At 44.2% G+C, this 60,948-nt stretch overlaps 3 protein-coding genes across 5 annotated transcripts; 2 read left to right on the top strand and 1 right to left on the bottom strand.

Annotated features, from left to right (window-relative positions):
- The first annotated feature begins 3,881 nt into the window (after nt 1-3,881).
- Nucleotides 3,882-12,211, top strand: b3gnt9 (UDP-GlcNAc:betaGal beta-1,3-N-acetylglucosaminyltransferase 9). The gene is made up of 2 exons (XM_060923804.1): nt 3,882-4,037; nt 8,527-12,211. Exon 2 carries the CDS (start codon nt 8,851-8,853, stop codon nt 10,198-10,200), a length of 1,350 nt encoding a protein of 449 aa, XP_060779787.1. The 5' UTR covers nt 3,882-4,037; nt 8,527-8,850; the 3' UTR covers nt 10,201-12,211.
- Nucleotides 12,212-15,383: 3,172 nt separating this feature from the next.
- Nucleotides 15,384-46,463, bottom strand: phaf1 (phagosome assembly factor 1). 3 transcript variants are annotated; one of them, XM_060923806.1, is made up of 17 exons: nt 46,210-46,463; nt 45,586-45,712; nt 38,089-38,171; nt 37,911-37,994; nt 37,671-37,714; nt 37,293-37,372; nt 37,012-37,106; nt 33,585-33,649; nt 31,493-31,605; nt 30,779-30,912; nt 28,790-28,873; nt 26,223-26,305; nt 25,818-25,861; nt 25,642-25,691; nt 25,484-25,542; nt 17,835-17,907; nt 15,384-17,167 (listed from the first exon to the last, which is right to left on the bottom strand). In XM_060923806.1, the coding sequence occupies exons 2-17, from the start codon at nt 45,647-45,649 to the stop codon at nt 17,078-17,080; spliced, it is 1,245 nt and encodes a 414-aa protein (XP_060779789.1). In that variant the 5' UTR covers nt 45,650-45,712; nt 46,210-46,463; the 3' UTR covers nt 15,384-17,077. The 3 variants fall into 3 exon arrangements, with proteins under 3 accessions (XP_060779789.1, XP_060779788.1, XP_060779790.1); XM_060923805.1 differs by having other exon boundaries at nt 45,586-46,463; XM_060923807.1 differs by lacking the exon at nt 37,671-37,714 and having other exon boundaries at nt 37,293-37,350; nt 45,586-46,463.
- Nucleotides 46,464-52,187: 5,724 nt separating this feature from the next.
- foxl1 (forkhead box L1) lies at nt 52,188-54,370 on the top strand. Its single transcript, XM_060922951.1, has one exon. The coding sequence runs from the start codon at nt 52,449-52,451 to the stop codon at nt 53,511-53,513; it is 1,065 nt and encodes a 354-aa protein (XP_060778934.1). The 5' UTR covers nt 52,188-52,448; the 3' UTR covers nt 53,514-54,370.
- The last annotated feature ends 6,578 nt before the right edge of the window (nt 54,371-60,948 follow it).

Here is a 60,948-nt window from a genome sequence, read left to right as displayed (position 1 = left end):
GCGCCTGTAGCCACGCTGCTAAGACAAAATCCCGTTCTCCCTCGGTCTCCTTTCGTAAACTCAACGTGACACAGAGAACAGAGAGTGAGAGTGTTTGGAGTGGTAGTTTACGAACGTATAATACCCTAGGCTTGAACACGCACTCCATAACCAAAGAGGATAGAAGCAGCAACTACAGCAACATATCACTTATCCAACAGAAGACATGCATTGCGGAGCAATAGTCAAACATAAGCTCATAAGTTACAGTCAATTTCCAGACTAAACTCAGTTTAACAGAGCATGCTGCATGCTCTTTAGTTTTGTAGCGCAGATTACCTGGCTAACTGCAGGAAGCGGTTAGCTGCACAGCTAATGTAGCCATTGCTAGGCTAACGCACCGATTTTAAAACACGGCAAAACGACCAGTTATACACTTACTTGTTCGGTGTTTGTTGCTGATGCGGCAGGGATGCTTGGTACGGACCCAGGCTTCAGTGACAGTTGATGTACAAAACCTGCCCTGTACTGTCCCAAGTTGTGGAAACATTCCTCAGGAAAATGCTTCCGACAAACATACACCGTCTTAGGTAGACTCGACGGCGTATTATTGAAGTAAATAAAATTAAGCCACTGCGTCTTCAGGGGCTCTCCCGTCGGCAGTAAAAACAGACTCTTTTCTGTGTTGTCACATCCATGTACAGCGCAATTTCCATGTTTCGCTCGCTTAGGTGATGCCATGTTGTTGTGTCCTCTATGGTCTCCTCACTACAACTGGGCGGGCAATCCATACAGTGGGTGGGAATCCAGAGGGGGGGCGTGGGGATCATCTCCCTTGCTGACGTAGTAAAGGGAAGAGCTTATCAACGCGCCGTTTTGACGCGCCATTCTCAAATTTTGGGCATAGTTTGGTTTACACATTATGAAATTTCTAGCCACTGGGGTGACTTAAGAAGGTCAGAGGAACTAATTTTAATGTTAAAAAACCTCAGAAAGTGAAAATTTCATGCCATGGGACCTTTAAGGCCGAGGCCTTTGACAGCTATAGACCAAAGTCATATAAATAAACATTTATGGTGAAAGTAAGAAATCCCGTTACTGACTTGCTCAACTAAGACTGATTTGACTTCATTGATTCTGGGTTGAATCTCATTAAAACAGGATAGGTGTTATAACTTATGCAGCATACATGTACATGCATGCATTTTCACTGATAAAACGTAAAAGGCTAATTAAATAATCAGATGAACTGAGACAAGCACATTCCGAAGCAAATTAAATAATCTTATACTGGTAACTTAAACACACAATACAAGTTACATGTCTCATCTCATCTCATCTCATCTCATCTCATTATCTCTAGCCGCTTTAACCTGTTCTACAGGGTCGCAGGCAAGCTGGAGCCTATCCCAGCTGACTATGGGCGAAAGGCGGGGTACACCCTGGACAAGTCGCCAGGTCATCACAGGGCTGACACATAGACACAGACAACCATTCACACTCACATTCACACCTACGGTCAATTTAGAGTCACCAGTTAACCTAACCTGCATGTCTTTGGACTATGGGGGAAACCGGAGCACCCAGAGGAAACCCATGCGGACACGGGGAGCACATGCAAACTCCACACAGAAAGGCCCTCGCCGGCCACGGGGCTCAAACCCGGACCTTCTTGCTGTTAGGCGACAGCGCGAACCACTACACCACCGTGCCACCCCAAGTTACATGCACTAATCTAAATGCAGGTAAGCAATGTGTTGTTTTTGTTGTCTCATCTCATCTCATTATCTCTAGCCACTTTATCCTGTCCTACAGGGTCGCAGGCAAGCTGGAGCCTATCCCAGCTGACTACGGGCGAAAGGCAAGGTACACCCTGGACAAGTCGCCAGGTCATCACAGGGCTGACACATAGACACAACCATTCACACTCACACCTACGGTCAATTTAGAGTCGCCAGTTAACCTAACCTGCATGTCTTTGGACTGTGGGGGAAACCGGAGCACCCGGAGAAAACCCACGCGGACACGAAGAGAACATGCAAACTCCGCACAGAAAGGCCTTCGCCGGCCACGGGGCTCGAACCCGGACCCTCTTGCTGTGAGGCGACAGCGCTAACCACTACACCACCGTGCCGCCCTTGTTTTTGTTGTTTTGTATCCAAATGAGAGTCGGAGCTTACCCATCTGTGTTCTCGCTTCTTGAAGGCCGATCTTGTGGCCGATTGTTTTGAAACAATCTGACTTTCAGTTATTTGTTAAATTCTCCATTCATTTGCTTCTTCCGCGTAAGGGCGAGATGGCAGCAATATCTAGCAGAGAAATCAGATGGCTGCTCCACTCATTCTCCATTTTTTCCATATTGAGTACTCCGCCATTACTTCTCGGCTCAGGTAATTACTAAAACCCAGGACGGGACGTCACCGGTTTTAGCAACAACCGCAGAAAGGTCACTGCCTGAGCGATAATATGTCACGTCCCATTCCGTCCTGGGTTTTACCAACAACCCTTGGCTCACACTCCAGGAGAACTGGTGCAACTGAGCTTACTTTCCTTTAAAAAATTTTTAAAAATAAAATAAATGCTTTCCTTTTCTTGTAGTTTTCTTTAATTGTTGGTACTGCACCCTCTTTCAATGCGGGCTTATAGCCAACGCTCCTCAACAGATCAGAGGTCTCGTACGAGTCTTCAGTAAAATGTGCAGAGCAGAAGAGAGACCACTTCGTAGGCGCCCAATGTGCCTGTGAACTTCTCGCAAAACGCTTCCAAATCTTTGCAGTTTGAACATTCTTGGGCCATGAATGCAACGTAAATCCACCTTCTGTCGTGTTGCTGCACCCGCCAGCAACACATCTACGTGTCATGGCAATAAATTGGCTCAAAATGGAGGCTCGGAGTTGCAGTCAGCTCTGTGTTTTAGTATAGCGGAAATGGCGACGAGACCGATAGACTTCCTGCGGTGACGTTACAGACGTCAAGGTCATTCACTCAGACCGCTACCCATATGAATCACTTTAATCGTAAAAATTACTATATTAGATTTATTGTTAACGCTTAAAACTATTCCTGTGCCATTCTCATCTCATCTCATCTCATTATCTCTAGCCGCTTTATCCTTCTACAGGGTTGCAGGCAAGCTGGAGCCTATCCCAGCTGACTACGGGCGAAAGGCGGGGTACACCCTGGACAAGTCGCCAGGTCATCACAGGGCTGACACATAGACACAGACAACCATTCACACTCACATTCACACCTACGGTCAATTTAGAGTCACCAGTTAACCTAACCTGCATGTCTTTGGACTGTGGGGGAAACCGGAGCACCCGGAGGAAACCCACGCGGACACGGGGAGAACATGCAAACTCCACACAGAAAGGCCCTTGCCGGCCCCGGGGCTCGAACCCAGGACCTTCTTGCTGTGAGGCGACAGCGCTAACCACTACACCACCGTGCCGCCCCCTGTGCCATTCTTGAGGTCTCAAAGCATTTATAACAAAAAGTGAGGCCATGGTTCTGCGTATCTGCTTTAAGGGGCCCAGCAATGGCAGTGCTGAGGCTTGAACCCCTGACTAGTAAACCAGAGCATTAACCCCCTTGAGGCACCACTGCCCCTGAGGCAAAAACAGAATGGTGCACGGGTCACAGCCATGTTTTACATTTAAATGTCTTGTCATTTCTTATTTTGATGTGTAAAATGTAGATGCGAGCTCCTTTGGAGAGAGAGAGAGAGAGAGAGAGAGAGAGAGAGGAAAAAAGGAAACTTTGACCAGCAGCTGTATTCTAGTAATTCTGTCTGGCCAGCGCGCGCGCTGCTGCTGTGCTGGCATATGGCGGTCACGTGAACACCTCTGCTTCTTAAAGGGGCCGCCTGCTCAAAAAAGCTCGTTTTTCCAGCCATAGCACCATGTAAGAAGCATCAAGACTCGACTGATTTTTATTTTATTTTATTTTATCGAACAAGTATACACAGATCAACACGTCGGGCATTGTAATATACAGCCACATGTTAGGAATTGCTCTTCTTGAGTTTTAATCTCTCTTTGGTGAGATACCAATTGTTGGTAAGTTTTCTTTTGTTACTATTAGATTTATACAGAAGACTTTTTCACAACAGTTTGAAATACACTGTCATTTTACTAATAACGTTAGAAAAACTGAAGAAAAGTCTTCACTGTGTAAAAGCATTTGGGTACGGAGCTTTCCATGTGAAGACTGGAACCCGACTCTGCCTCTGGCAAAAGAGATTTATGTGCAAGAAGGATATTTTACATCTGGACATCAGGCAGTCCAGAGGAAATTGCTGTTCTGTTTTATTCATGCACAACTTCAAAGTAACCTAAAAAGAATCCAGTGCACAGTTCAAGCAAGGGAACATGGACCTTCAAAAACATCGTAAACGTCATTCCTTAATGTCTCTCCAGCCCCCATACAGCATTTCTATTGTGCAGATGAATATACACTGATCAGCCATAATATTATAATCATGTAGCTCCCCTTGTGCTGCCAAAAACAGTTCTGGTTCATTGAAGCATGGACTCTACAAGAAGAAGAAGAATGCCTTTTATTGTCACTGCACAAATGTACAGCGAAGTTTAGTTCATCATAGGAGAGCAAAGCCGCTGCATACGTGCACGCCGCCACTCTTGGGCACTTCACGTCAAGGCTGTCCCATGTTAACCTAACTGCATGTCTTTGGACTGTGGAGGAAACTGGAACAGACACAGGTAGAACATGCAAACTCCACACAGAAAGGCCCCCGTCAGCCGCTGGGCTCGAACCCAGAACCTTCTTGCTGTGCCGCCTTTTTTTTTTTCCCCAAGACCTCTGAAGGTGTGCTGTGGTATCTGGCACCAAGGCATTAGCAGCATTAGTCCTGTAAATTGCAAGGCGGGACCTCCATGGATTAGGCTTGATTGTCCAGCACATCCCACCCCACAGATACTCGATCGGATTGAGATCTGGTGAATTTGGACTCTTTTGCAGCGTAGCAGGGTGCATTATCCTACTGAAAGAGGCCATTGTCATTATGGAAGATAGATTGTTCCCATCAAGAGGTGGACTTGGTCTGCAACAATGTTTAGGTAGGTGGTACATGTCAAAGTCATATCCACGTGAATGCCAGGACCCAATGTTTCCCAGCAGAACATTACCTAGAGCATCATGCTGCATCCGCCTTACTTTCTTCCCATCTCTTCCCCAGGTAAACAATACACATGTACCCAGCCACCCGGTGATGTAAAAGAAAGACCAGGCCACCTTCTTCCATTATTGCTCCATAGTCCAATTCTGGGGTGGCACAGTGGTGTAGTGGTTAGCACCGTCACCTCACAGCAAGAAGGTCCTGGGTTCGAGCCCAGTGGCCGACAAGGGCCTTTCTGTGTGGAGTTTGCATGTTCTCCCCGTGTCTGCATGGGTTTCCCCCACAGTCCAAAGACATGCAGGTTAGGCTAATTAGTGGCTCTAAATTGACCGTGAGTGTGAATGGTTGTTTGTCTCTATGTGTCAGCCCTGCGATGACCTGGCGACTTGTCCAGGGTGTACCCTGCTTCTCGCCCATAGTCAGCTGGGATAGGCTCCAGCTTGCCTGCGACCCTGTACAGGATAAGTGGCTACAGATAATGGATGGATGGAGTCCAGTTCTGATACTCATGTGCCCATTGTATGCACTTTCAGTAATGGACAGGGGTCAGCTTGGGCACTCTGTTTCAGTCCTGCTCCTGTGCAGCCCCCTATGCAGCAAGCTGTGATGCAATGTGTTCTGACACCTTCGTATCATAGACAGCATTAACTTTTTCAGCAATTTGTGCTACAGTAGCTCTTCTGTGGGATCGAATCAGACAGGCTAACCTTCAATGAGTGTCCATGACCCTGTCACTAGTTCACCAGTTGTCCTGCTTAGACCACTTTTGGTAGGTACTAACCACTGCCTACTGGAACACTAGGAAGACCTGCCGTTTTGGAGATGCTCAGACCCAGTCATCTAGCCATCACAGTCTGGCCCTTGTCAAAGTCGCTCAGATCCTTACACTTGCCCATTTTTCCTCTTTCCAACACGTCAGCTTCAAAAATTGACAGTTCACTTGCTGCCTAATATACCCCACCCCTTGACAGGTGCCATTGTAATGAGGTAATCAATGTTATTCACTTCATCTGTCAGTGATCATAATGTTATGACTGATCACTGTATAGCTCCTGGGCATGATAACAGAACAAGGAATGTTAAAGTAAACTTGTATATAAGCCGCTTATTAAGTAAACAACTTTTAAAATTTTCCGACAATGACTGTAATGAATCCAGTGAAGTCTGCAGTGATGCCATCTTTGTTGTTTCAAGACTAGTTGTGTTTGTATGTTGATATAAATGTCTGTGTGCTGCAAAAGGTTCTTTTGCAAGCTAATAGCAAGTGATTTCAAATATGTAACCGTCATGTAAACGTGAACTGTGAAAATTTTTACATGGATTTAGAAATCAGCTGAAAATGTGACTATGAGACTGAATATATATGATAACTCTTTTAGATATGCAAATGATAAGCATATGTAGGGACAGGTGTAGTTTTATTTGAATACATTTTTCCAAACAAAAATAGGATTTTTTTTCCCCTGTCAGTTAGCAGCACTGTCACAGAGTCTGTTCTCCAGTAATAATATGATCATTTTAAGTTTTAATGTGGGAATACTATTTTCTGTAAGGTCTAAAAATATGAGCATTATATACAGTACTGTGCAAAAGTCTTAGACACATGTAAAGAAATGCTGTCGGCCAAAAATGGCTTAAAAATAATGAAATGAAATGTTTCAACATTAAAAAATTACTATAAACAGCAGTAAGCCATAATAAATGAAACAAAGTCAATATTTGGTGTGAGACGACACTTTGCTTTAAAAAAAATAGTAGTCTCAGGTACAGTTAGTGCAGTTTTATAAAGAAATGAGCTGTAGGTTTTACTGAGCATCTTACAGAACCAGGGGCGGCACGGTGGTGTAGTGGTTAGCGCTGTCGCCTCACAGCAAGAAGGTCCTGGGTTCGAGCCCCGTGGCCGGCGAGGGCCTTTCTGTGCGGAGTTTGCATGTTGTCCGCGTGGGTTTCCTCTGGGTGCTCCGGTTTCCCCCACAGTCCAAAGACATGCAGGTTAGGTTAACTGGTGACTCTAAATTGACCGTAGGTATGAGTGTGAATGGTTGTCTGTGTCTATGGTGGGGTTTACATTAGACCGTATCAGCGGATCATCAGATTAATGTTTTTAAAACGATTAGCGTGCACACAGCAACACCAATACACGATTCGCGTGCACACAGCAACACCAATACACGGATACGCTCGGCTCCGCAGGCATCCTGCGCTCCAAATCACTCCGCCCTGAACAGCGAGTGCCCTCTGGAGGGTGCGCACTCACTCTGGCCCTGCGCAGCTCACAGAGCGCGCGAGTGGAGTGCACGAGCAGTGATTCGGGACTGAGCCGCTGTGTGTGTGATCCCAGCGCATATCACTTACCACTTGCAAGTGGAAGGATGGCAAGCCTAAAGACAATCATAACTACACAATGGGCAGTATTTGCAGTATTTTCATACTTTTATACTCTTTAATGAAAGGTGATACAAGGCGGAAGTCCGCGCCGTTTTTCAGCAGTCGTGTCACATGACCAACGCCAGCGAATCAGGAAGGTGGATGTCACAGTGACGTTGTCCAATGACGACGCCAGCTAGAGCTCAGCACAGCGTATCCGCGTATCCTCAATGTTTACACAGACCGGACCAGACACGATCTGGATTGAATACGTGGACCCTGGCGGATTCCCGTTTCCCGACGTTTCCAGGTGTTTTAATGTAAACGGACAGTGCATCCGCGAAGAAAACGAGACAGATACGGTCTAATGTAAACTTGGCCTATGTGTCGGCCCTGTGATGACCTGGCGACTTGTCCAGGGTGTACCCCGCCTTTCGCCCGTAGTCAGCTAGGATAGGCTCCAGCTTGCCTGTGACCCTGTAGAACAGGATAAAGTGGCTACAGATAATGAGATGAGATGAGATCTTACAGAACCAGCCACAGTTCTTCTGGACACTTTGACTGTCACACTCGCGTCTTCATTTTGCACCAAAACCCAGCAGCCTTCATTATGTTTTCTTTTTTAATCTGAAAAGTGCTCTCTTATGTAATATGCTGCTCAGACACAAACTTTTTTTTCTGTAACATTTAATTTTGTGCTGGAAAACGAACGTTTGGACTCTAAAATGTTTTTGTACTGACTCGATAATGTAGAAGTCATAAAATAGAAATCTATAACAAATTTACAGGGGGCCTAAGACTTTTGCAGAATACTGTGTAGTAATTAGAATAAAAATGTATTAGTACAATTGTAGGATATTTCTTTGAAAGAATATAAGTTGTATTGGTGGAAAAATGGGAATAATTGTATATATACAGTGAATAATAGGTATTTATTTTTAATAGCAATCATTTTTGCTCACTTTCATGACTGATGGCAATCATTTTGGACTGTCGAATAACTGTTTGTGTATCTAATGGAATACTATATTTCTCTTTTTTAGGAACCGCCTTTGACATCGTACATGACAGTGTATGTTAAAACAAATAATTTAAACTTTTAAGACTGACTGTCTTTGGCGACCATAGACAGAACTGTAGCTTCTCAGATTACTTATCTTCTAGTACTGAGAGAAAAGCCTTCCCAGTTGGAAAAATCAAGCTCACACTCAAGGCGGAGATAAACATTGCTCCAAATGGAGTCTGGTTGAGTTGGAATCATTGGCAATAAGGAAATTGTGACAGTATGATGAATCTGCAGATTCCGTGCTTCGTGAGCAATCTAAAAAAAGAGGCTTGCTAAACTCTGGGTTTCAGTGTTTGACAGAATGAGGAAAATCCACATGAAGGGAGATGTGTTTTGCACCCTCGTCTTGCTGGTACTAATCTGTATACTGTGGTACGCCCACCAGAGTTTAACACCTATCTGGGAGACGGTGCGTATCGAACATGTCTCTAGCAGCTCTCGAGCACTTCTTGGTGCACCAACAAAAGGAACCTCACTATCTTCTCAAACTTGTAATTTACCTCATTGTGACCATAAGCCAACACTCCAGTTACAAACCAAATATAAACCACAGACTAAATTAAAATCTCCAAAAAGCCAAGTTAAGTCAAAGAAAAAAGATGGGAGGAAAAAGCCTACGGCAAAAACTACTACTGTACCCACTCTTCCTCAGTTTGACTTTGAGGATTACCTTCGCAAGAAGGACCAGCGGGAGTTCAAGATGCTCATTGACCAGCCAGAGAAATGCAAAGGACCTAAAGGTGCACCATATTTGCTGATTGCCATAAAATCAGTAGCAGTAGACTTTGACAAGCGACAGGTTGTACGACACACCTGGGGCAGAGAAGGTGTAGCCCAGAATGGATTGAACATCAAGACTGTTTTTCTTCTTGGAGTACCCCAGAATGTTACAGCGCTTCCCTTGTGGGACAGGTTGTTGGCATACGAGAGCCAAACGTTCAAGGACATTCTGCTCTGGGATTTTGAGGATACCTTCTTTAATCTGACACTTAAAGAAACCCACTTCCTTCAGTGGGTCAACTCAAGCTGTTCAAATGTGAAGTTCATTTTCAAGGGTGATGCAGACGTCTTTGTGAACATTGAGAACATTCTGGAAATGCTTCATGGTAGACAGGCTGACGAAGATCTGTTTGTCGGAGACATCATCTTCCACGCGAAACCAATTCGCAGACGTAGCAGTAAGTATTTTGTGCCTGAATTTATATATGGTCAGGGGCTCTATCCTTCATATGCAGGAGGCGGAGGTTTTGTCATGTCAGGCCACACTGCACTTAGACTGCATGGGGCTTGCAAGGAAGTGGAACTCTTCCCCATAGACGACGTCTTTCTGGGAATGTGTCTGCTCAGGATCGGTCTTAAGCCGAGCCGTCACGAAGGCTTTCGTACCTTTGGAATCGTGCGTCCATCGGCAGCGCCACACCTGCAGGTGTTCGACCCGTGTTTCTACCGAGAGTTGATGGTAGTACACAGCCTGAACGTGCCACAGATCTGGCTTATGTGGAACCTCCTACATGACCCCAGTGTACGCTGTCATACTAATCAAGCTCATATGGCTGAACCCTTTAAGTGGATAAAAATAACACCTAAACAAGCTAAGACTGAAGATTCCACTAAAGCCGACTATGACATGCAAGTGTTTGTGAAGCACTGAGAAGTTTATGCTGTGAAATGTAGATCAAAACTGAAGACTTGAATGTAAAGGGTTTATTATTGACAGTTTCAGCCTGAGATAATATTTCTAAACAACCACTGTGAGCAAGAATCACAATTTCCCCACTGTTTGAAAAGGAATTTTCCCTTCGGCTACTAATGGCACTGCTCTAATCTATAAAAACAAACTGTGGAGGCCAAGGAGATCAAGATCATCATTTTTTAGGAACAGTAAAGCCCAGGGGAACAAAACCAATTCTGCTTTATCAAAGCCCCCCTGGCTAAATCATAACGACAGGAATGTGGAATACTATAGATACTCAAATTATACCACTTATCATAGTTACTCTAAATAAGCATGGTTGTAGACTTTACATCCTTTTAGCTTTTACAGTTAACTTTGCTGGAAACATCTGCTGTTTTTTTGTTTTGTATAAGCCAGCTGGCTGCAAATATATGTTACTAAAGTCTGAGAATGAAAATTCTGTTAGGGTGATTCTCATGAAGACCTTCACATTAACAAAGTTTTTCACCTCATTTCAGTATTTTTTCAAGTTGAGAGCCTAAAATAGAGTGTGAACTTTACTATGTTGATCTTTTTTTAATGGAAAAATATTTTAATAGAATTTTATTCTTATTTGAGGCTTACATGATCCAGAATAATTCTCATCACCGTTACAGTAAATGAAGCTAGATCATGAGTTAAAATTTTTTTTTTGACAATTTATTTCATATTTCCACAAAATATCCCATTAAATGAACAACACAGTCCATGACAATTACTTTATATATTTTTTGACATTGATTTAAAGTTACGCAACTCTCATTACCGATACACAATATGTAATATATAATTTAATTTTTTAATTGATGGAAATGTTATAAGAATATGTTTGATAAAAAACTCATGTGGACAACAGGTGGAGAATATACTACAGAAAAATGAGCCAAAGTTATAATAGGATGAAAAACATTTTTAAAAATTAATCATTTTCCACGCATAACGGTAATGAGGAGATAATAAAACGGTAATGAGAATTAATGTGACGGTGATGAAACTTACTAGGTTAAACCAATTGAGTAACAAAACAGGGAACCAGAAACACAAGCAATTTACAATGAAACATTTGACAAGGAAACAAAAAACAGCATTGAAGACTACAATGTGACAATTTGAACTACTTTGGGCTGAAGCAGTTAATCCAGTCTTTGACCCTCATCCGGCCGGCCTTGTTCACAATGACCTTTGAAGACAAGACAGAAAACAAAGATTGTATTTAGTTATCTATCTATCTAGAACACTTTCACAGTAAGCCTTATATTGTGATAATCATAAAATATATTTTTTTATTTTTAAAAGTAATGAGTATTAAACCATAACGATAATAGACAGTGTAACTGAGGACAGATTTAGCAACATTAACATAAATATCACAAAGTAAGAGAAGAGTGAGCAACTGACCTTGTCTCCATTTTGAATCTTGTATCTGAAGTGATGCATCATGGGATAGCTGATCAATTTAAAGGCACGGTGTACTTTTTATAGGGGGGTGAAATCATGAAACGGTAATGAGAAACATTTGGTGCGGACAGTTATTTTGTTTAAAATCAAGTACCTTTTTTTGTTCAACACAAAAAATATTAATATTATGCATAAATATAGATGTTTTAAAATAACTTTACACTGTATTTTTTTTATATAATTAGGAATTTTTATATGATTTAAAGTAAACATTAAAAAAAGGGATGCGGACACATAACGGTAATGAGAATTTCCATAGATTTTTTTTGTTTAATTGATATAAAAATTAGTTTATATGATGAAAACCATTTGTCCATACAGTGCTCCCTATTTTCTTTACACAAAATATCAGAGTTTATATGAATTAAGTATTGATTTTGGAAAATGCGTCCTGGACATGTTCACTGCAGCTTCATGAGAATCACCCATTAATGCCCCAGCACTGAAGTTGAGCAAACACAAATGTATGTAACATTTTTTTTTAATAAAAAGAGAAAAAACCCAAACACTGCAATTTTGCCCATATTTATTACATCCAGTCTTCAAATATTATTCTTGCTGAACACACACAATGTTGAACGAACAAAATTAATGCAGTTTATAAAATTGCAAATGTCATGCTTTCAGTAGACCAGACGAGAGAAAAACTAGTCACAGCATTTTTGCATGGGTTTCCAAGGCCTTATCAAGCTTTTAGCCGGCCCTTTCAATTAATTATTCACCACAGCTAGAGTTATTGCCTTAAAAACAAATGAACAAAGAACCTCAACAGAATATATGCCTGATAAATACCAATGTTTTAAATGTTACTTGCGAAATACAAAAACATCACATCGCAATGAATCATGATTCACAATGTTTAATTAAAGAATCCTATTTCCAGAAATGAGCCAAACATACTCAATCCACAAAAAAAAAAAAAAAAAAAAAAAAAAAAAATCACTTTGGAGGATGGGGAGGGTGAAAAAACAAAATGGTCAGGAATACGATACATAGCATTTATGTGCATTACACTGAACAGAGGTTCCAATTCTGAATCGTTCCAATGCAACATTAAAACAGGAAATAAGAACGTTGATGAAAACGAAGCATTCACTTACTCCTGGCATTAGAAAAGATCCACCTGAGATTGGGCAGGCAATCAGCCCATCAAACTACTCTCTCCTAACGTTTTCTAAATGGTACGACAAAGTGGTTGTGCTGCTTCTTTTCAGAATTTCCTGGATGAACTTCGAAACTTGAGACTCCAGTTGTGCATATAAAAAAAAAAACCCTCGTATGAATGTAAAAGCCTTTCGTAAGAACTTGAAATCGATTCTATGAAAAAAGTGTGCATTTTGTTCTGTCGAAACGTCACAACCATCAGAGTCAACGTCGAGTCACGAAGAGCTGAACCACCTGCTGGGAATAATCTGGTGCAACAAATGTAAAAATGCGTCATTACAGGTAAACAAAACTTCCATAGTTGTACCAAAGTACTTTTTAACTTTAAATTGTGACTTAATTTCCTTTCATACATACTCATGTAGGTTGTTTTTTTTTGGGTGCAAGACGGCTGTAACAGACAGTCCACTGGTTTTACAGTTTAGCTGTACATGCTCAATCATACACAAAGCAGTTTAAATAATTTCATTACACTCAAGGTCAAGCTTGGTGGGAGAGGAAGAGGACAGCATTAACAGCAGTTCCAGTTTTGTTTTGTTTTTTTCCTTGAAGGTGGAACTTGCTGTAAGCAAGCGATAAATCTGAGAACATGAACCACAGCCTTCTTTCACACCTCATGTAAAGCACAGGATACCAGTCAATACCTGCATCACATACTGCAGTAGCCTGAACTGCAAAGATCTGTTCAGTGGAGGCTGCTACAGAAGAAACCACCACCACCACATTTCTAGCTCAAAGCATCTGAAACTTGCTCAGCTTTAATGTTTTTCCTCGAGAGAGACTGCAGCACAGTTTCTGACTTCCCTCATTAAACACAACTCTAAACCCGGTAATGAAACCATGAGGTGAATCCGGTATGCGTTATTGAGCAAGGGAACCACCAAGTAGTGCTGGACTATCAGACTCCACCCATTTAGATAAGCCATAAATACTAAAAATTCCTGCTGCAAGCACTGTAGTCATCTCACATCATCTTCCAACACTGATCAAACATGGGCTGCTGCTACAGCATCCATCTGAACCACCGAGGTTTGAAAGGACAATATGAAGCATTTTATGACGAGAAATTTCACGAGTTCAACATGATCTGAACCCACACGGTACCATGAGCTTAAAAGGACAAGACTTTAAGAATCCACTATTTACAGATCTGTACATAAACAGGCACAGCAGCAGAGTGCCGTGGGAAAACCTCACGTCTGTCTGATACAGAAACACCATCAGACCTCGCTGTAGACCAGAAAACAAGAGAAGAGAAAAAGCACAGAGCAACATAAAGAGAGGATATCTAGTAATAAAATACCTTTAAATAAGAGTAAGAGAGTACACCATTAATATACAATAAGGATTTCTGAGGAGTAACCAAAACAAAATATTTTGAAATTTGTTGAAAATTAAGATCTATTATCCTTCTTTCTTTGGCTAATGTTTTGGCGATTAAAAAAAAAACAATAATCAAGGATCAAGAGTTGAGATAGTTGAAAATTTCAGAGATCAAATCCACAAACAGGATGAAAGGGAGTGTAGAAAGTAGGAGGGGAAAAGAGAAAGAAAAAAGTACGCGAGATCCAGAAAGACCAGAGGATTTCATTAAATCAATGTTTCTCTGCTTTCCTCAGCTCTCACGTAATCTCCCTCCTACATTCAATAATCCCAACAGTCCGCAGAGGAAAGAAGTCAAGATGTCAATGGTCAAGTAAATATGCTGCATGTTTAGTGCAAATGTTTAAAAAAACAACAAAAAAAAACCCAAACAACGCTTTTCCTTACAACAGCACACAAAGATGATGCGCAACCAACCTACACTACCGTTCAAAAGTGTGGGGTCACTTTGAAATGTCCTTATTTTTGAAAGAAAAGCACTGTTCTTTTCAATGAAGATCACTTTAAACTAATCAGAAATCCACTCTATACATTGCTAATGTGGTAAATGACTATTCTAGCTGCAAATGTGTGGTTTTTGGTGCAATATCTCCATAGGCGTATAGAGGCCCATTTCCAGCAACTCTCACTCCAGTGTTCTAATGGTACAATGTGTTTGCTCATTGCCTCAGAAGTAGGGTTGCCAACTTTCTCATATCCAAACGAGGGACACTTTGTTCCAGGTGCAGACAAGTACCGGTACAGGCCCTGTACACGCACCCCAAAATAGTTACCGAATCGCCTTTAGGTGAGGGTTTCAAATGTAGGCCACTACAAATTCATTTCTAAAATAGAGCTTTTAAAAATTAATAGACCAATTAATGAATATTTTTAAAGTAACTTAATGCAAAATCTCATCTCATTATCTGTAGCCGCTTTATCCTTCTACAGGGTCGCAGGCAAGCTGGAGCCTATCCCAGCTGACTACGGGCGAAAGGCGGGGTACACCCTGGACAAGTCACCAGGTCATCACAGGGCTGACACAGACACAGACAACCATTCACACTCACATTCACACCTACGGTCAATTTAGAGTCACCAGTTAACCTAACCTGCATGTCTTTGGACTGTGGGGGAAACCGGAGCACCCGGAGGAAACCCACGCGGACACGGGGAGAACATGCAAACTCCGCACAGAAAGGCCCTCGCCGGCCACGGGGCTCGAACCCAGGACCTTCTTGCTGTGAGGCGACAGCGCTAACCACTACACCACCGTGCCGCCTTAATGCAAAATAAACAATTCTAATATTATTGTCTCATTTTTCTCTCTTAAAACTTTGGCCAAATAATTCATCAGGCCATATTTATGAAGGTAATGTCATAACCTGAAAAATGATTTGCTGTAGCTGTAAAACCCTGATATTTGCTTAACTGTCCATTTGAAAACCCTAAGAACCTTCTGCAATGCTTCATAGCAGAAGAAGAGAGAGACAGACATCACAAAGGCAGGAGTGAGGCAGAAAAGCTCCCCTTCTATAGGCTGAGGTCTATCCTGTTTCGGAAGGTTTTTTTTAAGCTATCTGCTATTCTTATCGAACAGTTAGGCTGTATCCACTGGCTGCACCATCTGCTCTAGTTTAATTTGATGCCTATTTTGTCAGTATAGCTTAAAAATTCAGGCTATGGCAGCCTTTGACAGTGAATGATTTTAAATCGCAGATGACCGCGACTCACGGTAATAACGCGATTTACACCATAGCATTCCATATTTCACCAAAAACTGCGACTGCGATTGGAATACGGGACGGGAGCTGTTCCTCGCGGGACAAATTAAATTCACCTAAAATTCGGGACGTCCCGGGCAAATCGGGACAGTTGGCAACCCTACTCAGAAGGCTAATGGATGATTAGAAAACCCTTGTACAATCATGTTAGCACAGCTGAAAACAGTTGAGCTCTTTAGAGAAGCTATAAAACTGACCTTCCTTTGAGCAGATTGAGTTTCTGGAGCATCACATTTGTGGGGTCGATTAAATGCTCAAAATGGCCAGAACAAATGTCTTGACTATATTTTCTATTCATTTTACAACTTATGGTGGGAAATAAAAGTGTGACTTTTCATGGAAAACACAAAATTGTCTGGGTGACCCCAAACTTTTGAACGGTAGTGTAATGCTAAGCTGAAGATTGCACTGCACAGGCAGAAGACCCATGCCGCGTACGCTGACGTCTGTACGTGAGAAACTCATGTGCCAAGAAAACATTCACAGCACTGAGACACCATCACTGTGCAACTAATTTGCGCTTGGAATAATGCACACCACACAGTCCTAACTTAAAAAAAAAATATCCATAAAGCAACACTTTATTCATGCAGTGGATGCTGTCGCGCCATGTGCGAGTTGTGTGTGCCATCACTGCCGTACTGAAATGAACAGAGTGTGTGTCTAAAGAGGGTGTAATGCACAGTACAGCATCCAGTGATAAAATGCAGGTCACATTCGCTCTGTGGTGTCTGTCGGACAAATATAGACCCATCATAGCTTCTCTAAACCTGTTAATGTATGCGCACAATACTTAGAGTTACAAATGCGTGTGTGTAAAAGCTTCACTGTGCTATGCTGACGCTGACACAGATGGAGGACGCAGGAGCAATGCAGTCGGTTGTGGGTGTTTCCGTAAAGGGGGTAAGGGAGGGAAATCCATCCTGGTGTGCAGCAGAAGGATGATGGCTGGGGAGCTCCCAACACGTGGCTCTCTAGCTTGTGTGATGGCAGCAGTGAGGGAAGGCACACTGCGCTGGTGGGCCCTACTGGGCAGGACGTGAATCTCAGTGAGCGCTTGGCTCGGCACGTGGGAGGCTGGCAGGGCGAGGGGCACCGTACAGGGTCACTGATGCTATGTGGTTATTCTGCATCACCTGAAAAATATCAGGACAGAGGCAACATGTTTCGTTGTATATCAAATACTTCATCGTGTGGGCAGAATTTCCTGAAAAGTCTACACTCACCGACCTCGAAGAACATCTGTACACCTGCTGATCCAATCACGTGTCAGCAGTGCAATGCATAAAATCATGCAGATACAGGCCAAGCGCTTCGGTTAATGCTCACGTCAAACATTAGACTTGGGGGAAAATGGCAGATCTCACAGAATTTATGTACAACAGTCTCTAGAGTTTACACAGAATGATACAAATAAAATTACCCAGTGAGTGGCAGTTCTGCTTTTCTGCTCGTCATGGTGATAAACAGGGGTCGTCGGAGTCACCGCAGACTTCCTGTCAGCTTGATCCAGTCTAACCCTTCTCATTTCCAACCACAGAACTGCCGCTCAGTGGATGTTTTGGTGCACCATGAGGTGTTAGCATTAAAGCCTGCTGTGCATTAAAATCCTGGGAGATCAGCAGTTTCTGAAATGGTCTGGCACCTGTCCTGTATCTGAATGAATGTATGCATTGTGCTGCCGCCGCCACCACATAATTAGCTGGTTGTATAAATGCTTGAATGAGCAGGTGCTCCTATTAAAAAGTGGCCAGGGAGGAGTGTACATGTTAACTGAAACGTGTACGAGCGTGCCTCACGTACCTCAAAGATCATCCTCTGCAGCCCGTAGCAGAATGTTGATCCAAAGGGATTGGTGTTATTAGCAGATGATGACCTGAAGAAAAAAAGCGGATCAGTAAATAAAACATTTCAAACTGCAAGAGTCCTCATCAACAACTTGAATGAAAGAATGTAGAACGTGTTGTTACAGTCTAATCTCTCCATCCACCGAATATAGCATCTGTAATGAGGGGGAAGGGGGGACAAACTAAAAAAAATAACCCGAAAGCCAAACGCAAAACTCCCTAAAAGTTGGGTATAGAATCAAACAGTTAAATATGCAACGAGACAACATGAATGTGAAACTACAGTACTGAAGCTGAATAAACTTTTCACATTTAGTCACTGCTTTATCCTGGTCAGGATCACGGTGGACCTGGATCGCATTCCAGAGACACTGGGCGTGAGGTAGGAATACATCCTGAACGGGATTGCCAGTCCATTGCTGTCACCATGCACACACTCGTTCACAGTAGGAGCAATTTAGTCACAGTTCATCTACATTCACGGTTTTGTGAGGTGGAAGGAAACCAGAGAACCCAGAGGAAACCCGTCCACACACAGTAAAAACTGCAACCCTAAACCACTGTACTGCCCTTAAGAGGCAGAAGAGAATTTTACCAAAGCTGTTCTTAAGTTGTTTGATCAAACTCCAGCTGCATATGGCCTTTTAATATGGTTATTTGGCACTCATGTGTAATCAAGCAGAAATTGAGGCATTTCTGTGATTAGGCGTCTACATTAATAACGCATCACCATAAATTCTCCCCTTTAAAAAAAAAAAAGTATTCCCATTTCTTAATGGAGTGATTACACAAATTTAAAGAAAATATCCACAAATACTTTTGACTGATAAAATCATGAATGCATTCTACAAAAATGCTGTACATTTTGCATCGCTGGTTATTGACGGCCATAAAGCCCACCCTTGGCCCGTTTTTAGTCATTTCATGTACAAAGGTTTGCTGTTCTTTTCTCAGCAGAGGAACAACCATGTGATAGGTTTTGGTCTGTCTGCACTCAAGGAGGTTGAAGGACAAACGTGTGTAAATAAATAAATAAATAAATATTTTTTTTGCGGTCCAAATCCTGTGCTCTGATTGGCTGGCGAGCGGGTCCGTATCTTACGGTACGGACCCCAGTTACGGACCTCTGGCGACTCGCTCGTTCACAACAACAAACATAGTAGCAATTTTCGTCAACATTTATTTTCGCATTTCTCAGGAGAATAGCATTAATTTTACATCATGGATAGTGATGACAGTCTTCACAGCGAAAGCGAGTTTTACTACCCTGAGGAAGAAGAAATAAAATAAACAAAACATTTCAGGAGAAAGCTAAAAATCTGTAACTTGCTAACACCGAGCAAAAACATGGCTGAATCCTGAATGACTCCTATTTGTATAAATAGGGGACTACATAGGCAGCAAAATGTAGTTTTTTTCCTGCCATGGAAGTGCACTTGTATACCGAGGAGGAAGCAATTTGCATTACAGCCGTGAATGAGGATTCAGAATGGCGGCTCGGTTTTCCCTTTCGGGCGCTCTCGTTTTCTGTTAGAATTTGGTAAATAAAAAAATAAATATATTATTTACCAGCTTAAGGTCGGTCCATATGGTGAAATACCGTGACCTCGGCCCAGAGCTTTCAAGACCTCGGTCACAGTATTTCACGATGCAGACCTCCCAGCTGGTAAATAACACACACACACAAAATAATAATTAAAAAAAATTTATATATATATATATATATATATATATATATATATATATATATAGGCACGGTGGTGTAGTGGTTATCGCTGTCGCCTCACAGCAAGAAGGTCCGGGTTCGAGCCCCGTAGCCGGCGAGGGCCTTTCTGTGTGGAGTTTGCATGTTCTCCCCGTGTCCGCATGGGTTTCCTCCGGGTGCTCCGGTTTCCCCCACAGTCCAAAGACATGCAGGTTAGGTTAACTGGTGACTCTAAATTGACCGTAGGTGTGAATGTGAATGGTTGTCTGTGTGTCAGCCCTGTGATGACCTGGCAACTTGTCCAGGGTGTACCCCGCCTTTCGCCCGTAGTCAGCTGGGACAGGCTCCAGCTTGCCTGCGACCCTGTAGAACAGGATATATATATATATATATATATATATATATACACACACATATATATATACACATATATACACATATATACACATATACATATACACATATATATATACATATACACATACATATATACATATACACATATACACTATATATATATATATATATATATACACATACATACACACACACAGTGGGGCAAAAAAGTATTTAGTCAGTCACCAATTGTGCAAGTTCTCCCACTTAAAAAGATGAGAGAGGCCTGTAATTTTCATCATAGGTACACTTCAACTATGAGAGACAAAATGAGGAAAAAAAATCCAGAAAATAATATTGTCTGATTTTTAAAGAATTTATTTGCAAATTATGGTGGAAAATAAGTATTTGGTCAATAACAAAAGTTCATCTCAATACTTTGTTATATACCCTTTGTTGGCAATGACAGAGGTCAAACGATTTCTGTAAGTCTTCACAAGGTTTTCACACACTGTTGCTGGTATTTTGGCCCATTCCTCCATGCAGATCTCCTCTAGAGCAGTGATGTTTTGGGGCTGTCGCTGGGCAACACAGACTTTCAACTCCCTCCAAAGATTTTCTATGGGGTTGAGATCTGGAGACTGGCTAGGCCACTCCACGACCTTGAAATGCTTCTTACGAAGCCACTCCTTCGTTGCCCGGGCGGTGTGTTTGGGATCATTGTCATGCTGAAAGACCCAGCCACGTTTCATCTTCAATGCCCTTGCTGATGGAAGGAGGTTTTCACTCAAAATCTCACGATACATGGCCCCATTCATCCTTTCCTTTACACGGATCAGTTGTCCTGATCCCTTTGCAGAAAAACAGCCCCAAAGCATGATGTTTCCACCCCCTTGCTTCACAGTAGGTATGGTGTTCTTTGGATGCAACTCAGCATTCTTTCTCCTCCAAACACGACAAGTTGAGTTTTTACCAAAAAGTTCTATTTTGGTTTCATCTGACCATATGACATTCTCCCAATCCTCTTCTGGAGCATCCAAATGCTCTCTAGCAAACTTCAGATGTGCCTGGACATGTACTGGCTTAAGCAGGGGGACACCTCTGGTACTGCAGGATTTGAGTCCCTGGCGGCGTAGTGTGTTACTGATGGTAGCCTTCAGTACTTTGGTCCCAGCTCTCTGCAGGTCATTCACTAGGTCCCCCCGTGTGGTTCTGGGATTTTTGCTCACTGTTCTTGTGATCATTTTGACCCCACGGGGTGAGATCTTGCGTGGAGCCCCAGATCGAGGGAGATTATCAGTGGTCTTGTATGTCTTCCATTTTCTAATAATTGCTCCCACAGTTGATTTCTTCACACCAAGCTGCTTACCTATTGCAGATTCAGTCTTCCCAGCCTGGTGCAGGTCTACAGTTTTGTTTCTGGTGTCCTTTGACAGCTCTTTGGTCTTGGCCATAGTGGAGTTTGGAGTGTGACTGTTTGAGGTTGTGGACAGGTGTCTTTTATACTGATAACGAGTTCAAACAGGTGCCATTAATACAGGTAACGAGTGGAGGACAGAGGAGCCTCTTAAAGAAGTTGTTACAGGTCTGTGAGAGCCAGAAATCTTGCTTGTTTGTAGGTGACCAAATACTTATTTTACCGAGGAATTTACCAATTAATTCATTAAAAATCCTACAATGTGGTTTCCTGGATTCTTTCCCCCCATTCTGTCTCTCATAGTTGAAGTGTACATATGATGAAAATTACAGGCCTCTCTCATCTTTTTAAGTGGGAGAACTTGCACAATTGGTGGCTGACTAAATACTTTTTTGCCCCACTGTGTGTGTGTGTGTGTGTGTGTGTGTGTGTGTATATATATATATATATATATATATATATGTGTGTGTGTGTGTGTGTGTGTGTGTATGTATATATAATATATATATATATATATATATATATATATATATATTATATATACATACACACACACACACACACACACACACACATATATATATATATATATATATATATATATATATATATATATATATATATATATACACACATATATACACACACACACATACACACCTATCTACATCTCTCTCGCTGTCTAAAATATATATTAAAACGTTAATGGGTAATGACGCATTAGATCACTGGTCAGAATAACCTTATGGAAGCAGAGATGCAAGTGAAGATAAATCTCAAGCCTTTAACTAGCCCAAACAAGTAGCAATCAGAACAGCATGTACCAGTTTCAGGGACGTCAAACAGATCAATCACCATGTCAAAAGTCTTGTCCATGGTCAGTACATACAACCCTGATTCCAAAAAAGTTGGGACAAAGTACAAATTGTAAATAAAAACAGAATGCAATGATGTGGAAGTTTCAAAATTCCATATTTTATTCAGAATAGAACATAGATGACATATCAAATGTTTAAACTGAGAAAATGTATCATTTAAAAAGAAAAATTAGATGATTTTAAATTTCATGACAACACCACATCTCAAAAAAGTTGGGACAAGGCCATGTTTACCACTGTGAGACATCCCCTTTTCTCTTTACAACAGTCTGTAAACGTCTGGGGACTGAGGAGACAAGTTGCTCAAGTTTAGGGATAGGAATGTTAACCCATTCTTGTCTAATGTAGGATTCTAGTTGCTCAACTGTCTTAGGTCTTTTGTCATATCTTCCGTTTTATGACGCGCCAAATGTTTTCTATGGCTGAAAGATCTGGACTGCAGGCTGGCCAGTTCAGTACCCGGACCCTTCTTCTACGCAGCCATGATGCTGTAATTGATGCAGTATGTGGTTTGGCATTGTCATGTTGGAAAATGCAAGGTCTTCCCTGAAAGAGACGTCATCTGGATGGAAGCATATGTTGCTCTAGAACCTGGATATACCTTTCAGCATTGATGGTGTCTTTCCAGATGTGTAAGCTGCCCATGCCACACGCACTAATGCAACCCCATACCATCAGAGATGCAGGCTTCTGAACTGAGCACTGATAACAACTTGGGTCGTCCTTCTCCTCTTTAGTCCGAATGACACGGCATCCCTGATTTCCATAAAGAACTTCAAATTTTGATTCGTCTGACCACAGAACAGTTTTCCACTTTGCCACAGTCCATTTTAAATGAGCCTTGGCCCAGAGAAGACGTCTGTGCTTCTGGATCATGTTTAGATGCGGCTTCTTCTTTGAACTATAGAGTTTTGTGATTTCCAATACAGAAGCATGCCTGTATGTGATGCAGTGCCGTCTAAGGGCCCGAAGATCACGGGCACCCAGTATGGTTTTCTGGCCTTGACCCTTACACACAGAGATTCTTCCAGATTCTCTGAATCTTTTGATGATATTATGCACTGTAGATGATGATATGTTCAAACTCTTTGCAATTTTATACTGTCGAACTCCTTTCTGATATTGCTCCACTATTTGTCAGTGCAGAATTAGGGGGATTGGTGATCCTCTTCCCATCTTTACTTCTGAGAGCCGCTGCCACTCCAAGATGCTCTTTTTATACCCAGTCATGTTAATGATCTATTGCCAATTGACCTAATGAGTTGCAATTTGGTCCTCCAGCTGTTCCTTTTTTGTACCTTTAACTTTTCCAGCCTCTTATTGCCCCTGTCCCAACTTTGAGATGTGTTGCTGTCATGAAATTTCAAATGAGCCAATATTTGGCATGAAATTTCAAAATGTCTCATTTTCGACATTTGATATGTTGTCTATGTTCTATTGTGAATACAATATCAGTTTTTGAGATTTGTAAATTATTGCATTGTTTTTATTTACAATTTGTACTTTGCCCCAACTTTTTTGGAATCGGGGTTGTAAATTACTCAACAAACAAACCCACCACACCCACAAGCATGTGAATATGCCTTAAAGGTAGCATATTGTACGCCTTTTCTACACATTGACACAATTCCCTGAGGTCTTAATGAAATGTCAGTGCCATGCTTTGGTCAAAATACCATAAGGATAAAGCACCACAGCTCCCTTCTCACCCTGTCTCAACAGCCCTCTTCGAAACAGCTGATTTGAGTGCCTGTTCCTTTAAATGATGAGCCCCACCCCCTCTTCCGCCAGCCAATCAGGTAGCATTTTCTCTTGAATATTCATTTGCAAAGACAAATATTCTCAAGGCGTGAGTGGAGACACTCAGATGAGGGGGTGGTATAATTCTAATGAGCTCCTCTTGTGACACAGAAAGAGGAGCCAAATCTGAACAGCTTGTTGAAGCACATCATCTGCACTAGGCAGCTCAAAAGAAACTAACTGGACGCCTTACTTTAGAGTTCGTGGGTTGGTCAGAACTCCAGATACCCAAAAGTATGTGCACAAGTACTGAGAAAGTGAGCTTTTCATAATATGTCCCCTTTAAAGGTTATGTGTTGATCAGGAAACAAAAATTACTGCACTAAAACTAAGGAATTATACCAGATGCTTAGAAAAATTAACCATTCATTAAATAAATATTGAAACAAGAGTGCTCTGAGAGCACAATACCTCCTGCTGGTAACTATGCCATAACCGGTAAAATGCGACTGAATTGAACGAAATTGCAGTATGCATATTACCGTCATATAACAAAGAATCCTGTCAAGTTTTGTGAAATTCCTCCAAAAATTGCGAGAGGATTTGATTTCAGAATGTGAGCACCCTTCCCGAGACGGACGGACGGACGGACATCGCCACGACTTAATACCCCCTTTCGGCCAACGGGGAATAAAAATTGAGGGAAGTTGATTTCAGAAAGCAAGCACACCTTGATGAAATTGCCAAAGTACAAGTTTGTTAATAATCAAGGGCATAACTCTGGTAAAACTTGCCTAAATTGAACGAAATTTCAATATGCGTATAACTGTCATATAACAAAGCCTTTTGCCAAGTTTGGTGAAATTCCTCCACAAATTGTGAGAGGAGTTGATTTCAGAAGAACGTACAAGTTATTTAATCAAGGGTCAAAACTCTAGTAAAATTTTCACAAACGAAATTAAAATCACAATATGGTATTACCGTCATATAACAAGGCCTTTTGCCAAGCTTCGAGAAATTCGTCCAAAAATTGCAAGAGGAGTTGATGTCAAAACGCAAGCACACCTTGATGAAATTGTGAAAGTACAAGGTTGTTAATCAAGGGCCTCAACTCTGGTAAAATGTGACCGAATTGAACAACAAAACACGTGTACTACCGACATACAACAATGCCTCTTACCAAGTTTCATGAAACTCCTCCAAAACTTGAGAGGATTTGATTTCAGAAGGAAAAAACTCATGAAATTGTCAAAGTCTAATTTTGTTAATCAGGGGCTGCAACTCTGGTAAAATGTGACCGAATTTAACGAGATTACAATCTGCGTAGTAACGACATAAGAATGCCTTTTACCAGGTTTCATGAAATTCCTCTGATAACAGAGAGGAGTTGATTTCAGAAGGGGGGGGGGACGCTCATGATCATAATCCACCACGACAATCTCCCTTCGGGCCTGTCAGTCAGCAGAGGATTTTAAAAAAAAAAAATTGAATCACAGTGACATTTTTTCAATTTCAAAGCTGTCTCTCACCTATGAAGCACCACTGGTTTCTCCACAGGGTGTCCCAATAACTCCTGAATCTGATCCCACTGAGTAGAAAGAAAGACATTTAGCACATTTACCACGAAACATTTGGACATTGTCTCATTTTGCATTTTATTACAGTGGCGCTAGTAATATGCAGTCACCTTGCTGTAGGCGGTGAGGATGCAGTCTTCCTCCTGAGCATCAGGTCCATCTGAAAAACACGAAGGCTTCTAAGACAAGGCAGAGCCTCTATCTGTATGTCTCAATGTATTAAGGGAGACATAAATACTTTTTGGGAAAAAAAAGGTGAACAAGCCTCAGAGACTTCTTCACCCACCTTTTTTAACGATAAGTGGAATCTTAAAATCACATCGATGGTATCTGAAATTGGGAAGGGAGTGAAATTTAGGATGTCAAATTCAGTGAAGTACTAAACTGGAACGAATATTAGAGTAACATTACCAAAAAATCATGCCAAGATCCTTAAAACTCTTCAGAAAATGAAACTTGTGGAGCTTAATACATGCAAAGCACAAGTTATCTAAAAAAAAAGGTGATATTTCATGAGGAAAATCATTCAGAAACCTATTTACGGTCAACTCCCTGCACGTCTCCGCTCCACGCTACTAAACTAGCCATTTTATGTCCCTCAGCTGATGAAATGAGCTTCAATCCAATCAATCATTCATTCATTCTATGTGCACTGCCAAACAGAATTAAATAAAGGCAGCACGATACTCACATGTTGAAATTGTAATGGCCGGGGTAATTGGTGTGAAGAACAAACTTCTTCACCAGGTGGGTTGTCGAGTCAAACAGTATGTCCTGCGAGGAAAACAGGAAGTGTGTAATTTTATAGAAATAAGCTCGTCACTGCTTGCGATTTCTTTATATGGTCCAAAATGACTTAAAGGGTTCCACTAGATTGCAAAGGATTCACAAGGCATCATTTTGCAGTGTGATGTTTAGTAATAGAGCAAGGAAACTGGATTTGTCTCATGATTGGTAGGAAATTCCCAGGCACTTTAGTCATGTAGGTTTTGGGTTTTTTGGGACAGAAGGGGAATTTCCCATCATTTATTTGCCCAGTTACTACCAGACATTCTGAAACTGTGGTTTCCAATGTAGGATCAGTGACCTATAAAGACCGCGAGTTCAACTGCGATCAACCTGATCATATAGTTATTCTAGTTAAGCTTAGCTGACAGATCACTGGAACAGATTTAAAATTAAAGCAGTCTGTCAGGCCAATGCATTTCTTGCATGAAGATGTTAATTTCCTCAATAATTGAGAATAAAAGAGTCAACTTCAATATACAGTACCAGTCGAAAGTTTGGAGGCGTGGCACAGTGGCGTAGTGGTTAGTACTGTCGCCTCACAGCAAGGACGTTCTGGGTTCGAGTCCAGCAGCTGACGGGGGCTTTTCTGTGTGGAGTTTGCATGTTCTCCCTGTGTCTGTGTAGGGTTTCCTCTGGGTGCTCTGTTTTCCCCCCACAGTCCAAAGACATGCGGTTCGGCTAACTGGCAACTCGAAATTGTCCATGGGTGCGAATGTGTGTGAGAATGGCTGAGAGGAGAAAACCTCTCCAGTAGAAGGCAACGGGAAATCACTACCGTAATTCTTCCCTAAAAACCTGGATGGCTGAAGTGGTCAGAGTAGACCTGCCATCAGGCAGAACACTAAACAAGAACAACAGTTTGGACACACCTAATTCAACGGATTTTCTTTACTTTTATTAATTAAAAGAAATTTCATGTCTTAAAGTAATGATGGATATCGTTTCTCTTTACTTAGTTGAGCGGTTCTTGACATAATATGGATTACTACATTTGTGGAATAGGGCTATTTACTGTATTTTTACTATTTACAGTTTGATCTTGGACGTATTAAGGCAAAAAAAAAAAAAAAAAAAATCGCACTAATTAACTTTTGACGAGGCAGAGCGGTTAATTGAAAAGCATTCCAGGTGACTACCTCATGAAGCTGGTTAAAGTGCATATCACGGGTAAATTCAAGAACAAGATCAATGTAATTCTCCTATTTTATATTAAACTTTGGTCAAATATCTGTCACATTTTGCATTTTGTGCAATTTTTTTTTACCTTGTGCAATACCAGAAAAATTCAGTTGAAATCAAGCCATTTGAGGGGAACTGGTCCGCCTCTGAAAAAACTTGACATTTGGATTTCCAGGGAAACACTGATTTTCGTGACGTCACGTGTGGGACGCCTCCTTCTGAATCCTACGTCAGCGCTGGTTTGTTTATGAGAATACAACCTGGTGGTTTTCTGCAAATTTCTTCAACGTTATCGCGTAATTATTAAAATGGTTAACAGATGTATCGTAGGAGGGTGTAGCAACACCAATCTTGATGGGATTAGTACTCATCGTTTTCCAAAAGACCGGACAATGAGAGAGAAATGGGAGCGCTTGGTCTACACAGGCTGTGCACTGAAACCGTGCAAAGCTCGCGCAGCCTGCTGGCGCTTCCGCAGGTGACGTCACAAATCTGGCTCCAGACTCCCTTGGGATTTTTCCAGACGCGTTTTGTTATTTTATTTTTTTCTGCTGTAGACAGACGGCCTTGTGCAAAATTACCCTTCTGGATGAGTGTGTAAAGGGACATACTTTCATATAAAAAGTAAACGCTGGCTACGCTGAAGAATCTAAAATATGAAACTAACACTTTTGTTGATCACATAATTCCATATGTTATTTCATAGTATATTCAGTATTGTTCTACAAATGCAGAAAATGGTCCAAAAAAAAATATATATATAATTTATATATAATTTATATATAATTTATATATATATATATATATATATATATATATATATATATATATAAACCTTATAAATAAGTAAGGAGTGTCCAAACTTTTGACTGGTACTGTACTGATAGGTCGACTTTAATTATACCTGTTAATATGACTGGGGGAAAAAAAAAAAGTTTTGTACAAAATCTAATACTTTCACAGTGTAATAGTTTTGGGGTTTTGTAGGTTAAAAATTCAGGAACACTAATGCCTTCTGGCTTTAATTAAAAAATAATAAAAATACAAGAGTACAAATTGGCCTAAAATGTCCAATATTTAAAGATTTGGATTACATTCATAATAATCAATAAGGGAACCTATGGATTTTTTTTAAACAACTGAAAAGAGAACCTAGATGTCCCTGTTGACCTGAATGACTGAAAACCTAGACCTACATAAAGCAGTAGAACGCTGTACTTGCTGTGAACAGAGCTGGGTGACTCAAGCTGCAGAAAAACAGCTGCTTTCCTACTATAGGAAACCACTTACCACTCCCAGGGTGAAGTAGTTAAAGAAGTAGTCATTACACTTGGATGGGACTTGCTTGTGTGGAGAAGGAGAGTGGATCTTCATCTAAAAGATGACATAAGAGTTATATATAAAATCACAAAGGCATGTACATTTACAGAATTTAGCAGACACCTTTATCCAGAGAAACTTGGAGAACTGCTTTGTAGACACTACCAGAAATGCACTCATGCTAATTCACTCGTTCAGGGATGAAAAATTGAATGAATTAATTAAATTGTGGAGGTGTGTACGTCACAAATGTTTTACTGGGAAAACACACCACTTGTATTTTTCATACGAGCTACATCTGGGACATGGAGAACCAAAACCATGATATAAATCTCTACATGTCACTCGTGAGGAAATTGATGAATTGTTTTGATAAATTTGGGTACTTTGTGAATGTCTATACAATAAAAAAAAAAAAAAATATCACACATTGGCTTGAAGATATTAAGTTTATTTTCTCATGTTGAAAAACTCGCATTTTTCATCTGAAATGCATCACGGAGCTGAGTGACACATTTACCGATATTTCACTCCGATGACGTCACTCCCAGTATTTTCCCTCTGATTTGATGCGTGTTGTCAAAACGTGCGCGTTTATATATATTTAAAAACACACGGCACTGTGCAAAAGTCTTAGGCACGTGTAAAGAAATGCTGTAGAGGAAAAAATGGCTTAGAAAACAATGAAATGTTTCAGCATTAAAATAAACAATACTGTAAACAGCAGTAAACCATAATAAATGAAAAAGTCAATATTTGGTGCGAGATGACCCTTTGCATTTAAAGAAAAGAAAAACGTATTCTCAGGTACAATGAGTGCAATTTTATAAGGAAATGAGCTGTAGGTTTTACTGAGCATCTTACAGAACCAGCTACAGTTCTTCTGGACACTTTGTCACACTTGTTTCTTCATTTTGCACCAAAACCCAGTAACCTTCATTATGTTTTCTTTTTTAATCCGAAAAGTGCTCTCTTATGTAATATGCTGTTTAGATGCAAACATTTGTGTAACATTTAAATTTTGTGCCGGAAAACGAACGTTTGGACTCCAAAATGTTTTTGTCCTGACTCGATAATATACACTACCGTTCAAAAGTTTGGGGTCACCCAGACAATTTTGTGTTTTCCATGAAAAGTCACACTTTTATTTACCACCATAAGTTGTAAAATGAATAGAAAATATAGTCAAGACATTTTTCTGGCCATTTTGAGCATTTAATTGACCCCACAAATGTGATGCTCCAGAAACTCAATCTGCTCAAAGGAAGGTCAGTTTTATAGCTTCTCTAAAGAGCTCAACTGTTTTCAGCTGTGCTAACATGATTGTACAAGGGTTTTCTAATCATCCATTAGCCTTCTGAGGCAATGAGCAAACACATTGTACCATTAGAACACTGGAGTGAGAGTTGCTGGAAATGGGCCTCTATACACCTATGGAGATATTGCACCAAAAACCAGACATTTAGTAGAATTTAGCTAGAATAGTCATTTACCACATTAGCAATGTATAGAGTGTATTTCTGATTAGTTTAAAGTGATCTTCACTGAAAAGAACAGTGCTTTTCTTTCAAAAATAAGGACATTTCAAAGTGACCCCAAACTTTTGAACGGTAGTGTAGGTCATAAAATAGAAATCCATAACAAAGTTTGTATGAAAAAACAGGGTGCCTTAGACTTTTGTACAATACTGTGCATACGTATACATATATTTTTCCAAGTTTGTTACACATATGAGGAATGTGTCTTTGTGTGCTCGAGACATGTTAACATGCTTGGTGAAAATTCCTGTAATAAGGAAACACCTTGAAAATTAAAAAGAGACTTTGGAAGGCCATAAGCCTTTATAGAGGTAGCAAGTGCAGACCTCTACCTCCGAGTGAGCATTGGTAAAGTGTTGAAACCAGTTGCATACTTTTCAGTAAGCATTTTGAAACTATGAGATTATTGTATTGTCACTACCTTGTCCTCGGACTTGTAGAAAATTTTATGTGGGGAGCCTAGAGCGCTGAGAACATCGTGACACGAATCACCAAAGTAGATGTTCCTTTCCAGCGCACGCATTTTTGCATCAGCCAACACTCCTGGACCACACCCTGAGGAGAAGAAAAACAAACAAACAAACAAAAAAAAACCCACACCACACACACACACAATGATCAGTGCCAGTGCTTGCTTTGGAACATTGCTTGCCTCGGCTGACTGGAAGATAAATGCTGCATACTTTTCTTGTAAATTATGTACAAAATAAAAACAAACACACTGGGAGTTCTCTTCTACGAAAATAATCAACAACAAGGTGGTGTGATGCAGTCCAAAATAAACACATACTGAAGCTGATTATATTCCTATAAGTGCAGGTTCTGGTGCGTTTTTATGCCTCTGTCGCCACACAAATTTTCCAATCGTTATAGTTTTTAACGTGTTAAACGAGTGACATGTATTACTTTTTAACCAGTTATAGTTACATCAATGTTGTGAAATCACTACAAAGCTAGTTACTTATTATATTACATCCTAATAACTATACAGTAACTAAAAAAATTTCAAGAAATCAATCTCACTGTCATATAATAATATTGAAATAATTAGGAGATGGGAATGCTGTAGTTCTCTGTTAAATGACCACTTTATTGCAAGAGCTTGAGATGAGTGAAACTGACTATCATCCCAAACCTGCTGTGAGGATCCGCAGTTTGAGACCCAGAGGCCCTGTTCCATCCCTCAGAACATCCACACATTCTGCATACACATTACCGAGAAAGCAGGCCAGAGGCATCCCAGGAGCCCTGAGAGAGAGAAAGTGAGTAATGTGAAATAGTGTGCGCGCACATGAGGAAAGTAGTTTTGGAGTCATTTAAGCACTTGAACACAAATGGTATTTTAAATCCTATTCTCAATTCTACAGCTAATGTGTTGTTAAAAGAATGCATTAACATTGATTATTAAATTAGCTACACGTCTAGCGAGCATATCCAACACTTCTCTTTGCACTCACACTGAACAGGGTTGCATTTATAGACACACTGGCAAATGTGTAGAGCTGAAAGTCATTTATCGCTCTAAGATTGAAAATAATGCAGAGAATTTGTGCGAATTATGCTTCGGAATGCAACTACATGAAGGTTTTGTTTTCTAATAAGCACATTAATCTTCAGGATAGAATGATAAATAAATGTATGTAATGATAACGTATATACATATCACCTTTATTATCACGTTTCAAAACTGAGATTGTGTAAGCAACTTTATTTCTGCAGAACACAGGTTTCAAAAATTATTGGCACCCCTTCCCCCAAATACATAGACTGCTATACATGGCCAAAGATTTGTGGAACCGTGACCATCACACCCATATGTGGTTCTTCCCCAAACTGTTGCCACAAAGTTGGAAGCACACAATTGTATACAATGTCTCTGTATGCTGTAGCACTACAGTTCCCCCTTCACTGGAACTACGAGGCCCTAAACATGTTCCAGCATTACAATGCTCCTGTGTACAAACTGAGGTCCATAAAGACATGGTTTGGTAAGGTTGGAATGGAAGAACTTGAGTGTCTTGCACACAGCCCTGACCTCAACCGCACTTACCACCTTCGGGATGAACTGAAAGACCAACCGCACCGCAGGCCTTCCTACCGGACATCAGTGCCCAACCTCACTAGTGCTCTTGTGGTCGAATCGCCACAAATTCCCACAGCCACGCTCAAAAATCTATTTAGAAAGCCTTCCCAGAAGAGTAGAGGTTATTTTAACAGCAAATGGGGACTAAATCTAGAATGGGATGTTCAACAAGCACATGAGTGTGATGATCAGGTGTCCATAAAATTTTAGTCATCTAGTGCAGTTACTGAAGATTGTCCTGAAGAGAATAATAGCAGTGTTATGTTTAACAAATGTTAGAGACACTTGGAGAGGGATGTTGGTCCAGTCTTTCATGCAGAACATATTAAGCTGATTCATGTTGAGTTTGTACATACGACTTCCCTCTTTAATTCAGACCACAAGTTTTCAGAACACAGAACTTATCAGCATTATTGAAAATTCCTTCGACAGTCAACGCTTAACCTCCTGGCAGAGGGAACCAGGTTTTGGACTAAAATATCCTAACATGGATATAATGTACAATAGTGCAATTCTAAAACTAATTTTTTTTCCCTCCCCGCTTCCTCACCATCCTCCTCCAAACTCAAATTCTTCCAATTGAGGAAAGCTGCAGTGAGACCAAGCCATGAACAAAGTTAAGCTGCCTAGACCAAACAACATAGACCTTTGAAAGTTTATAATTAAGGCCCTGATTCTACTTAATGGGATTTAAAACTGATTATGTATTTATAAACCCATTAGTTATGCAGGTCAAATTACATCTGACTCATGTTGAAATCCTTTGGTTTTCCCCATGGTAATAAATGATAAAGAAAATTTACAAGTGTGCAAGTGCGTATTTCAGTGCTCTGAAACAGGACAATGGAAAATGCAACAATAGGAATCTTGGGATTTTTTTTTTTTAAAGTTTAATTTTTCAAGGATAATAATTTACAGTTTTTGGGTTGGTCATTGTTTTTGTCTACAGACAAACACTTATGAAAAATTTCTTATGAGAACTGCTTTTTTTGCACGAAATGAAAGGTAAGTAGTTTGAGTGTACTAGTTTTTAATCTTTCTGCCTACTCTTTCAGAGATTTTCTGCCTAGTCTTAGAGATTTTGTGTTCTAGGATTATGATTTGATTCACATGCCATGTATGCATACCAACACACAGCTCTTACTTGGTTTCTTGAAGGTTGTTTCCAGTGTAAATATACATCCTCTTCACTGTAGCTCCATGAGGAATCTGTCAGGAGGCCAAACCATAGGCAAAGTTAGGCAGTCAAAGTAAAATAACTTGGAACGGATTGACATACAGGTGTAGACATGACTACCATTTAATTTAAAAAAAAAAAAACAAAACACACACACACACACACACCCCAAGAGTCATCAGATCAGGAGATAACACATCCCCCCCCCAGCCCCCACATGAAACCCTACTCCAAATTTTCCTAAGTTTAACTGGTTGCCATGGAAATACAGCAAACCCCCCCCCCCCCCCAAAAAAAAAACCCACAGAAATCCCAAAATGTCAAAAGGCACAACTCCTCTAATCACTTAACATGACTGTCAGGTTTCGTGAAAAAATTCCTAATAGTTTGAATTATGCTCTGGAAACTAAAATGTTTACAGACGGAAAGAGCCATAGCTATATCCCCCCACATTACAGTGGTGCTTGAAAGTTTGTGAAGCCTTTAGAGTTTTCTATATTTCTGCATAAATATGACTTAAAACATCATCAGATTTTCACACAAGTCCTAAAAGTAGATAAAGAGAACCCAGTTAAACAAATAAGACAAAAATATTATACTTGGTCATTTATTTATTGAGGAAAATGAGCCAATATTACATATCTGTGAGTGGCAAAAGTATGTGAACCTTTAGGATTAGCAGTTAATTTGAAGGTGAAATTAGAGTCAAGTGTTTTCAATCAATGGGATGAGAATCAGGTGTGAGTGGGCACCCTGTTTTATTTAAAGAACAGGGATCTATCAAAGTCTGATCTTCATAACACGTTTGTGGAAGTGGATCATGGCACGAACAAAGGAGATTTCTGAGGACCTCAGAAAAAGCGTTGTTGATGCTCATCAGGCTGGAAAAGGTTACAAAACCATCTCTAAAGAGTTTGGACTCCACCAATCCACAGTCAGACAGATTGTGTACAAACGGAGGAAATTCAAGACCATTGTTACCCTCCCCAGGAGTGGTTGACCAACAAAGATCACTCCAAGAGCAAGGTGTGTAATAGTCGGTGAGGTCACAAAGGACCCCAGGGTAACTTCTAAGCAACTGAAGGCCTCTCTCACCTCTCTCACATTGGCTAATGTTAACGTTCATGAGTCCACCATCAGGAGAACACTGAACAACAATGGTGTGCATGGCAGGGTTGCAAGGAGAAAGCCACTGCTCTCCAAAAAGAACATTGCTGCTCGTCTGCAGTTTGCTGAAGATCACGTGGACAAACCAGAAGGCTATTGGAAAAATGTTTTGTAGACTAAGGAGACTAAAATAGAACTTTTTGGTTTAAATGAGAAGCGTTATGGTTGGAGAAAGGAAAACACTGCATTCCAGCATAAGAACCTTATCCCATCTGTGAAACATGGTGGTGATAGCATCATAGTTTGGGCCTGTTTTGCTGCATCTGGGCCAGGACGGCTTGCCATCATTGATGGAACAATGAAATCTGAATTATACCAGCGTATTCTAAAGGAAAATGTCAGGACATCTGTCCATGAACTGAATCTCAAGAGAAGGTGGGTCATGCAGCAAGACAACAACCCTAAGCACACAAGTCGTTCTACCAAAGAATGGTTAAAGAAGAATAAAAGTTAATGTTTTGGAATGGCCAAGTCAAAGTCCTGACCTTAATCCAATTGAAATGCTGTGGAAGGACCTGAAGTGAGCAGTTCATGTGAGGAAACCCACCAACATCCCAGAGTTGAAGCTGTTCTGTACGGAGGAATGGGCTAAAATTCCTCCAAGCCGGTGTGCAGGACTGATCAACAGTTACCGGAAACATTTAGTTGCAGTTATTGCTGCAAAAGGGGGTCACACCAGATACTGAAAGCAAAGGTTCACATACTTTTGCAATTCACAGATATAATAGTGGATCATTTTCCTCAATAAATAGATGATTAAGTATAATAATTTTGTCTCATTTGTTTAACTGGGTTCTCTTTATCTACTTTTAGGACTTGTGTGAAAATCTGATGTTTTAGGTCATATTTATGCAGAAATATAGAAAATTCTAAAGGGTTCACAAACTTTCAAGCACCACTGTATATGCCAGAAGGATTTAAAAAAAAAATAATAATAATAAATTGTGGACTCTTGAACATCCAATATATGTCTATATTGTACAAACAATTTATAATGGCTAAGGAAGAAGGAAAACCAACAATTCATTGAGAGGGGTGTTTTAACTACTACAAGCTCAACTTTAGCAAAGAATGATGTAAATTTGTCCTTTTCCAATAGCAAAGAGAAGTGTTTGAGCTTTTTGCTGTTATTAAACCCAATAAAGGGCAGGTTCTCAAAACATCTGTTTCTCAATCTTTCAGACTTTTACTATACCACTTAAATTCTTGAATCTGATGGGTCAGTAGGTGTTGATTAAGCTTCTATAACAGCACAGCTCTGACTGTAAAGGGTGTAACTAAAATGACAGGCTTATATTATTCATTCGTTTTCTTCGCAGGGTCGCAGGTGAGCCGCAGCCAATCCCATCCCAGACAACACTGAACAAGAGGCGGGGCCACACCCTGAAGAAGTCATCAATAGTAACAGCTCAATCACAGGGCTTGTAAAGCAGATACAATCTGAGGCTAACAATAAATGGATAAAAATGTTAAAGAAAAATAAGAATAACTTGTTTCACAGATATTCCTCAACATTGAGTGACTAATTTTTTTTTAAATCATGAAGCATTATTAACATCTCATCTCATTATCTGTAGCCGCTTTATCCTGTTCTGCAAGCTGGAGCCTATCCCAGCTGACTACGGGCGAAAGGCGGGGTACACCCTGGACAAGTCGCCAGGTCATCACAGGGCTGACACATAGACACAGACAACCATTCACACCTACGGTCAATTTAGAGTCACCAGTTAACCTAACCTGCATGTCTTTGGACTGTGGGGGAAACCGGAGCACCCGGAGGAAACCCACGCGGACACGGGGAGAACATGCAAACTCCACACAGAAAGGCCCTCGCCAGCCACGGGGCTCGAACCCGGACCTTCTTGCTGTGAGGCGACAGCGCTAACCACTACACCACCGTGCCGCCGCATTATTAACATATAAATTAAAATTTGGTAAATGTTGAGAAATCGCTGTGGTATAAAAAGAAAAAAAAACACATTGGGATGTGAAATAAGCAGCTTCAGGTTGTGCAAAAGCATCACACCACCAAGTGGCTGATTACTTCCTTTTCAATGTGCCCGGTCATGTTTTATTGCCTACATTCAGCGTATTTCAATTTCTCCTGAGATTAGCCAGTCGAAAGGTTTTGGGAATATGATGAAAGAATCTTGAAAATGATTTAAGCTTTGTGTGCAACAATATATCAGGAGGAAAGAACAACCAACAACGTGGACAGAAAATTTACCTCGTATTTCGGGGCTTCGCTCCATGAGTCTAACTGAAAGGAGAACGAGAGACCTCGGAAGTTCAGATGGAAGAGCTGTTCGGCAGCATTGTAAACTGGGTATGGAGGGACAATTATTTAATTACTATGAGGAATCCTTTAAAAAAGGTCAGCGCATGCTCAGTGCACATACCTCCCTACAGAGAAACGTAAACACACACACTGCACTTGCAGTTCAGATAAAATCAGCAAAGAAAGCAGTATTTATTCTCGTATAGGAACCGAGAGATTGTACTTTGTACCTCCTGGATGAGTAGCGCCAAAGGACTGGTCAATCTGCTCTATGGTGGGTGCTATTGCCTGAGAGTTAAAATGTACGCCACTGTAAGATAAGGAACAAGAGATAATGTTTGTTCTGTGCAGATGCAAACACACACATACTTCTAACCCTATTAGATTTTTCCCGCAGCAGGTGGCACTGTAGCTCTGAGCCAGTGACACTTATTTATTTCCCAAAAGTCTTTCAAACACAGGCTGTCATTTTCAAGCTACGCCCAAACAACTCTAAGTGATAGCATTTGACAGTTTCCACTATTATTTGATTCTGCATCTTTCTCCTGTAGTGGACAAACTGATCAAATATACTATATAACTGAAAATAATACATGCATGTTACATACCAGTATTTCAGTTTCACCTTGCTCAAGTCATACACTTCAATGACCTGGATATAATAAAGTTTGACTCAGTGGACACAGGTTCATGTAAATGCAAACAAATGTAAAAAGAAAACAGAACAGGCTGAACACAAAACACAACTAAATAAAACTGTTCAAAAATACAAATTCTAAATTCAAAAATGAGCAAAGCAATTTCTCAGCTTCCATAACTAGACCCCCCCCCCCACACACACACACAACCTTCAGTCTCTGATTCCAGGCATCAAACAGCAGTTTAATTCCATCCTGAGTCAAGTTGAGTATGAGGTCGTGACTGAGTGGCATCTATAAAGAAGAGAGTGTGAGGTTAAATGAACAAGATCTAGCATCAGTTTTGTGCCCCCCGATTACAAACTAAACACGATTGATCAATTCTTACCTGTTCGCTGTAGAGCACCTGGACATTCTTGATAATTCGGCAGTGCTTCTGCAAGATGGAAATGGCCTGGGCCAATGGCATTCCTTTTAGAAGTAAAAAAAAAAGGAACCTTTTCATTGTAGTAGCTAACCCCTTCTGAATATGAATATCAACATGGACTAACAGACCAATTTGTCTCAACTTTCTGAAATGTATTCTTTAGCCAAAGGATGAGGAATAATGGGGAGACGCAGAGAAAGAAAAATTCAATTTCAAAACTGTGTACAAGCTACATGCAGTGTGATATGAAGCGGCCCAATCTTTATTCACATTTATTCATTTGGCAGACGCCTTTGTCCAACACAATTTACAATTAACAACTAAGCAGTTGATGGTTAAGGATCTTTCTCAAGGACCCAACTCTGGCAGCTCGGTGCTGTTAGGATTTGAACTCACAAGCCTCCAATCAGCCGCCCAAAGCCTTAAAGAGAACAAAGTTTTCATTTATAAAATTCCCCGAGATGCTTTTTGTTGAATGATAAATTTAAGTTTCAAACATGTGCTGATCAAGACTCATCATCCTCACCCCCAGCCCTTTCCCCCCTCCCACAAGCCCCCCACTCCTCTCAGCTCCTCTCCTTCTCCCCCCGCTCCTCTCCTTCTCCCTGTCCTCCCCCCACTCCTCTCCCTCTTCCCCCCAACCCCCCGCTCCTCTTCTTCTTCCCCCCAACTCCCCTCCCTCTTCCCCCCCCCAACCCCCCACTCCTCTTCTTCTTCCCCCAACTCCCCTCCTTCTTCCCCCCACTCCTCTCAACCCCTTCCTCCCCCGCTCCACCCCATCCCCCCTCAACCCCATCCCCCGCTCCTCTCCTTCTTCCCCCTCATCCCCCCGCTCTTCTCCTTCTTAGCCCCTTCCCCATCCCCCCGCTCCTCTGTTTTAGCCCCTTCCCCCCATTCAGCCCCTTCCTCCCCTCACACCCCCCACTCAGCCCCTTCCTCCCCCCACTCCTCTCAGCCCCTTCCTCCCCCCCACTCCTCTCAGCCCCTTCCTCCCCTCTCAGCCCCTTCCTCCCCTCACAGCCCCTTCCTCCCCTCTCAGCCCCTTCCTCCCCCCCCCACTCCTCTCAGCCCCTTCCTCCCCCCCCCACTCCTCTCAGCCCCTTCCTCCCCCCCCACTCCTCTCAGCCCCTTCCTCCCCCCCCACTCAGCCCCTTCCTCCCCCCCCACTCAGCCCCTTCCTCCCCCCCCACTCAGCCCCTTCCTCCCTTCACCCCTGCCCACTCAACCCCTTCCGTCCCTCCCCCCACTCCTCTCAACCCCTTCCGCCCCCCCACTCCTCTCAGCCCCTTCCGCCCCCCCACTCCTCTCAGCCCCTTCCGCCCCCCCCACTCAGCCCCTTCCTCCCTTCACCCCTGCCCACTCAACCCCTTCCGCCCCTCCCCCCACTCCTCTCAACCCCTTCCGCCCCCCCCACTCCTCTCAGCCCCTTCCGCCCCCCCCACTCCTCTCAGCCCCTTCCTCTCCCTCATCCCCCGCTCCGCCCCCTTACTCCACCTCCTCTGTCTTAGCCTCTTCCTCCCCCTCATCCCCCCCACTCAGCCTCCTCTTCCCCCTCATCCCCCCCACTCAGCATCTTCCTCCCCCTCATCCCCCCCACTCAGCCTCCTCTTCACCCTCATCCCCCCCACTCAGCCTCCTCTTCCCCCCCACTCAGCCTCCTCTTCCTCCCCCCACTCAGCCTCCTCTTCCCCCCCCCACTCAGCCTCCTCTTCCCCCTCCCACTCAGCCTCTTCCTCCCCCTCCCACTCAGCCTCTTCCTCCCCCTCATCCCCCCCACTCAGCCTCCTCTTCCCCCTCATCCCCCCCCACTCAGCCTCTTCCTCCCCCTCATCCCCCCCACTCAGCCTCCTCTTCCCCCTCATCCCCCCCCACTCAGCCTCTTCCTCCCCCTCATCCCCCCCACTCAGCCTCCTCTCCCCCCCCTCATCCCCCCCACTCAGCCTCCTCTCCCCCCCCTCATCCCCCCCACTCAGCCTCCTCTCCCCCCCTCATCCCCCCCCACTCAGCCTCCTCTCCCCCCCTCATCCCCCCCCACTCAGCCTCTTCCTCCCCCTCATCCCCCCCACTCAGCCTCCTCTCCCCCCCCCTCATCCCCCCCACTCAGCCTCCTCTCCCCCCCCTCATCCCCCCCCTCAGCCTCCTCTTCCCCCTCATCCCCCCCACTCAGCCTCTTCCTCCCCACTCAGCCTCCTCTTCCCCCTCATCCCCCCCACTCAGCCTCTTCCTCCCCCTCATCCCCCCCAGCCTCTTCCTCCCCAGCCTCTTCCTCCCCCACTCCTCTCAACCCCTTCCGCCCCCTCCCCCACTCCTCTCAGCCCCTTCTCCCCCCGCTCCTCTCCTTCTTCCCCCATCCCCCTACTCAGCCTCTTCCTCCCCCGCTCCTCTCAGCCCCTTCCTCCCCCCACTCCTCTCAGCCCCTTCCTCCCCCCCCACTCAGCCCCTTCCTCCCCCCCCACTCAGCCCCTTCCTCCCTTCACCCCTGCCCACTCAACCCCTTCCGCCCCTCCCCCCACTCCTCTCAACCCCTTCCGCCCCCCCCACTCCTCTCAGCCCCTTCCGCCCCCCCACTCCTCTCAGCCCCTTCCTCTCCCTCATCCCCCGCTCCGCCCCCTTACTCCACCTCCTCTGTCTTAGCCTCTTCCTCCCCCTCATCCCCCCCACTCAGCCTCCTCTTCCCCCTCATCCCCCCCACTCAGCATCTTCCTCCCCCTCATCCCCCCCACTCAGCCTCCTCTTCCCCCTCATCCCCCCCACTCAGCCTCCTCTTCCTCCTCTTCCCCCCCCACTCAGCCTCCTCTTCCTCCTCTTCCCCCCCCACTCAGCCTCTTCCTCCCCCTCATCCCCCCCACTCAGCCTCCTCTTCCCCCTCATCCCCCCCCACTCAGCCTCTTCCTCCCCCTCATCCCCCCCACTCAGCCTCCTCTTCCCCCTCATCCCCCCCACTCAGCCTCTTCCTCCCCACTCAGCCTCCTCTTCCCCCCCCCACTCAGCCTCCTCTTCCCCCCCCACTCAGCCTCCTCTCCCCCCCCCACTCAGCCTCCTCTCCCCCCCCACTCAGCCTCCTCTCCCCCCCCACTCAGCCTCCTCTTCCCCCCCCCACTCAGCCTCCTCTTCCCCCCCCCACTCAGCCTCCTCTTCCCCCCCCCACTCAGCCTCCTCTTCCCCCCCCCACTCAGCCTCCTCTTCCCCCCCCCACTCAGCCTCCTCTTCCCCCTCATCCCCCCCCACTCAGCCTCTTCCTCCCCCTCATCCCCCCCCACTCAGCCTCCTCTCCCCCCCCCCATCCCCCCCACTCAGCCTCCTCTTCCCCCTCATCCCCCCCCACTCAGCCTCTTCCTCCCCCTCATCCCCCCCACTCAGCCTCCTCTCCCCCCCCTCATCCCCCCCTCTCAGCCTCCTCTTCCCCCTCATCCCCCCCCACTCAGCCTCTTCCTCCCCACTCAGCCTCCTCTTCCCCCTCATCCCCCCACTCAGCCTCTTCCTCCCCCTCATCCCCCCCAGCCTCTTCCTCCCCCACTCCTCTCAACCCCTTCCGCCCCCTCCCCCCACTCCTCTCAGCCCCTTCTCCCCCCGCTCCTCTCCTTCTTCCCCCATCCCCCTACTCAGCCTCTTCCTCCCCCCGCTCCTCTCAGCCCCTTCCTCCCCCCGCTCCTCTCAGCCCCTTCCTCCCCCCACTCAGCCTCTTCCTCCCCCTCTCCTTCTTCCCCCCCGCTCCTCTCCTTCTTCCCCATCCCCCTGCTCAGCCCCTTCCTCCACTCAGCCTCTTCTTCCCCCTCCTCCCCCCGCTCCTCTCAGCCCCTTCCTCCCCCCGCTCCTCTCCTCTCCTTCTTCCCCCGCTCCTCTCCTCCTTCCCCCGCTCCTCTCCTCTCCTTCTTCCCCCCGCTCCTCTCCTTCTTCCGCCATCCCCCTGCTCAGCCCCTTCCTCCCCCCACTCAGCCTCTTCCTCCCCCTCTCCTTCTTCCCCCCCGCTCCTCTCCTTCTTCCCCATCCCCCTGCTCAGCCCCTTCCTCCACTCAGCCTCTTCTTCCCCCTCTCCTTCTTCCCCCCCGCTCCTCTCCTCCTTCCCCATCCCCCTGCTCAGCCCCTTCCTCCACTCAGCCTCTTCTTCCCCCTCCTCTCCTCCTTCCCCCCCGCTCCTCTCCTCCTTCCCCATCCCCCTGCTCAGCCCCTTCCTCCACTCAGCCTCTTCTTCCCCCTCCTCTCCTCCTTCCCCATCCCCCTGCTCAGCCCCTTCCTCCACTCAGCCTCTTCCTCCCCCATCCCCCCGCTCAGCCCCTTCCTCCCCCCACTCAGCCTCTTCCTCCCCACTCAGCCTCCTCTTCCCCCTCATCCCCCCCACTCAGCCTCTTCCTCCCCCTCATCCCCCCCAGCCTCTTCCTCCCCCACTCCTCTCAACCCCTTCCGCCCCCTCCCCCACTCCTCTCAGCCCCTTCTCCCCCCGCTCCTCTCCTTCTTCCCCCATCCCCCTACTCAGCCTCTTCCTCCCCCGCTCCTCTCAGCCCCTTCCTCCCCCCACTCCTCTCAGCCCCTTCCTCCCCCCCCACTCAGCCCCTTCCTCCCTTCACCCCTGCCCACTCAACCCCTTCCGCCCCTCCCCCCACTCCTCTCAACCCCTTCCGCCCCCCCCACTCCTCTCAGCCCCTTCCGCCCCCCCCACTCCTCTCAGCCCCTTCCTCTCCCTCATCCCCCGCTCCGCCCCCTTACTCCACCTCCTCTGTCTTAGCCTCTTCCTCCCCCTCATCCCCCCCACTCAGCCTCCTCTTCCCCCTCATCCCCCCCACTCAGCATCTTCCTCCCCCTCATCCCCCCCACTCAGCCTCCTCTTCCCCCTCATCCCCCCCACTCAGCCTCCTCTTCCTCCTCTTCCCCCCCACTCAGCCTCCTCTTCCTCCTCTTCCCCCCCCACTCAGCCTCTTCCTCCCCCTCATCCCCCCCACTCAGCCTCCTCTTCCCCCTCATCCCCCCCCACTCAGCCTCTTCCTCCCCCTCATCCCCCCCACTCAGCCTCCTCTTCCCCCTCATCCCCCCCACTCAGCCTCTTCCTCCCCACTCAGCCTCCTCTTCCCCCCCCCACTCAGCCTCCTCTTCCCCCCCCACTCAGCCTCCTCTCCCCCCCCACTCAGCCTCCTCTCCCCCCCCACTCAGCCTCCTCTCCCCCCCCACTCAGCCTCCTCTTCCCCCCCCACTCAGCCTCCTCTTCCCCCCCCACTCAGCCTCCTCTTCCCCCCCCCACTCAGCCTCCTCTTCCCCCCCCCACTCAGCCTCCTCTTCCCCCCCCCACTCAGCCTCCTCTTCCCCCTCATCCCCCCCCACTCAGCCTCTTCCTCCCCCTCATCCCCCCCACTCAGCCTCCTCTCCCCCCCCCATCCCCCCCACTCAGCCTCCTCTTCCCCCTCATCCCCCCCCACTCAGCCTCTTCCTCCCCCTCATCCCCCCCACTCAGCCTCCTCTCCCCCCCTCATCCCCCCCTCTCAGCCTCCTCTTCCCCCTCATCCCCCCCCACTCAGCCTCTTCCTCCCCACTCAGCCTCCTCTTCCCCCTCATCCCCCCACTCAGCCTCTTCCTCCCCCTCATCCCCCCCAGCCTCTTCCTCCCCCACTCCTCTCAACCCCTTCCGCCCCCTCCCCCCACTCCTCTCAGCCCCTTCTCCCCCCGCTCCTCTCCTTCTTCCCCCATCCCCCTACTCAGCCTCTTCCTCCCCCCGCTCCTCTCAGCCCCTTCCTCCCCCCGCTCCTCTCAGCCCCTTCCTCCCCCCACTCAGCCTCTTCCTCCCCCTCTCCTTCTTCCCCCCCGCTCCTCTCCTTCTTCCCCATCCCCCTGCTCAGCCCCTTCCTCCACTCAGCCTCTTCTTCCCCCTCCTCCCCCCGCTCCTCTCAGCCCCTTCCTCCCCCCGCTCCTCTCCTCTCCTTCTTCCCCCGCTCCTCTCCTCCTTCCCCCGCTCCTCTCCTCTCCTTCTTCCCCCCGCTCCTCTCCTTCTTCCGCCATCCCCCTGCTCAGCCCCTTCCTCCCCCCACTCAGCCTCTTCCTCCCCCTCTCCTTCTTCCCCCCCGCTCCTCTCCTTCTTCCCCATCCCCCTGCTCAGCCCCTTCCTCCACTCAGCCTCTTCTTCCCCCTCTCCTTCTTCCCCCCCGCTCCTCTCCTCCTTCCCCATCCCCCTGCTCAGCCCCTTCCTCCACTCAGCCTCTTCTTCCCCCTCCTCTCCTCCTTCCCCCCCGCTCCTCTCCTCCTTCCCCATCCCCCTGCTCAGCCCCTTCCTCCACTCAGCCTCTTCTTCCCCCTCCTCTCCTCCTTCCCCATCCCCCTGCTCAGCCCCTTCCTCCACTCAGCCTCTTCCTCCCCCATCCCCCCGCTCAGCCCCTTCCTCCCCCCACTCAGCCTCTTCCTCCCCCCACTCAGCCTCTTCCTCCCCCTTCTCCCCCCCACTTCTCTCAGCCCCCTCCTCCCCCCGCTCCTCTCAGCCCCTTCCTCCCCCCTCTCCTCTCAGCCCCTTCCTCCCCCCTCTCCCCCCCACTTCTCTCAGCCCCCTCCTCCCCCCGCTCCTCTCAGCCCCTTCCTCCCCCCCACTTCTCTCAGCCCCCTCCTCCCCCCACTTCTCTCAGCCCCCTCCTCCCCCCACTTCTCTCAGCCCCCTCTCCCCCCCACTTCTCTCAGCCCCCTCCTCCCCCCTCTCCTCTCAGCCCCCTCCTCCCCCCGCTCCTCTCAGCCCCTTCCTCCCCCCTCTCCCCCCCACTTCTCTCAGCCCCCTCCTCCCCCCGCTCCTCTCAGCCCCTTCCTCCCCCCTCTCCCCCCCACTTCTCTCAGCCCCCTCCTCCCCCCTCTCCTCTCAGCCCCCTCCTCCCCCCGCTCCTCTCAGCCCCTTCCTCCCCCCCACTTCTCTCAGCCCCCTCCTCCCCCCTCTCCTCTCAGCCCCTTCCTCCCCCCTCTCCTCTCAGCCCCTTCCACCCCCCACTCAGCCTCTTCCTCCTCCTTCTCCCCCCCGCTCCTCTCCTTCTCCCCCCCGCTCCTCTCCTTCTCCCCCCCGCTCCTCTCCTTCTTCCCCCCCGCTCCTCTCCTTCTTCCCCCATCCCCTGCTCAGCCCCTTCCACCCCCCCCACTCCCCTCAGCCCCTTCCTCCCCCTCATCCCCCGCTCCGCCCCCTTCCTCCCCCCCAGCCCTGCTCAGCCCCTCCCCCCAGATTCAGATTGTTATGGGCGGTCATGTTAATAAAGGGTGGCACCATAAGCAATGAGAGGAGAATCTCAGTAAGAGAAAATACACTTTTGTAACTGGCCTGTTCTCTCCGCCTATTTTCTTTCTATGGTCATTACATACCGGGAAGATAACAATCCATTCTTTGAAAGGCCCAGTACGTCCACATCGACATGTTTCAAAAGCAACAAGAAAAACAGTTTTCCACAGTATGCCCCTTTTAGCTTCCAGTTCCCAAGCTGCCTTTTTTTTTTTTTAAATAAATCTTACCTAATGCGAATTCCCATTGTTCATTTCCCAAAGAGCGCTCAGGAACCACCTCCAGATCCAGCATTGGGTTTTCAGCGGGCTTCTCGGACTGGGCCAGAGCTGGACCTTTTCTCTCTCACACTAAAAACTACCGTCACACAAGCGTCAGTTCCACCTGCACATCAACCGCGTTTCACACTCAGGGCTGCAGACCGCCGCAGCGCGCTGTCCGCATTCTTACACACATCCGCACCACACAACAGACACCTAATGCACACAGACTCACAAATACATACTTAACATTACAAAGGGGCGCAAATACTAACTTTCTTTTTAAATATGGCGAATGGTTACAGGTTGTCTTTCCTCTATGTTACGAACATTAAAAATCATTCGAGAGAAAGATTCCTAAAGCACACAGCCTCTCTGAACCCCAACACTGCCAACATCACACACACACAGGACAAGCGATTCGCCCTCCTGGACTGAAAAAACACCTTTTTCTTTCTCTCTTTCTATGTTATTCACTCTGGTGTAGTAATTGAGCTGCTAGCAGGTAATGCCCCCAGCTGCGGAGTTTATCTGCCTTTCCGCTCACACCACTGTATTTACATTCGCTAACGGATTCAGCGCGCGCGCACACACCCGCACAGCGACTCGCCTCGCCGTGTTTTCTTTCTTCACTGAGCTTCAGCAGCCAATTTCACACCGCCGAGCCCAGCCTGCTCATAGCGCCTCCGCGCCCTCTGCCCGCCTCACGGTCAGTCGCCCTTCTGAAGCCTGCGCTAACGGTTCAGTCCCACTGATGTTTATCATCAGCGCGACACAACAACAAAAAACAAAAACCCTACACTGCTCCGACGGCAACTTCCATCAAAAACACCTCGATCAGCTGATATTTCAACTTCCGGTATGAAAAGTCGCTACACTTCCGGTTTTTCTAATTGTCAAAGTAAGAGTCCTGTGACGATGAAGGATACGCTGATGATTTTTAGTGTAATAAAAATACTTGGAAAAGTATTTAGACGCATACACTAACATTTAACTCCATGTGATATCCGTCTTTTTATGGATTGTATCAACACTTTCCCTAAATACTAATTAATACTGATCTGAACGGTTTCAGTGTAACACTTTTAATTCGCAGTATTTAATCCTCCACATAGACTTTACCTCAGAGTTTAGCTTGCTGTGCTGCTGGAGATCCACGTTTCATCTTTACACATTTCTAGAAATGTCCACCAGATGGTAGCATACACAGCAATACTGCTACACACACACACAGGTACAGTAGAAAAGTTAAATAAAAGATACAATTAAAAAAACACACAGGTACACACACATGTACAGTCTCATCTCATTATCTGTAGCCGGGTCGCAGGCAAGCTGGAGTCTATCCCAGCTGACTACGGGCGAAAGGCGGGGTACACCCTGGACAAGTCGCCAGGTCATCACAGGGCTGACACACAGACACAGACAACCATTCACACTCACATTCACACCTACGGTCAATTTAGAGTCACCAGTTAACCTAACCTGCATGTCTTTGGACTGTGGGGGAAACCGGAGCACCCGGAGGAAACCCACGCGGACACTGGGAGAACATGCAAACTCCACACAGAAAGGCCCTCGCCGGCCCCGGGGCTCGAACCCGGACCTTCTTGCTGTGAGGCGACAGCGCTAACCACTACACCACCGTGCCGCCCACACGTACAGTAGAAAAGTTAAATAAAAGATAAAATTAAAACACACACACACACACACACACACACACACACACACACACACACACAGGTACAGTAGAAAAGTTAAATAAAAGATAAAATTAAACACACACACACACACACACACACACACACACACACACAGGTACAGTGTAAAAGTTAAATAAAAGATAAAATAAAAAATACACACACAGGTACAGTGTAAAAGTTAAATAAAAGATAAAATAAAAAATACACACACACACACACACACACACACACACACACACACACACACACACACACACACAGGTACAGTAGAAAAGTTAAATAAAAGATAAAATAAAAACACACACACACACACACACACACACACACACACACACACACAGGTACAGTGTAAAAGTTAAATAAAAGATAAAATAAAAAATACACACACAGGTACAGTGTAAAAGTTAAATAAAAGATAAAATAAAAAATACACACACACACACACACACACACACACACACACACACACACACACACACACACACACACAGGTACAGTAGAAAAGTTAAATAAAAGATAAAATAAAAACACACACACACACACACACACACACACACACACACACACACACACACACACACACACACACAGGTACAGTAGAAAAGTTAAATAAAAGATAAAATTAAACACACACACACACACACACACACACACACACACACACACACACACACACACACACACACACACAGGTACAGTGTAAAAGTTAAATAAAAGATAAAATAAAAAATACACACACACACACACACACACACAGAGGTACAGTAGAAAAGTTAAATAAAAGATAAAATAAAAAATATGTACACACACACACACAGGTACAGTAGAAAAGTTAAATAAAAGATAAAATAAAAAATACACACACAGGTACAGTGGAAAAGTTAAATAAAAGATAAAATTAAACACAATACACACACACACACACACACACACACACACACACACACACACACACACACACACAGAGAGAAAGAGAGAGAGACAGAGGTACAGTGGAAAAGTTAAATAAAAGATAAAATTAAACACAACACACACAAACACACACACAGAGAAAGAGAGAGAGAGAGAGAGAGAGAGAGAGAGAGAGAGAGAGACGTACAGTGGAAAAGTTAAATAAAAGATAACGTTAAACACACACACACACACACACACACACACACACACACACACACACACACACACACACACACACAGGTACAGTGGAAAAGTTAAATAAATAAAAGATAAAATAAAATACACACACACACAGGTACAGTGGAAAAGTTAAATAAAATATAAAATTAAACACGACAGACAGAAACACACACACACACACACACACACACACACACACACACACACACACACACACACACAGAAGTACAGTGGAAAAGTTAAATAAAAGATAAAATTAAACACACACAAGTGAAAAGAATAACGTTGATTATCTCATTACAGTGACACCTGTCAAGGGGTGGGATATATTAGGCACCAAGAGAACAGTCAGGTCTTGAAGTCGATGTGTTTGAAGCAGGAAAAATGGGCAAGCGTAAGGATCGTAAGGATGACTTTGACAAGGGCCAGATTGTGATGGCTAGATGACTGGGTCTGAGCATCTCCAAAATGACACATCTTATGGGGTGTTCCCGGTATGCAGTGGTTACTAACAACTAAAAGTGGTCCAAGGAAGGACAACCAGTGAACCCACAACAGGATCACGGGTGTGGAAAGCTCATTGATTCTCATGAGGCACGGAAGCTAGCCCATATCCAATCCTACAGAAGAGCTACTGTAGCACAAACTGCTGAAAAAGTTAATGCTGACACCTTTCTGTTTTAGCCAGCATTAACTTTTTCAGCAGTTTGTGCTCATGCCTAATATCTTCTATTGAAGTACGGATTTAGATCATACACTGATGGATTCAATCTAAAATGGATCATAAGGTTTTGCACAAACTTGTAGAGTCAATGCCAGCTCGAAGGTACAGTCATTAAAGCAAAAAAAAAAAAAAAAAAGGGGGGGGGGGGGACATAGGTCTACCAAATACTAAGAAACTTTGCAATTCATATAAATATTTCAAAGATTCTACTTTTCTCTCAAGTTGTCAATAATATCATTTGTAATGAAGTTTTTGGTATTATATGAGAACAGAATGTAAAATAGAAGTACTTTGACGAGTGGTCTCAGACTTTTGGACCCCACTGTATGTATGTATGTATGTATGTATGTATGTAGGTAGGTAGTTAAATTAATGCAAAGATAAATAAAGATGAGTTTTTATAACTCTACAGTATGTGCAATCTTTAAAGTATTTAAGTGTAAACTTTAATTACAGATTTAAGTAGCAGCAACAATTACATTTAACAAAAAACATCTTTTGTTTTAGTCCTTATATCCTGTTTCTTCAAATATATAGATTCTTCTGAGGGATGTTTTTCTATTCAACCATCAAATATGAATTGTAATATGACCATAAAACTATTAAAGCCATACACTGTACATAATGCTAGTAACCAGTGCAAAATTCAACTGTGTTGTAGCACAATTTTATAGCAACTTCAGCAAATAAATAGCTGACATATGGTCATTTTTTAATTGGTCTAAGCAAGATTTCCTTTTCAGATATTCACATGTGTAATCAAAAACAGAGAAATCATATGCCACTGAAACAATAAAAAAAAACCTTACAATGCTAATCATAAGATAAGCCATACCAGATTTTTTAGTCTGAATGATAGCTTATAAGTGATTTCATTAGTGCATTTAGCCTTCTGAAATGTCCTAAATTATGTCTAATGGACATGACAAATGTGAAATTACTGAAATTGCTCTAAATGTATACGTTTGCAGAAATCTGAATATGAAAGCGAAAGGAATCCTGGTTAATGTGTGTCTTTAGTCAATTTAGTATGCCTTTAACTATCTCTGAGTTTCTCTCCAAGTTTTCCTTGACGTTACATAACTGCTTGTGCCGCATCAGAACAAAGACAGACCTATTGTACAGTTTCCTTAAAACAAGGGCCAAACAAGAGCCATATGTACTCCAAATGTGCTCCTCACAATCCCATTTTATTCAGTTATTTAATATAGCCTTAAAAGATTCCTTGGGATACCACACCAGTGACAAGACATCTGACACAATTGTACAAGAGACGAGGCAAAATGCAGAGTCATCTGCAGGGGGGAAAATACTTTTTATCACAGTTAATGTCGTATATGGATAAGCTCCAACAAAAAGTAGTTAAAATGCCTACCTAACATTTTGATTTGTGGCAATATATAGCCTAATAAATATTGAAAATCAACTCTAATTTGCAGTTGTTTATTAGCCTACTGCTAAAGAAAAGTTACCTTGCTACGTAGATGACGAAAGAAGTTTTTAACATAAACGTTAACCTGTATTTTGAAGCCGAACATCCTGAATTTTCTTATTTATTAGATGGATTTATGAAAATTCTTCAGCACCAGCAGCTCTGCGAAAAGCTGATCTGGTGAGAAAATGTTGCCAATTCAATAGAATATATAGAATTGAATGATTTATTACTCATACATAGAGTTTTGGATTATTTATGAACAATTTAAAGGATCTTGCAGATTTGTGGTGACAAATGTTAGCTGAAAATGTTACACCTTTCAGCTTGAACCAACTAAGATTGAGCAACTCTGTTGGCTGTGTAAATGAATAACATTCTTAGGACCAGTAACTTGCATGAAAAGAAAATATTCTTGGTTACAAAGCCTGTGACTGCTGTAGGCTGACGGGTAGTATTTATATCTGTGCTCAATCGAAATCATGATGAGGTAGGGCTTTATGTTCTTTACTCTAAAGGCAATGAAAGAGACACTCTGGTTCATTTTTGTCTATAAGGAGGAAGAATGCCATTAGACCCCCCCTTTCCCCTTCCCACCCACCCCAGTGATGGCTAATCCCCCCAAATCATAAACGTCTAGTGACGGCTCTACTCAGCGCTCAATGCCCACACATTGAGACACATTGCTGTTGGGTCTGGCATGTCTAAAACTTTATGAATCACTGTCTGTGGATGGAAAAGTCAAACTCAGGAAAACTTCTAAGTTTATCCATTGAAGCCTCCAAACACGTAATGTAATCATGGGCCAGCTGTGTGCACTTGTAAAGTTGTTATAATCCCCCTTGCTCCTATAAACAGGAAAATACATAATATAAAGCATCATGTGCACATTCAGAAAAATATAGTTTACTCTCGTATCCTGCCAAGTTCTCCTTTTTTGGAAATGGCTGCCATTTGTTCAAATTATTGATGTTTTATAAAAAATGCATATCTAGAGATACCGGCTCTATCACATTAAACAACTGATAAGGGTTAAATCTGCAGATGTAGCTGAAATCTGCACTAATCTGGTGATGTTCCTGTGAAAAGGGTCTAGCACCAAATTCAATTTCTTATGCAACACTTTTCAAAACATACACAACCAAAAGGAAGGAAGGAAGGAAGGAAGGAAGGAAGGAAGGAAGGAAGAATTGAATTCGGAATTGTCTTGTGAGTGAGAAACACTGGGCTTTTCGAGAAATCTGCCACATCTGATGATCGAGCAGACAAAGAGAAGAATTCTTTAAGTTGTTTTCCTTTACATGCTTTGTTTTCTTTTCGAGCAGACCAGAGAAACCCTGAGTGGAGTGAGAGCTCTGTCTGTCGTGTTTGCTTGTTCTCTCAGCGTCAAGGGGTGGACGTGATCTTTCAAACATCAGATCAGCGCGTTTATGTATTGGGTGCCCGGAAATTTTTTCCAAATAAACACAGCTTGATTCAACTTGGGTGGGCAGACTTATCAACAGACTAATTCTATAAACAAATGAGGGAATAAACCAAGCTCACCATTGGCTGGTGTGTTCAGGGACATGTGGGAAGAGAAGAAGGCAGAGAGACTTTTGGGGCTTTTGGGGGCAATGAAATTTTAATTAATGTGGGTGGGCTGAGAGAAACACAACCAGTGTTTATCATAGACAATTTATTTTCCAGCACTAAGTCAACATAAAGCAGTAAACGTGCAACAATTAGGTTAACATTGCTGCCTGGTGCAGGACAGCCATGCAGACTGACTGACTCTCAGCATCTCTATGGATCGCAGCTCCAGCACTTCAGAACCGGTGCGCGTTTAACGGGACTCAACATGACCTTGTATCACAGCCAGGGATCCGCGGCTCTCAGCTTCACCAACTCGTCCCTGATCTATCTGTATGGTGGGGAAGTCGGAGGCGTGATACCGGCGCTCGGACTCGCCTCAGCCCGACAGGAAGCTCCACAGAAGCCTCCATACAGCTACATTGCGCTCATCGCCATGGCCATCAAGAGCGCACCGGGCAAACGCGCCACGCTGAGCGGCATCTACCAGTTCATTATGGACCGCTTTCCATTTTACCATGACAACAAGCAGGGTTGGCAGAACTCCATCCGACATAACCTGTCGCTGAACGACTGCTTCATCAAGGTGCCCAGAGAGAAAGGGCGCCCGGGCAAGGGCAGCTACTGGACTCTAGACCCAAAGTGCCTGGACATGTTTGAGAACGGCAACTACAGGAGGAGGAAAAGGAAGTCCAAGCTGCAGGAGCCGAGTGAAGCCAAACCGAGTCACAAACGAGCCCGAGGTCCGACTCTTCTATCTCCAGGCACCAGCAAACTTTGCACAGGGGCGCACTTGGTGAAAGACGGGACTAAAGAAAAGGCACTCGCTGAAATGGTGCTCCAAGAACATCCACCTCGAGCTCACCATCCGAGCTACTCAACACCCAACTCAGTGAAACCCTGCCGGGGCGCGCACCCGCGCAACGCGCGTCCCCGCTCCCCAAGCGCGTCTCCGCCGAAGACCAAACATCACTCAGAACTGCTGTGTCCAGAGGTGCGCGCAAGCGCAGAAAGCACCTCGGGCACTCCGACTCTCGCGCAACTCCTTCCAAAAGACCTGACAGACGGAAAGAAGATTTCAGACAACAAATTTAGCATAGACAGCATTCTAGCCAAAAAGGTGACCCGGCTCCAGCGGAAGTGCGGCTGTGGAGGCGCAGAGTCTGCGTGTCTGGAAACGCGTCACCGCGCGCTCTCGTCCTCAGCCCTGTTTCCGACTGCGCACGCGCCGCACCTCTATCCCAGAGCCTACCCGCTGTGCTCCTATATGTCCCTGGCGTGGCCCCAAACTCTGTTCCAGTACTGCGAGAACAGTGGTGAGAAATTGGTCTGAGGACACGTTACCGAGGCAGCAAACTCGCATCTGGAGCAGTTGTTTCTGAACTTCCATAGCAAGGAATCACTGCAGTGTGGGTGGTAAAAGAGAGCAACTGGACTTGCTTGAAGATTCTTGAAGACGTTTCACCTCTCATCCGAAAGGCCGTTCACAACCAGCCCCCAGCGACCCACACCAACAGGATGACTCTATGACACCTTAGACGAGCTTTTCATCCATGAGAGGATAAATACCTGATGCTCCCTACCAGTCAGACAGAACTGAAGAAGCCTTTCGGATGAGAGGAGAAACGTCTTCAAGAATCTTCAAGCAAGTCCAGTTGCTCTCTTTTACCACCCACAGTTTACCATGACCTGGATGACTGAGAATCTTCACAGACATGCAGTGGAGAGAGTCAAGTCAAGTTTATTTGTATAGCGCTTTTAACAATAAACATTGTCGCAAAGCAGCTTTACAGAATTTGAACGACTTAAAACATGAGCTCATTTTATCCCTAATCTATCCCCAATGAACAAGCCGGTGGCGACGGTGGCAAGGAAAAACTCCCTCAGACGACACCTCGAGAGGAACCAGACTCAAAAGGGAACCCATCCTCATTTGGGCAACAACAGACAACATGACATTAACAGTTTTAACATGAAGTCAGTTTCGTTGATGTTATAAACTCTTCATTGATGGAAACTTGAGTGCAAAACTGTTCATGACAACCGCAGTCCTAAAGTTAGCAAGTCAACTGTAGTCCTCAGCCATAAAAGCATTACTGTAAGTGTCCGGAGCATCTTCCAAGTGTGACTTTCAACTGTCCGTATGGGGCCGTCCTCCACAGGAGCGATGCAATGAGACTCCGACCAGACACAGGGCACCAGGATGGAACAGGCAGGTCCGAGGTGCAGAAGAGGAACAGAGTCAAGCTTCCTCTAGTATACCAACACACCTGATCCAGCTGATGAACCTGTTGAAGAAGCTCTGCTATAGGCCATGTAGATTTGTTCTAATAACTGGATGTAACAGTGTTGTTGTCAAAAAGTCTTAGACCGTTGGCTGAACTCATAAAGTAATCCTATTACTTTTACATAATTTAACACAGGCAATGAACTCACACACACACACACACACACACACACACTTAGGAATTAAGATCTACAGTGTTTAATGGCTCCGAGTTGATTATTTTCCAATGTGATTAGATGCTCTGAAGTGTTTTATAGCTCTTATACCACAGCAATTTACCCACAATTACAGTTAGCCAAGAATTCCCTTACCATTCCTAATTGATTAAGGAATGACACGTCATACTTTTATTCTTTACATGGAACTGTGTGGAACATCATTTCCTGTAATCGCCTACTGTATGTTAGACCAGTTATAAACAGTCACTCCCTCACCAGCCTCGATTTTTTTTCTCTCTCTCTCTCAGAAAGAAAGTGCAGCTCTGAGGCAGTGTTATCGAGAAACCAGAAAGACTTTTCCATGGGAGAAAACTTACTGACTGTTATAACACAATGACACACTTCTTCTGTAACAAATACCTTTATAACATATCTGTCTTTGCTCAATAACAACACTTTTAAAAAAAATCGGTTTATTATTCACCATAGATTACAGTATGTGTTTCCTGTGAATGAGTTATTACAATAGAAACAATAACAAATTTGAATGCAGCTGACATTATCCTGTTATAGAAAATTAATCAACAACTTTTGACCAGTCAGAACTGAAACTTCAGCGGTGCTGTGGTATAAGACACAACCACTTTCAGGCTTATTTCAATCACTCAAGTTCAAAAACTGCCATGCATTGTTGTTGTTGTTGTTGTTTGGCACAACTTGGGTGGCCCACTTGGAAGGTTCACATAAGGCTGACAGTAGTTAACTCCGCTGATGTATTACCCATAGTGAGCTGCGCCATGCAAACCCTCATGGATGTTGCTGCTTAAATGTAAATGTTTATTTGAGCTCTGATTTTATTACGCTCCTTTCAGTGCTTGTAAAAAAAATACAAGATAAATTACAAATCGTATCATGTTGTTGCTTTTCTTCACTCCTTAAGTACCTCGTGGATGCAAATAGTTGGGAACATTTTTGAGGAAGAACATAACAGGAGTCGAATGTTTGTGGAACAAAAGCTGAGATACAATCAATAACACTTTTTGTATAAATAAAATATTTTTTACACAGTAATTCTTTATGTGTAATCTCTGTTTGGAATTATCTTTTTTCAGATCTTTTTTTTACCACCTGATTTTTTTTTCTACACAGTAAAAATTCTCGAATACAGTATAGCTTTTTTATTTTAATATGAATTTAACAATAGGTCACCAGAGACGTCTGTGCATTTACAGCTGGCAGAACATTGCTACACATAACTGGTGAACTTGAACGACGTAATAAACATTTTAAAATAGCTGTTAGTGTCAAGATTTTCATTGTAATTGCATTTACAGAAGGACACTCTTATGTCAATTACACTATAATTTGTTTTCTCCAAGCAACCTTTAGCATTTTGCAGTGGAATGTTTTATGATGTTGACATTTTATTTGCAAGAACATTTTGGTCTAAAACAATTTGGGCTTAACATGAGATACACTTAAGCTAAAGTAGGACTTGGGCCTGAATACAGAAGTTGACAGTAGTTTCATAGAGTATTTCTGGCCTAGATTTATCTTTAGGGCCAAATCTAATCTTAGTCTGAAGAACCAGCCCCTTGGGTGCCCACTTTATCCCATGCCACTATATATAGCCATGAGTCTGATTCAGCTGCACAGCCTCTCTCTTTAGCTTTGCAGAGTGCAAATCAGGAATGCTTGTGGAAATAAATAAACTTCCCCACATTTGAGCAAGGGGACTCACATTCACAAGCATTTCCTGTGTATAGGATTCTTTTGGTGAGATGTGTAAATAGAGTGACATCCACCCGTAGGCTGGGAGTGAGCAAGAGGCAGCAGCTCTCATCTATCCCCCTGCGCAGATGTGCTGTTAAAATCAAGCAGGCGGGAACGTTCCCGGCTTTCTCAGCCTAAATCTTTAAAGCCAGTTGTGAAATGACAGTGGCAGGCACTAAATCGACTCAGTGTCAACATTCACACCCTGAGAGTTCTTACGTGCATGGCCTGACAATAAATTTAATCGGGTGAATGCAAAGAATTAACCATGGACTTCAGATTCTTTGTCAATGACGTGTCATACAATTCATTGGAGTGTCACTGCTGTAAAGCGCCTTACATCCAAAATAACCCACAATACCTCATCACTTTCATTCTCATTCATCTCATCATCTGTAGCTGCTTTATCCTGTTCTACAGGGTCGCAGGCAAGCTGGAGCCTATCCCAGCTGACTACGGGCGAAAGGCGGGGTACACCCTGGACAAGTCGCCAGGTCATCACAGGGCTGACACATAGACACAGGCAACCATTCACACTCACATTCACACCTACGGTCAATTTAGAGTCGCCAGTTAACCTAACCTGCATGTCTTTGGACTGTGGGGGAAACCGGAGCACCCGGAGGAAACCCACGCGGACACGGGGAGAACATGCAAACTCCACACAGAAAGGCCCTCGCCGGCCACGGGGCTCGAACCCGGACCTTCTTGCTGTGAGGCGACAGTGCTAACCATTACGCCACCGTGCCGCCCGCTCATCACTTTCATTGCTTCATTTTTGCTTCATGCAATAGCGTACATTTTTGTATTTCTGTAACACAATACATACCCATGAATGACTTTTTTTTTCCATTGGCTACTCAGAGAAAGCAAAAACATAATCTTTGGTGTTTCAGATGGCTGAACTTGATTTCATAAAATGATCCCTTATGTATACTTTTGATACAAGATCATACATTTTCACATGAGGTTGCGTGAATAATGTGTGTGATTGCGTGAAAAAAATGTGAAAAAGCATTTCAATGCCCACATGAATGCATGTGACTATGTAAACAATATGTAATCACATGTGAAAAATAATTCGTCTCGTCTTATCTCGTCTTCTTCCGCTTACCTGGGGCCGGGTGGTGGAGGCAGCAGTCTGAGCATGGAAGCCCAAACTTCCCTTTCCCCAGACACCTCGGCCAGCTCCTCGGGAAGAACACCGAGGCCTTCCCAGGCCAGTTGAGAGACATAGTCCCTCTAGCATGTCCTGGGTCTTCCCCGGGGCCTCCTCCCGGGGGGACATGCCTGGAACACCTCCCCAGGGAGGTGTCCAGGAGGCATCCGAAAGAGATGCCCGAGCCACCTCAGCTGATTCCTCTCAATGTGGAGGAGCAGCAGCTCTACTCCGAGCTCCTCCCAAGTGACTGTGCTTCTCACCCTATCTCTAAGGGATCGCCCAGCCACCCTGCGAAGGAAACTCATTTCGGCCGCTTGTATCTGCAATCTTGTTCTTTAGGTCATTACCCAAAGCTCATGACCATAGGTGAGAGTCGGAACGTAGATTGACCGGTAAATCGAGAGCTTCGCCTTTTGGCTCAGCTCCTTATTCACCACGACGGACCGGTAAAGCGACTGCATCACTGTGGAGGCTGTACCGATTCGCCTGTCAATCTCACGCTCTATCCTTCCCTCACTCGTGAACAAGATCCCAAGATACTTGAACTCCTCCACTTGAGGCAGGACTTCTCCACCAACCTGGAGAGGGCAAGCCACCCTTTTCCGGTCGAGAACCATAGCCTCTGACTTGGAGGTGCTGATTCTCATCCCAGCCACTTCACACTCGGCTGCAAACCGCCCCAGTACATGCTGAAGGTCCTGGTTTGAAGAAGCCAACAGGACAACATCATCCGCAAAAAGCAGAGATGAAATCCTGTGGTTCCCAAACAGGATTCCTTCTGGCCCCTGGCTGCGCCTAGAAATTCTGTCCATAAAAATTATGAACAGAACCGGTGAAAAAGAATTGTGGGGGAAAATCACATCTGGAAAATAAATCACATGCTGTATATACATGTGAACAACATGTGAAATGTGAAGTGTCTAAAGACCACGTGTAAATTTTACATGTGAACTGTGACTTTTCTCTAAGGGGATTGGATGCAGGTATTTATTGTAAGAAAAAAGGTAGTGTAAAGGTACAATACCGATTCTTAACGTCAATGTATTTACTTTAAATTTGTTCTAAAATCACACTTGACAAGAATTTGTATCTTGAAGAATCTTAGAATGTAATACCTTTTGGGGGAACATGGTTCAACAATATTGTCTAGGAATCATACAACCCCAATTCCAAAAAAGTTGGGACAAAGTACAAATTGTAAATAAAAACGGAATGCAATAATTTACAAATCTCAAAAACTGATATTGTATTCACAATAGAACATAGACAACATATCAAATGTCGAAAGTGAGACATTTTGAAATTTCATGCCAAATATTGGCTCATTTGAAATTTCATGACAGCAACACATCTAAAAAAAGTTGGGACAGGGGCAATAAGAGGCTGGAAAAGTTAAAGGTACAAAAAAGGAACAGCTGGAGGACCAAATTGCAACTCATTAGGTCAATTGGCAATAGGTCATTAACATGACTGGGTATAAAAAGAGCATCTTGGAGTGGCAGTGGCTCTCAGAAGTAAAGATGGGAAGAGGATCACCAATCCCCCTAATTCTGCACCGACAAATAGTGGAGCAATATCAGAAAGGAGTTCGACAGTGTAAAATTGCAAAGAGTTTGAACATATCATCATTTACAGTGCATAATATCATCAAAAGATTCAGAGAATCTGGAAGAATCTCTGTGCATAAGGGTCAAGGCCGGAAAACCATACTGGGTGCCCGTGATCTTCGGGCCCTTAGACGGCACTGCATCACATACAGGCATGCTTCTGTATTGGAAATCACAAAATGGGCTCAGGAATATTTCCAGAGAACATTATCTGTGAACACAATTCACCGTGCCATCCGCCGTTGCCAGCTAAACTCTATAGTTCAAAGAAGAAGCTGTATCTAAACATGATCCAGAAGCGCAGACGTTTTCTCTGGGCCAAGGCTCATTTAAAATGGACTGTGGCAAAGTGGAAAACTGTTCTGTGGTCAGACGAATCAAAATTTGAAGTTCTTTATGGAAATCAGGGACGCCGTGTCATTCGGACTAAAGAGGAGAAGGACGACCCAAGTTGTTATCAGCGCTCAGTTCAGAAGCCTGCATCTCTGATGGTATGGGGTTGCATTACTGCGTGTGGCATGGGCAGCTTACACATCTGGAAAGACACCATCAATGCTGAAAGGTATATCCAGGTTCTAGAGCAACATATGCTCCCATCCAGACGACGTCTCTTTCAGGGAAGACCTTGCATTTTCCAACATGACAATGCCAAGCCACATACTGCAGCAATTACAGCATCGTGGCTGCATAGAAGAAGGGTCCGGGTACTGAACTGGCCAGCCTGCAATCCAGATCTTTCACCCATAGAAAACATTTGGCGCATCATAAAATGGAAGATACGACAAAAAAGACCTAAGACAGTTGAGCAACTAGAATCCTACATTAGACAAGAATGGGTTAACATTCCCATCCCTAAACTTGAGCAACTTGTCTCCTCAGTCCCCAGACGTTTACAGACTGTTGTAAAGAGAAAAGGGGCTGTCTCACAGTGGTAAACATGGCCTTGTCCCAACTTTTTTGAGATGTGTTGTTGTCATGAAATTTAAAATCACCTAATTTTTCTCTTTAAATGATACATTTTCTCAGTTTGGCGCGGCACGGTGGTGTAGTGGTTAGCGCTGTCGCCTCACAGCAAGAAGGTCCTGTGTTCGAGCCCCGGGGCCGGCGAGGGCCTTTCTATGTGGAGTTTGCATGTTCTCCCTGTGTCCGCGTGGGTTTCCTCCGGGTGCTCCGGTTTCCCCCACAGTCCAAAGACATGCAGGTTAGGTTGACTGGTGACTCTAAATTGACCGTAGGTGTGAATGTGAGTGTGAATGGTTGTCTGTGTCTATGTGTCAGCCCTGTGATGACCTGGCAACTTGTCCAGGGTGTACCCCGCCTTTCGCCCGTAGTCAGCTGGGATAGGCTCCAGCTTGCCTGCGACCCTGTAGAAGGATAAAGCGGCTAGAGATAATGAGATGAGAATGAATGAGATTTTCTCAGTTTAAACATTTGATATGCCATCTATGTTCTATTCTGAATAAAATATGGAATTTTTAAATTTCCACATCATTGCATTCCGTTTTTATTTACAATTTGTACTTTGTCCCAACTTTTTTGGAATAGGGGTTGTACTAATGATAAAATACATTTATACTGGTGAACTGATGCATACCATGTGTGTAATATTTGAGCTGATATATGTCTGCATATTTGCAGAACTGGGTGGCACGGTGGTGTAGTGGTTAACCCTGTCGCCTCACAGCAAGAAAGTTCTGGGTTTGAGCCCAATGGCTGACGGGGGCCTTCCTGTGTAGAGTTTGCATGTTCTCCCCGTATCTGCGTGGATTTCCTCCGGGTGT

This window comes from Neoarius graeffei, chromosome 6 (genome assembly GCF_027579695.1).
Source record: "Neoarius graeffei isolate fNeoGra1 chromosome 6, fNeoGra1.pri, whole genome shotgun sequence".
In the NCBI taxonomy this organism is placed as follows: Eukaryota; Metazoa; Chordata; class Actinopteri; order Siluriformes; family Ariidae; genus Neoarius; species Neoarius graeffei.
This window is presented reverse-complemented; position numbering and strand designations above follow the sequence as displayed.

Excerpts from the sequence above, each read along its gene's own strand:
- b3gnt9 (XM_060923804.1), top strand. The coding sequence starts at position 8,851 with ATGAGGAAAATCCACATGAAGGGAGATGTGTTTTGCACCCTCGTCTTG.
- phaf1 (XM_060923805.1), bottom strand. The coding sequence starts at position 45,649 with ATGCTGGATCTGGAGGTGGTTCCTGAGCGCTCTTTGGGAAATGAACAA. Across the intron at positions 38,172-45,585 it reads ACAATGGGAATTCGCATTAG|GAATGCCATTGGCCCAGGCC; the intron begins GTAAGATTTATT and ends TACTTCTAAAAG. Across the intron at positions 25,862-26,222 it reads GGCCATTACAATTTCAACAT|ATACCATCGATGTGATTTTA; the intron begins GTGAGTATCGTG and ends TCCCAATTTCAG.
- foxl1 (XM_060922951.1), top strand. The coding sequence starts at position 52,449 with ATGACCTTGTATCACAGCCAGGGATCCGCGGCTCTCAGCTTCACCAAC.